The following is a 72,089-nucleotide window of genomic DNA, read 5'->3' as shown; positions in this document are numbered from 1 at the left end:
TAATGGTATTCTGCCCAGGGATCACTTTATATAATGATACCTACTTAAGGCCACTGTAAATAATGAGACAGATGCAGAGAGAGGTGAAGAAAACTCTCTCTCAGAATATATCTCCCTGTATCTCTCTCCCTCCTTCTGTACCTCCTCTCTCTTTCTCTATCATAACTCTCTCTCAGGATCTCTCTTCCTGTATCTCTTTCTGGATCCCACCGTCTACACAGATGCAAAGAGCGATGCAGAGAGATACAGAGGAGACAGAGAGCGAGAGACAGATACAGAGAGAGACAGGGAGAGAGGTTCAGAGAGAGATATATACAAAGACAGACAGATACTAAGAGATAGAGATACAGAGAGAGATGCAGAGAGGGATTCTGAGAGCGATACTAAGAGGGTGATACAGAGAGAAATACAGAGAGGGATACAGAGAGAGATACAGAGATAGATACAGAGAGAGGTGCAGAGAGAGATACAGAGAGAGAGAGAGATGCAGAGAGAGATGCAGAGGGATTCTGAGAGAGATACTGAGAGGGTGATACACAGAGAGAAATAAAGAGAGAAATACAGAGAGGGATACAGAGAGAGATACAGAGTTAGATACAGAGAAACACAGTGATAGAGAGACAGATACAGAGACAGATACACACAAATACAGAGAGAGATACAGAGAGAGGTAAAAAGAGATACTGACAGAGAGATGCAGAGCGAGAGATACAGAGAGAGGTACAGAGAGAGATACAGAGAGAGATACAGAGGGAGGTAGAGAGAGACACAGAGATACAGAGACAGGCACAGGGACAGATACACACACAGAGATACAGAGAGAGATACAGAGGGAGGTAGAGAGAGACACAGAGATACAGAGACAGGCACAGGGACAGATACACACACAGAGATACAAGAATGCAGTCCCTAGCTCTGCTGGTCACGGATGACACCATTTCCTCCCTGCCAATCTTTCCCCTGCCCTCCGTTCTGACTCAAGAAATGTCCTGGTGACTAACATTATACTGACTGCTCTGTCACTCCAGGATTTATCCCTCCCTCCTTTTATAGGCAGGATGGGACATTGACAATCCCCCAGTCCCCTGGAGCCACTCAGATATCAATGCGGATTGAATATCAGGGTCAGTGTTTGCACTATTTCCACACTGCATCCCTCAGTCACTGTCACACAGCCAATTCAGACCCGGGTAATCTTCTAATTCATTGTGATACAAAAAGTATTGGATTGAAAGGGGTTAACTGAGCCTGTTTGTTTAGTGAGTGTGATTAATGTCAGTCTCCATGGATACTAACCGTGTCAATGGAGGGTTTCTCTCTGCTATTAATACACGATTCCTTTCACTGTCTTATCCCAAACTGTCAGGGGGAGCGTCAATTCCAACACTGACAGAGATCAGAGGTTCCAGAGAGACTGAGAGGAGGGATCAGAATCTGGGAACCATCCACAGGAACGTTACAGCAATGGATCAGAATCTGGGAACTATCCACAGGAACGTTACAGCAATAGATCAGAATATGGGAACTATCCACAGGAACGTTACAGCAATGGATCAGAATCTGGGAACTATCCACAGGAACGTTACAGCAATGGATCAGAATCTGGGAACTATCCACAGGAACGTTACAGCAATGGATCCGCATCTGGGAACTATCCACAGGCACGTTACAGCAATGGATCAGAATCTGGGAATTATCCACAGGAACTTTACAGCAATGGATCCGCATCTGGGAACTATCCACAGGAACGTTACAGCAATGGATCAGAATCTGGGAACTATCCACAGGAACGTTACAGCAATGGATCAGAATCTGGGAACTATCCTCAGGGACGTTACAGCAATGGATCAGAATCTGGGAACTATCCACAGGAACGTTACGGCAATGGAGAGGAGTTTATCCTGGGGTCTTGAGTATATTTCTCTAAATTCTTTCGGTTCAGCATGGTGGATCCAAGATCTACTGATGATAATACAAGCGGGTTATTATCCCCTCCTGGCTGTTGTCGGTGCCCCTGGTAAGTCTCCCTATCCAGTTATTTATTGTATAAACTACTTTAAGTGTATTATTGCTCTGGTCATTTCCATCTTGGAAAGATTGAATGCATGTTCTTCAGTTCCAGTCACTAATCTCAGTCCCTATCCACTATCCACACATAGCTCCCTGGCTGAAATCGGGGTCTGTTCACAATCTCCGCACTCCCTTTGACACCGACATTGTTTATATCCAGATGCTCTCCATTCCCAATCCTTCCCACACGCCATGGCCTCACCCCAGTCCGCAGAATAATCCATCATCTGTGTCTGTGTTACATCCACACTGGACTATTGCGTTTAAATTCGAGTCACCCAATTGCTGTTACAAATCTTTATGAAGCACAGATCACCCCCAACTCTGCTATCCATATCCTAACCTTACCCAATCCCAGTCACATACCATCCCTGTGCTCACTGATCCACATTGGTTCCCAGTCTGGCAGCATCTCAATAGCAATATTCTCATTCCAGGATTGAAATTCTCCACAGTCTCACACAATCATTTTTATCATTTCCAACGAATGTGAAATCAGATAATTTTCATTCCATGTCCAGTTCTGTTATTGGAAAGTTAGTGGAGGTGCTGTGGATGGGTTTCTGGAAGTTGTGCTATTGGGAAGTTAGTGGAGATGATGCGGACGAGTTTCTGGAGGTTGTGTTATGGGGAAGTTAATGGAGGTGATGTGGATGAGTTTCTGGAGGCTGTGTTATTGGGGAGTTAGTGGAGGTGATGTGGATGAGTTTCTGGAGGTTGTGTTATTGGGAAGTTAGCGGAGGTGATGTGGATGAGTTTCTGGAGGATGTGTTATTGGGAAGTTAGTGGGGGTGATGTGGATGGGTTTCTGGAGATTGTATTATTGGGAAGATAGTGGAGGTGATGAGGATGGGTTTCTGGATGTTGTGTTATTGGGAAGTTAGTGGAGGTGATGTGGGTGTGTTTCTGGAGGTTGTGTTATTGGAAAGTAGGTGGAGGTGATCATTAGATTGATTTGTTTATTGCCACGTGTACCGAGTTACAGTGAAAAGTATTTTTCTGCGAGCAGCTCAACAGATCATTCAGTACATGGGAAGAAAAGGGAATAAAAGAAAATACATAATAGGCAACACAATATATGCAATGTAACTACATAACCGTTGGCATCGGGTGAAGCATACAGGGTGTAGTCTGGTGACAGTGGGGATGAAGCTGTTTTTGAGTCTGTTCGTGCGTGTTCTCAGACTTCTGTATCTCCTGCCCGATGGAAGAAGTTGGAAGAGTGAGTAAGCCGGGTTGGAGGGATCCTTGATTATGCTGCCCGCTTTCCCCCGGCAGCGGGAGGAGTAGATGGAGTCCATGGATGAGAAGCAGGTTCGTGTTATGGACTGGGCGGTATACACAACTCTCTGTAGTTCCTTGCGGTCCTGGGCCGAGCATTTGCCACACTAGGCTGTGACGCAGCCCGATAGGATGCTTTCCATGGTACATCTGTAAAAGTTGGTAAGGGTTAATGTGGACATTCCTAATTGCCTTAGTTTCCTGAGGAAGTACAGGCGCGGTTGTGCTTTCTTGGTGATAGCGGCAATGTGGGTGGACCAGGACAGATTTTTTGTGATCTGCACCCCTCGGAATTTGAAACTGCTAACCATCTCCACCTCGGCCCCGTTGATGCTGACAGGGGTGTGTACAGTACGTTGCTTCCTGTAGTCGATGACCAGCTCTTTAGTTTTTACTGGCATTAAGGGCGAGATCGTTGCCGTTACACCACTCCGCTAGGTTCTCTATATCCCTCCTGTATTCTGGTTCATCGTTATTCGAGATCCGGCCAACTATGGTCCTATCGTCAGCAAACTTGTAGATGGAGTTGGAACAAGTTCTGCCACGCAGTCGTGTGTGTACAGAGTAGAGTAGTGGGCTAAGTACGCAGCCTTGCGTGGCCCCGGCATTGAGGACTATTGTGGAGGAGGTGTTGTTGTTCATTCTTCCTGATTGTGGTCTGTTGGTCAGAAAATCAAGGATCCAGTTGCATAAGGAGGAGCTTGGCTGGAATTATGGTGTCGAAGGCGGAGCTGTAGTGAATCAATAGGAGTCTGGTGTAGGATTCCTTGTTTTCTAGATGCTCTAGTGATGAGTGTAGGGCCAGGGAAATGGCGTCTGATGTGGACCGGTTGCGGCAGTATGCGAATTGAAGTGGGTCAAGGCGTTCCGGGGGTGTGGAGGTGATGCGCTTCATGATCAACCTCTCGAAGCACTTCATTACAATGACGTCAGGGCCACGGGCGGTAGTCATTGAGGCACGTTGTCTGGTTCTTCTTTGGTACCGGTATGATGGTGGTCTTCTTGAAGCAGGTGGGGACCTCGGAGTGGAGTAGGGGCAGGTTATAGATGTCTGTGAATAATTCTGTCAGCTGGTATGCACAGGCTCTGAGTGCACAACGAGAGATCCCGTCCGGGCCTGTCGCCTTCCGCGGGTTCACTTTCAGGAAGGCCGATCTGACTTCGGAAGCTGTGATGGTGAGTATGGGTGAATTATGGGCTGCTGGGGCACTCGACAACACATTGTTGGTTACCTGCTCGAACCGCGCATACAATGCATTGAGTTCATCGGAGAGGGGTGCGCTGCTGCCAGAGATACTGCTCGGCTTCGCTTTATAGCCCGTTATGTTGTTTAGTCCTTGCCAAAACCGCCAATAGTCTGTCTGTGACTCGAGCTTGGTTTGATATTTTCTCATAGAATCTCGGATGGCTTTGCTGAGGTCGTACCTGGATTTCTTGTATAGGACAGGGTCGTCTGCCTTGAAGGCCTCAGATCTGTCCTTCAGTAGGGAGTCAATCTCGCGATTGAGCCATGGTTTCCAGTTGGGGAACGTACGTACTGCTTTCTTTGGCACGCAGTCGTCCACACATTTGCTGATGAAGTCTGTGACGGTGGTGGCATACTCATTTAAGTTAGTCGCTGTTCTTAAATATGGGCCAGTCCACTGTCCCTAAGCAGTCACGTAAGAACTCTTCTGTCTCCTCGGACCAGCACTGCACAACCTTCTTAGCTGGATTCTCCCGCTTGGGTTTATGCTTGTAAGCCGGGAGAAGGAGCACCGTCTTATGGTCTGATTTCCCAAAGTGTGGAACGGTCGGGGCCCTTGATTTTTGAGTAGCAGTGGTCAAGAGTGTTGTCACCCCTGGTGGGACAGGAGATCTGCTGGTGGACGTTTGGTGGACGTTGGCCTTGCTAAAGTCTCCGACCACGATGAGCAAGGCCTCCGGGTGTTCTGTTTCGTTGTTGTTAATAACTGTGTATAGTTCGTGAAGATGTGTTTCTGGAGGTTGTGTTACTGGGAAGTAAGTGGAGGGGACGAGGATGGCTTTCTGGAGGTTGTGTTATTGGGAGGTTAGTGGGGGTGATGAGGATGGGTTTCTGGAGGTTGTGTTATTGGGAGGTTAGTGGGGGTGATGAGGATGGGTTTCTGGATGTTGTGTTATTGGGAAGTTAGTGGAGGTGTTGAGGATGGGTTTGTGGAGGTTGTGTTATTGGGAAGTTAGTGGAGGTGATGAGGATGGGTTTCTGGAGGTTGTGTTATTGGGAAGCTAGTGGACGGAATGAGGATGGGTTTCTGGAGGCTGTGTTATTGGGATGTTAGTGGGTGTGATGAGGATGGGTTTCTGCAGGTTGTGTTATTGGGAAGTTAGTGGGGGTGATGAGGATGGGTTTCTGGAGGTTGTGTTATTGGGGAGTTTGTGAAGTTTCTATGGATGGGTTTCTGGAGGTTGCGTTATTGGGAAGTTAGTGGAGAGGATGGGGATGGATGTCTAGAGGTTGAGTTATTGGGAGGATAATGGAGGTGAAGAAGGTGCGTTTCTGGAGGATGTGGTATTGGGAAGTTAGTGGACGTGATGTGGAATGGTTTTCTGGAGTTTGTGCCGTTGGGAAGGTTGTGGAGTTGTATTTAATGTGTTACGAGAGGTTTCGCCATTGTGAAGTTAGTGGAGGTGATGAGGATGGGTTTCTGGAGGTTGTGTTATTGGGAAGTTACTGGAGGTGATGAGGATGGGTTTCTGGCGGTTGTGTTATTGGGAAGTTAGCCGAGGTAATGAGAATGTTTTTTCTGGATGTCGTGTTATACGGAAGTTGGTGGAGGTGCTGTGGATGTGTTTCTGGAGGCTATGTTATTGAGAGGTAAGTAGAGTTGCTGTCAATGTGTTTCTGCAGGTTGTGTTATTGGGAAGTTGGTGGCGGTGACGTCGATGGGTTTCTGGAGGTTGCATTGTAGGGTCATCAGTGATGGAGATTTGGATGGGTTGTTATTGGGAAGACACTGGATGTGATTTGGATACATTTCTGGAGCTTGTGTTATTGTGAAGTTAGAGGAGGTGATGAGGATGAGATCTTCGAGTATGTGTCTGTGAAGTTGGTAGAGGTGATGTGGATGTGTTTCTGGATGTTGTTATATTGCGGAAGCAGGTGGAGGTGATGAGGATGGATTTCTGCTGGTAGCGTTGTTCGGACGTTATTGGAGCTGGTGTGGATGGATTTCTTAAGGTTGTGTTGTTGGGACGTTAGTGGAGGTGAAGAGGCTATGTTTCTGGAGATTGTGTGATTGGGAAGTTATTGGGGGTGATGAGGATGGGTTTTTGGAGGTTGTATTATTGGGAAGTAAGTGGAGATGATGAGGATGGGTTTCTGGAGATTGTGTGATTGGGAAGTTAGTGGAGGTGATGAGGGTGTGTTTCTTGAGATTGTGTGATTGGGAGGTTCGTGGGGGTGATGAGGACATGTGTCTGGTGATTGTTTATTTGGCGAGTTAGTGAAGGTGATAGATAGGTAGAGAAATACAGCACAGAACAGGCCCTTCGGCCCACGATGTAGCGCCAAACTTTTGTCCTAGGTTAATCATAGAATTTTGGACACTAAGGGCAATTTTTCATGGCCAATCCACCCAACCTGCACATCTTTGGACTGTGGGAGGAAACTGGAGCACCCGGAGGAAACCCACGCAGTCACGTGGAGGATGTGCAGACTACACACAGACAGTGACCCAAGTCAAAATCGAACTTGGGACCCTGGAGTTGTGAAGCTATTGTGCTATCCACAATGCTACCGTGCTGCCCTAAAGAAGGAGTTAATCTACACTCCATTATTTTACCCTAATCCATGTACAATCCAATAGCCGCTTGAAGGTCCCTAACGTTTCCGACTCAACTACTTCCACAGGCAGTGCATTCCATGCCCCCACTACTCTCTGGGTAAAGAAGCTACCTCTGACATCCCCTCTATATCTTCCACCATTTGTCTTAAATTTATGTCCCCTTGTAATGGTGTGTTCCACCCGCGGATAAAGTCTCTGACTGTCTACTCTATCTATTCCCCTGATCACCTTATAAACCTCTATCAAGTCGCCCGTCGTCCTTCTCCGTTCTAATGAGAAAAGGCCTAGCACCCTCAACCTTTCCTCGTATGACCTACTCTCCATTCCAGGCAACATCCTGGTAAATCTCCTTTGCACCTTTTCCAAAGCTTCCACATCCTTCCTAAAATGAGGTGACCAGAACTGCACACAGTACTCCAAATGTGGCCTGACCAAGGTTTTGCACAGCTGCATCATCACCACTCGGCTCTTAAATTCAATGCCTCTGCCAATGAACGCTAGCACACCATAGGCCTTCTTCACAGCTCTATCCACTTGAGTGGAAACTTTCGAAGATCTATGAACATGGACCCCAAGATCTCTCTGCCCCTCCACATTGCCAAGAACCCTACCGTTAACCCTGTATTCCGCATTCATATTTTTCCTTCCAAGATGTACAACCTCACACTTGTCAGGGTTAAACTCCATCTGCCACTTCTCAGCCCAGCTCTGAATCCTATCTATGTCTCTTTGAAGCCGACAATAGCCATTTTCACTATCCACAACTCCACCAATCTTCGTATCATCTGTAAATTTACAGATCAACCCTTCAACTCCCTCATCCAAGTCGTTAATGAAAATCACAAACAGCAGAGGACCACAGCAGAGGACCCAGAACTGATCCCTGTGGTACGCCACTGATAACTGGGCTCCAGGCTGAATATGTGCCATCCACCACCACTCTCTGTCTTCTATCGGTTAGCCAGTTTGTTATCCAACTGGCCAAATTTCCCACTATCCCATGCCTCCTTACTTTCTGCACAAGCCTACAACGGGGAACCTTCTCAAATGCCTTACTAAAATCCATGTACACTACATCCACTGCTTTACCTTCATCCACATGCTTGGTCACCTCCTCAAAGAAGTCAATAAGACTTGTAAGGCAAGACCTACCCCTCACAAATCCGTGCTGACTATCGCTAATCAAGCAATGCCTTTCCAGATGCTCAGAAATCATATCCCTCAGTACCCTTTCCATTACTTTGCCTACCACCGAAGTAAGACTAACTGGCCTGTAATTCCCAGGATTATCCCTATTCCCTTTTTTGAACAGGGGCACGACATTCGCCACTCTCCAATCCTCTGGTACCACCCCTGTTGACAGCGAGGACGAAAAGATCATTGCCAACGGCTCTGCAATTTCATTTCTTGCTTCCATAGAATCCTTGGATATATCCCGTCAGGCCCGGGGGACTTGTCTATCCTCAAGTTTTTCAAAACACGCAACACATCTTCCTTCCTGACAAGTATCCTCGAGCTTATCAGTCTGTTTAACACTGTCCTCTCCAACAATATGGACCCTCTCGTTTGTATACTGAAGAAAAATACTTGTTCAAGACCTCGCCTATCTCTTCAGACTCAACACACAATCTCCCGCTACTGTCCTTGATCGGACCTACCCTCGCTCCAGTCATTCTCATATTTCTCACATATGTGTAAAAGGCCTTGGGGTTTTCCTTGATCCTACCTGCCAAAGATTTTTCATGCCCTCTCTTAGCTGTCCTAATCCCTTTCTTCAGTTCCCTCCTGGCTATCTTGTATCCCTCCAGCGCCCTGTCTGAACCTTGTTTCTTCAGCCTTACATAAGTCTACTTCTTCCTCTTAACAAGACATTCAACCTCTCTTGTCAACCATGGTTCCCTCACTCGACCTTATCTTCCCTGCCTGACAGGGACATACTTATCAAAGACACGCAGTACCTGTTCCTTGAACAAGTTCCACATTTCACTTGTGTCCTTCCCTGACAGCATATGTTCCCAACTTCTGCACTTCAATTCTTGTCTGACAGCATTGTATTCACCCTTCCCCCATTTATAAGCCTTGCCCTGTTGCACGCACCTATCCCTCTCCATAACTAAAGTGAAAGTCACAGAATTGTGGTCACTACCTCCAAAATGCTCCCCCACTAACAAATCTATCACCTGCCCTGGTTCATTACCAAGTACTAAATCCAATATGGCCTCCCCTCTGGTCGGACAATCTACATACTGTGTTAGAAAAGCTTCCTGGACACACTGCACAAACACTACCCCATCCAAACTATTTGATCTAAAGAGTTTCCACTCAATGTTTGGGAAGTTGAAGTCACCATGACTATTACCCTGTGACTTCTGCACCTTTCCAAAATCTGTTTCCCAATCTGTTCCTCCACATCTCTGCTGCTATTGGGGGGCCTATAGAAAACTCCCAACAAGGTGACTGCTCCTTTCTTATTTCTGACTTCAATCCATATTACCTCAGTAGGCAGATCCCCCTCGAACTGCCTTTCTGCAGCTGTTATACTATCTCTAATTAACAATGCCACCCCCCCCACCTCTTTTACCATCCTCCCTAATCTTGTTGAAACATCTATAACCAGGGACCTCCAACGACCATTTCTGCCCCTCTTCTATCCAAGTTTCCGTGATGGCCACCACATCGTAGTCCCAAGTACCGATCCATGCCTTAAGTTCACCCACCTTATTCCTGATGCTTCTTGCATTAAAGTATACACACTTCAACCCATCTCCTTGCCTGCAAGTACTCTCCTTTGTCAGTGTTACCTTCCCCACTGCAACACTACGTGCTTTGGTGTCCTGAATATCGGCTTCCTTAGTTGCTGGACTACAGACCCGGTTCCCATTCCCCTGCCAAATTAGTTTAAACCCTCCCGAAGAGTACTAGAAAATCTCCCCCCAGGATATTGGTGCCCCTCTGGTTCAGATGCAACCCGTCCTGCTTGTACAGGTCCCACTTTCCCCAGAATGCGCTCCAATTATCCAAATACCTGAAGCCCTCCCTCCTACACCATTCCTGCAGCCACTTGTTCAACTGCACTCTCTCCCTATTCCAAGCCTCGCTTTCACGTGGCACCGGCAACAAACCAGAGATGACAACTCTGTCTGTCCTGGCCTTTAACTTCCAGCCTAACTCCCTAAACTTGTTTATTACCTCCACACCCTTTTTCCTACCTATGCCGTTGGTACCAATACGCATCACGACTTCTGGATGCTCACCCTCCCCCTTCAGGATCCTGAAGACATGATCCGAGACATCCCTGGCCCTGGCACCCGGGAGGCAACATACTTACCGGGAGTCTCACTCACGACCACAGCATCTCCTATCTATTCCTCTAACGATTGAATCTCCTATTACTATTGCTTTTCTCTACTCCCGCTTCCCTTCTGAGCCCCAGAGCCAGACTCAGTGCCAGGGACCTGGCCGCTGGGGCCTTCCCCCGGTAGTTCATCCCTTCCCCCCCCCCAACAACATCCAAAACTGTATACTTGTTTTGAAGGAAACGACCACGAGGGATCCCTGCACTGTTTGCCTGTTAGTTTTCTTTGCCCTGACTGTAACCCAGCAACTCTTGTCCAGTACCTTTGGTGTGGCTACCTCCCTGTAACACTTCTCGATAACCCCCTCTGCCTCCGGCTGATCCGAAGTTCATCCAGCTCCAGCTCCAGTACCTTAACACGGTCTCTGAGGAGCTGGAGTTGGGTGCACTCGCCGCAGGTATAGTCAGAGGGGACACCGGTGGTTCCCCCACCACCCACATCCTACAGGAAGAGCATGCAACTGCCCTAGCCTCCATCCCCACTTATCTTACAGAATTAGCTGCCCCGTGGACCAACTGGAACTCCGCCCTCCGACTCTGCTTCCAGTCAGCTCTACTCGAAACTCCTGGCTCCCTTTATGCTCTTTGATAAATATAGGAAATGAAATGTAAGGAGCACCTTACTCCCTCCTCACCTAACTCCCTCAGTCACCAAACTCTCACTGTAGCACTCAAATTCCACAAGCTCAGCATTCCAGTGCAAACAAAGTCTGCACTGTAACTAGCTCCTATTTATACTGTGACTCTAGCCTCTGAAAACTGGCCTAATGCAATTAACTAATTAACAAGCTCCAGCTGCATGTAAGTAAAAGTAGAACCTTGTTTAAAACTGATTCAAAATTCAACTTCTTCTAGACCAAATAACAACTTTTAAGTTAATTAACTAAGTAAAATAAATACAAGACCTTAAAGAAAAATGAACCCTTATACTCCCTCAGTCACCAAACTCTCACTGTAGCACTCAAATACCACACGGTCAGCACTCCAGTGCAAAAAAAGTGATGTGGAGTATGTTTCTGGATTTTGTGTTTTTGGGGAGTTGGTGGAGTTGATGTGGATGGGTTTTTCGAAGTTCTATTTTTGGGAAGTTAGTTGAGGTGATGAGGATGGGGTTCTGGAGGTTGTGTTATTGGGTAGTTAGTGGAGGTGCTGTGGATGGGTTTCTGGAGGTTGTGTTATTGGCAAAGTAGTGGAGGTGATGAGGATGGGTTTCTGGAGGTTGTGTTATTGGGAAGTTAGTGGAGGTGATGAGGATGGGTTTCTGGAGGTTGTGTTATTGGCTAGTTAGTGGGGGTGATGAGGATGGGTTTCTGGAGGTTGTGTTATTGGGAAGTTGGTGGAGGTGATGAGGATGGGTTTCTGGAGGTTGTGTTATTGGGACATTAGTGGGGGTGATGAGGATGGGTTTCTGGAGGCTGTGTTATTGGGGAGTTAGTGGAGGTAATGAGGATGGGTTTCTGGAGGTTGTGTTATTGGGAAGTTAGCGGAGGTGATGAGGATGGGTTTATGGAGGTTGTGTTATTGGGAAGTTAGTGAAGGTGATTAGGATGGGTTTCTGGAAGTTGTGTTATTGGGAAGTAAGTGGCGGTGATGAGGATGGGTTTATGGAGGTTGTGTTCTTGGGGAGTTAGTGGAGGTGATTAGGATGGGTTTATGGAGGTTGTGTTATTGGGGAATTAGTGGAGGTGATGAGGATGGGTTTCTGGAGGTTGTGTTATTGGGTAGTTAGAGGAGGTGATGTGGATGGATTTCTGGAGGTTGTGTTATTGGGAGGTTAGTGGAGGTGATGAGGATGGGTTTCTGGAGGTTTTGTTATTGGGGAGTTAGTGGGGGTGATGAGGATGGGTTTCTGGAGAATGCGTTATTGGGAATTAGTGGAGGTGATGAGGATGGGTTTCTGGAGGCTGTGTTATTGGGAAGTTAGTGGCGGTGATGTGGATGGGATTCTGGAGGCTGTGTTATTGGGAAGTTAGTGGAAATGATGAGGATGGGTTCCTGGAGGTTGTTTTCATGGGAAGGTCGTGGATGTGATGAGGTGGGTTTCTGGAGGCTGTGTTATTGGGAAGTTAGTGGGGGTGATGTGGATATGTTTCTGGATTTTGTGTTTTTGGGGAGTTGGTGGAGTTGATGTGGATGGGTTTTTCGAAGTTCTATTTTTGGGAAGTTAGTTGAGGTGATGAGGATGGGGTTCTGGAGGTTGTGTTATTGGGTAGTTAGTGGAGGTGCTGTGGATGGGTTTCTGGAGGTTGTGTTATTGGCAAAGTAGTGGAGGTGATGAGGATGGGTTTCTGGAGGTTGTGTTATTGGGAAGTTAGTGGAGGTGATGAGGATGGGTTTCTGGAGGTTGTGTTATTGGGTTGTTAGTGGGGGTGATGAGGATGGGTTTCTGGAGGTTGTGTTATTGGGAAGTTAGTGGAGGTGATGAGGATGGGTTTCTGGAGGTTGTGTTATTGGGACATTAGTGGGGGTGATGAGGATGGGTTTCTGGAGGCTGTGTTATTGGGGAGTTAGTGGAGGTAATGAGGCTGGGTTTCTGGAGGTTGTGTTATTGGGAAGTTAGCGGAGGTGATGAGGATGGGTTTATGGAGGTTGTGTTATTGGGAAGTTAGTGAAGGTGATTAGGATGGGTTTCTGGAAGTTGTGTTATTGGGAAGTAAGTGGCGGTGATGAGGATGGGTTTATGGAGGTTGTGTTCTTGGGGAGTTAGTGGAGGTGATTAGGATGGGTTTCTGGAGGTTGTGTTATTGGGGAATTAGTGGAGGTGATGAGGATGGGTTTCTGGAGGTTGTGTTATTGGGTAGTTAGAGGAGGTGATGTGGATGGATTTCTGGAGGTTGTGTTATTGGGAGGTTAGTGGAGGTGATGAGGATGGGTTTCTGGAGGTTTTGTTATTGGGGAGTTAGTGGGGGTGATGAGGATGGGTTTCTGGAGAATGCGTTATTGGGAATTAGTGGAGGTGATGAGGATGGGTTTCTGGAGGCTGTGTTATTGGAAAGTTAGTGGCGGTGATGTGGATGGGATTCTGGAGGCTGTGTTATTGGGAAGTTAGTGGAAATGATGAGGATGGGTTCCTGGAGGTTGTTTTCATGGGAAGGTCGTGGATGTGATGAGGTGGGTTTCTGGAGGCTGTGTTATTGGGAAGTTAGTGGGGGTGATGTGGATATGTTTCTGGAGGTTGTGTTTTTGGGAAGTTAGTGGGGGGGGATGTGGATGGGTTTCTGGAGGTTGTGTTATTGGGAAGTTTGTGGAGGTGATGAGGATGGGTTTCTGGAGGTTGTGTTATTGGGGAGTTAGTGGGGGTGATGAGGATGGGTTTCTGGAGGCTGTGTTATTGGGAAGTTAGTGGCGGTGAATCGGATGGGATTCTGGAGGCTGTGTTATTGGGAAGTTAGTGGAAATGATGAGGATGGGTTCCTGGACGTTGTATTCATGGGAAGGTCGTGGATGTGATGAGGTGGGTTTCTGGAGTTTGTGTTATTGGGAATTTAGTGGAGGTGATGAAGATGGGTTTCTGGCGGTTGTGTTATTGGGAAGTTAGTGGTTGTGATGAAGATGGGTTTCTGGCGGTTGTGTTATTGGCAAGTTAGTGGAGGTGATGTGGGTGGGTTTCTGGAGGTTGTGTTATTGGGGAGATAGTGGAGGTGATGTGGTTTGGTTTCTGGAGGCTGTGTTATTGGGAAGTTAGTGGACGTGATGAGGATGGGTTTCTGGATGTTGTGTGATTGGGAAGTTAGTGGAGGTGATGAGGATGGGTTTCTGGAGGCTGTGTTATTGGGAAGTTAGTGGGGGTGATGCGGATGGCTTTCTGGTTGTTGGGTTATTGGCAGGTAAGTGGAGTTGCTGTCAATGTGTTTCTGGAGTTTGTGTTATTGGGAAATTTATAGAGGTGATGTGGATGTGTTCCTGGGGGTTGTGTTATTGGGAGGTAAGTGGAGTTTCTGTCAATGTTTTTCTGGTGGTTCTGTTATTGGGAAGTTGGTGGCGGTGATGTTGATGGGTTTCTGGAGGTTGTACTGTAGGGTCATTAGTGATGGAGATTTGGATGGGGTTCTGGAGATTGTGTTGTTGGGAAGTTAGTGGAAGTGATAAGGATGTGTTTCTGGAGGTTGTGTGATTGGGAGGTTCAGGGGGATGACGAGGACATGTGTCTGGGTATTGTGTTTTTGGGGAGTTGGTGTAGTTGATGTGGTTGGGTTTCTGGATGATGGATTATTGGAAAGTTAGTGGAGGTGATGATGATGGGTTTCTGTAGGCTGTGTTATTGGGAAGGTAGTGGAGGTGATGAGGTTGGATTTCATGTTGTGTTATTGGGAAGTTAGTGGGGGTGATGAGGATGGGTGTCTGGAGGCGGTGTTATTGGGAAGTTATTGGAGGTGATGAGGATGGGTTTCTGGAGGTTGTGTTATTGGGAAGATAGTGAAGGTGATCAGGATGTGTTTCTTGAGGTTGTGTTATTGGGTAGTTAGTGGAGGTAATGTATATGGGTTTCTGGAGGTTGTGTTATTGGGATGTTAGTGGAGGTGAGGAGGATGGGTTTCTGAAGGTTTTGTTATTGGGAAGTTGTGGAGGTGATGAGGATGGGTTTCTGGAGGTTGTGTTATTGGAAGTTAGTGGGGGTGATGTGGATGGGTTTCTGGAGGTTGTGTTATTGGGCAGTTAGTGGAGGTGATGTGGATGGTATTCTGGAGGATGTGTTGTTGGGAAGGTTGTGGAGGTGCTTTGGATGTATTACGAGAGGTGTTGTCATTGCTAAATTAGTGGAGGTGATGAGGATGACATCCAGGATTTCTGGAGGTTGTGTTATTGGGATGTTAGTGGTGTTGATTTTGAAGAATTACTGGACGTTGTGTTATTTGGGAGTTAGTCGGGGTGATGAGGATAGGTATCTGGAGGTTGTGTCGTTGGGAATTTAGTGGGGGTGATAAGGATGTGTTTCTGGAGATTGTGTGATTGGGAGGTTCAGGGGGATGACGAGGACATGTGTCTGGGTATTGTGTTTTTGGGGAGTTGGTGTAGTTGATGTGGTTGGGTTTCTGGATGATGGATTATTGGAAAGTTAGTGGAGGTGATGATGATGGGTTTCTGTAGGCTGTGTTATTGGGAAGGTAGTGGAGGTGATGAGGTTGGATTTCATGTTGTGTTATTGGGAAGTTAGTGGGGGTGATGAGAATGGGTGTCTGGAGGCGGTGTTATTGGGAAGTTATTGGAGGTGATGAGGATGGGTTTCTGGAGGTTGTGTTATTGGGAAGATAGTGAAGGTGATCAGGATGTGTTTCTTGAGGTTGTGTTATTGGGTAGTTAGTGGAGGTAATGTATATGGGTTTCTGGAGGTTGTGTTATTGGGATGTTAGTGGAGGTGAGGAGGATGGGTTTCTGAAGGTTTTGTTATTGGGAAGTTAGTGGAGGTGATGAGGATGGGTTTCTGGAGGTTGTGTTATTGGGAAGTTAGTGGGGGATGTGGATGGGTTTCTGGAGGTTGTGTGATTGGAAAGTTGTGGAGGTGATGTGGATGGTATTCTGGAGGATGTGTTGTTGGGAAGGTTGTGGAGGTGCTTTGGATGTATTACGAGAGGTGTTGTCATTGCTAAGTTAGTGGAGGTGATGAGGATGACATCCAGGATTTCTGGAGGTTGTGTTATTGGGATGTTAGTGGTGTTGATTTTGAAGAATTACTGGACGTTGTGTTATTTGGGAGTTAGTCGGGGTGATGAGGATAGGTATCTGGAGGTTGTGTCGTTGGGAATTTAGTGGGGGTGATGTGGATTAATTTCTGGATGTTGTGTTTTTGCGGTTAGTGGAGTTGAATTCGATGGATTTCTGGCGGTTGTGTTATTAGTGAGTTAGTGGACATTCCGAGGATCGGTCTCTGGAGGTTTTGTTATTGGGAAATACGTGGATGTGTTGAGGATGGGTTTCTGGAGGTTGTGTTATTTGGAAGTTAGTGTTGTAAGTGCTTTGGATGTGTTGCGAGAGGTTTTTGTCATTGTGGTCTTTGGCACAGAGTCTGTCCCTGTTGTTCAGAAGGGAAGGGGAGAATGGAGAGTAACATTAGTCATTGGAGACTCCATAGTTAAGGGGATAGATAGGTGATTCTGTGGGAACGAGAGACTCGCGGTTGGTGTGTTGCCTCCCAGGTGCCAGAGTCCGTGATGCCTCGGATCGTGTTTTCGGGATGCTTAAGGGGGAGGAGGAGCAGCCCCAAGTCATGGTCCACATAGGTACCGACGACACAGGTAGGGAAATCGATAGGGATGTAAGGCAGGAATTCAGGGAGCTAGAGTGGAAACCTAGATCCAGGACAAACAGAGTTATTATCACTGGGTTGTTAACCTTGCCACGTGCTAGCGAGTCGAGGAATAGGGAGAGTGAGCAGTTAGACACGTGGCTGCAGGGATGGTGCAGGGGGGAGGGTTTCAGATTCCTGGACAATTAGGGCTCCTTCTGGGGTAGTTGGGACCTCTACAATCGGAATGGTTTACACCTGGACCAGAGGGGTACTAATATCCTGGGGGGAGGTTTGTGAATGCTCTTCGGGAGGGTTTAAACTAGTTCAGCAGTGGATTGGAAACCTGAGTTTTAGCTTCAGTGCACAAGAAGCTGAGGGTAGGGAGGTCATGAGTAAGGTTTCAAAGTTGCAGGAGTGTACCGACAGGCAGGAAGGTGGTCTAAAGTGTCTCCGGATTCCAGGAGCATCCGGAATAAGGTGGGTGAGCTTGCAGCATGGGTTAATACTTGGAACTTCGATGTTCTGGCCATTTCGGAGACATGGATAGAGCAGGGCGAGGAATGGTTGTTGCAGGTGCCGGCTACCTCCCTTTCGATATTTCAGTAAGCTCAGGGAAGGTGGTAAGAGGGGGAGGGATGGCATTGTTAGTCTAGGACAGTATTACAGTGGCTGAGAAGACATTTGATGAGGACTCGAATACTGAGGTAGTATGGGCTGAGTTAAGAAACAGGAAAGGAGAGGTCACCCTGTTAGGGCTTTTCTTTCGGCCTCTGGAAAAGTTCCAGAGATGTAGAGGAAAGGATTGCAAAGATGATTCTGGAAAGGAGCGAAAGTAACAGGGTAGTTGTTATGGGGGACTTTAACTTTCCAAATATTGAGTGGAAACACTATAGTTCGAGTACTTTAGATGGATCCGTTTTTGTCCAATGTGTGCAGGAGGGTTTCCTGATGCAGTATGTAGATAGGCCAATGAGAGGCGAGGCCATATTGGATGTGGTACTGGGTAATGAACCAGGACAGGTGTTAGATTTGGAGGTAGGTGAGCACTTTGGTGATAGTGACCACAATTCGATTACGTTTACTTTAGTGATGGAAAGGGATAGGTATACACCGCAGGACAAGAGTTATAGCTGGGGGAAAGGCAATTATGATGCGATGAGGCAAGACTTAGGATGCATCGGCTGGAGAGGAAAACTGCAGGGGATGGGCACAATGGGAATGTGAAGCATGTTCAAGGAACAGCTACTGCGTGTCCTTGATAAGTATGTACCTGTTAGGCAGGCAGGAAGTGGTCGAGCGAGGGAACCATGGGTTACTAAAGCAGTTGCATCACTTGTCAAGAGGAATATGGAGACTAATGTAATGATTAGACGTCATGGTTCAGTTAGGGCGCTTGAGAGTTACAAGTTAGCTAGGAAGAACAACGAGAAAAAGTAAATTACAGCACAGGAACAGGCCCTTCGGCCCTCCCAGACTGCGCCGATCCAGATCCTTTATCTAAACCTGTCGCCTATTTTCCAAGGATCTACTTCCCTCTGTTCCCGCCCGTTCATATAACTGTCCAGATGCATCTAACATGATGCTATTGAGAATGTGAAGCAAGGGTTAATAGCTAGAACAATCCAAACTTAATGGGACACATTAGTGGAAAGTTACTGAGGAGGGTTATTATTGAATTTGTGAGCCGATTCATGACTGTAAGCCAAATAGCCTTGAGAAACAAGGAAGATGGCTGGATGACGGAATATGAAATGTAAGAGCCATTGATAAATCATTGCTGGACACCTGGTGTTTTGCTAAAATTGCTATACGCTCCTGTGCCAATAGATAACCTCAATGTCTGTAAAATTATGTATTGAAAATATGACAATAACAAATTAATCATGTACTAAACATTTGATAAAAACAAGCTGTAATCTGCACTGGAGGCAAGCTCAAGTGAATGTAAGGGACAGCCCCTTAAAAAACCATATAAAGATAGGATGCTTTGGGCAAAACTTTGGCACACTCAGAGGTGTTTCTTTGGAATACCTAGAGGTCTGCCCAATAAAGAATATTCTAAAGTACGAACGTGTTCGAGACCGTTTCTTCCGGACTGAGAGACAAGTGAATTAGAGACGCATTCACATTTTGGTGGCAGCGGTGGGATTTCAAAGAGTCTCTGCTGAGGTTGACGGCGTAAGCGACTGATCGAGTTCTGGAGCGAAGGAGGAATTGGGCTACCATTGTGAGTAAAATTTTTGCCACTTTGGTATTTCCCTCCGCTGTACCGTTCGCGATTCAGCCCCGCTCTCAGCGCTCAGGGACGCTCCTACGAAATCCAGGTCAGTCCGGCGAACCCGTTTAAGGGAGGGAGTGTGACCCCTACAGTAATAGTCACAGGCACCGTCGGGGACTAGTGCGTTTAAAGGGAGTGAGTTTGGCCCCTACAGTAATAGCCATTAGGCACAGTCAGGGACTAGCGCTTTAAAGGGAGGGAGTGTAGCCCCTACAGTAATAAGCTACAGAAGAGGTTTCGGCATTATCATGATCCTTGCTTTTGTTTAAAAGTGCCTCCGCGATAAGAGGCTTTAGAAGGGTGCGTGATCAACCCTAAGTTAAAAATACAATAAGGACGTTATAACCTTGTGGTTAGATAGGCTTGCTGGCACGGATGAGCCTGCCTGAATTGGGCAACGGAGCAGGATAACTCCGTTTAAATTCATGATTGAATAAAGTGGTCCAGGACCATTTCACCAAATAAACAATGATCGCAAGGACCATTAACTGCCAATAGTGTTAGAGATGGGTAATACGTTAGATACAACCTCTGATAGTGGAAGCGCGCTTCCGGAATATTCCAAGCAACTGAGAAAATTGTCAGGAGAATTGCATAAAAATTTAGAAGAAAAATGGCCACTGAGGAAAACTAATGCATTAAAATTGGGTATAAAATTGACAGGGAAAGAAATAGTTAAAACAGCCAAGGTCTTAAAAAAAGGAAGGCACATGTGGGAAAAGAACAAAGTCATTAGGCTGTCCACCTTGAATCTGTATATTAATTCATGTGAGTTTAAGCTTAAGTGAGATAAGGTGCTGTCAGGGACTGCGGAGTTCCCAAATCTTATGTCCCAGAATTCTGACATAGTGAACTGCTTTGTTACTGATATTCAGGCCTTCGTGTGAATATTTTCACCCCTAACATTTAGTGTAAGTCTGGAAGGATTTGCTGAGCTGGACGCCGCTCGAGCCGGTGGACAAGGCGAGTAGTCAAACCGTTGATCGCCAAAACTTAGAATCACTTGGCAAGGCGGACAGACGGTGAGGTAACATCCAATAAATCTGGTGTCAAGGCCAAATGAGTAAAAAAATCAGTTTAAAATTTCTTTTTGGTTTTTGAAGAGCAAAATACTCTGGTAAAAAAAACAATGATCAAAGATGGGTGTGATTTCTGTGGAACAGAGAAAAATGGTGAGATACACAGAAGTAAAGATAAGACAAATAAAGTTAGAAGCACAAATGAAATATTCAACCTTCACACCATTTGGAAGACAGGCTGGTTTAAAGGAATTGAGCTCTAACTCCTTTAAGAAAAGCAATCAAGTGGGTAAAGATAGTGTAAAGACCTCACAGAACTGCCAACAATTACGGCTAACGACTGTCCCGGAATGTCTCAAGGAAAAAAAAAATCAAATTAAGTGAAGTCCAAAAGATCAGAGAGGGGCTAAAACACTCAATTAGTTTTGTTCAGGAATATCTGAGGATGACTAACCACCCCCCTCCCAAAACGAAAAAATGGGGAGGAAAATCAATACAAGGTTACGGTTAGAAACTTAAGAATGGATACATGTCGAGAATAACTTCAGATCGTTTCAAGCCGTCCAGATAAATTCAGCAGTAATTCAACTCATTTGAAATAAAAGAAAAATAAACATCCAAAAACCGGTTAAATAACGAACATTGAAAATTGAAAGAAAGGATGGGTAATGTCTAAGGTCACATAGCGAATGGAGATGGCATCATGCCAAGTTCTCCACCACTTTTGATTCTGTACAAAAATGTAACCATTTCAGCAAGCAGGTCATCTGCACAAAGAAATACACATCTCTAAGAAAAGCTAATGCCTCTAAATTTGTGGAGTGGACTCGATGGGCCGAATGGCCTTACTTCCACTCCTATGTCTTATGGTCTAAATTAATCAGTGGAAATTGACTTAAATGGAATGACACAGATCAAGTTTTCGAAGGTGAATGAAAAATTTTGTTCAGTATTTTAATTTTGTTCCATTTTAGAGAAAGAGAGACAGACAGAGTTAGGTAGAGAGAGAGAGAGACTGATAGAGACAGCGAAAGTTGAGAGAGCGAAAGAGAGCGAGTCAGGGAGAGACAGAGAAGGGGAGGGGTAGTTAGATAAAGAGAAAGAGCGACAAGAGTTCCAGAGACAGACAGAGAGAGGGAGTTTTAGGCATCTAAACATTGTTCTGAACTATTCACTGTCTCTGTATTCAGACTTTGACTTCAGAGCTTGACTTTTTACGAGCTGTGATGATTTGAAAGCTTCAAATTGTCTACGCATTGTCTTTAAAGATTATAGTTTGAGTACAGTTAACAATTTTTTCTATTCAAAGGCCATAATTTTAATCAGGGTGCAAAATCACGTATGTAAGAACAAGAAAATATTAGTTTTATGGTGTTCAATGGAGGTTAGGATAGTTGAAATACATATGACAAATATGGTCAAGCCGGTGTTTCATTAGTTCAGGGTTGAAACTTCCCTGACACAAATAATCTTCAGTAGGGTGTAACAAAACTGTTTCACAATGCAGATGTTTTAACAACAGATGGGTAAATGAAATATGTCCATGAGTTTCAATAACATATTGTATTCGCTGAAAGACTTGATAACGGGAATTTGGCAGCACTCCAACTTCTACTCCCAGCCATTTGAGTGAAAAATATAAAAACAAGTTTAGAGATGCGAATGGCATCATTCCAATTTACCCACCCACTATACGGCCCTTTTTGTCTCTGCAAGACAATTAACCATTTCAACAAGCTTTTGTGTGTAATCCAGAAGATGTCTTGACACTCCCATGCTGGTTTGCCTGAGCTCTGGCCTTTTAAATTCTGATAAAGTAATGAACAGTCCACGCAGCTGAAGATGCATTTTAATTGGAACTTACAAATCTTAAGTTTTGAATTTTCACCCTCTTAACGACCCAGACCCGACCCTGTTCACAGATAGAAGTGCTTCCATCGGTGAAAGGGGGGAGCAGTTATCCGGATATGCTATAATCAATCAGGGTGGGGAGACAGTAGAATCAGCAGCATTTGAGACTCCGTTTTCAGCATAGCAAGCATAATTGTTCGCACTAATACGCGCATGCGCACTAGGAGCAGGCAAAAAGTAAATATTTATACAGACTCCAGATATGCTTTTGGAGTCGTACATGATTTTGGACAATTCTGGAAGAACAGAGGATTCTTAACATCTGCTGGCACCCTAATTTCCCATCAGCAGCTAGTAACCCAGTTACTCCAAGCTCTTATGCTCCCAGAAAAGGTAGCAGTGATAAAGTGCACTGCCCATACGAAAGGAGAAACTCCAGGAGATGAAGGTAATAGGCAGGCCGACCACCAAGCAAAAGAAGCCTCAAAGTCAAAGGCCATGGTAGTGCCTAAACTGATGAGCCAGACTAAAAGCTCAAAAGACAAGTCTCCCTCTGAAAAACCGAAGCCGACCATTACTGACGTAATCCAGCTACAGGAGGACGCTCCTGCTAGCGATATAAAGTTATGGGAAGAATTGGGATGTACATATGATAAAGAAAGTAAGCTGTGGGTCACCCCAGCAGGGCAGCCATGCATGCCCGATGCTTTGGCAGCCTGGGTGACCGAATGTGTACACTTTGCAACTCACTGTGGTGCTCGCGCTACAGGTGATATCTTGTTAAAAACCTGGTGGCATCCCAGACTGCAGGAGATAGCCCAACGAATTAGCAATCGCTGCTTGATATGCCAGCAGTATAACCCTGGGAAGGCTGTCCCCTGCGAGCCGGGGAAAACACCATTGCCCGAGGGTCCCTTTGAGACCCTGCAACTGGACTACATTGAGTTGGAAAGATGCCAGTGTTATAAGCGTGTATTAGTGATTGTTGACGTGTTTAGAAAATGGATAGAGGCCTATCCTACTGTAGATAATAAGGCTTCAACTGTAGTAAAAGTTCTTATGCATGAAATTGTACCAAGATTTGGAATTCTCTATTGTTTAAGCTCTGATAATGGACCTCACTTTGTGGGACAGAATAATAAAGAATTCTGCACTCAACTCGGAATTAAACAGCAGTTACACTGCGCCTACAGACCCCAGGCAGCTGGGATAGTGGAAAGATCTAACCAGACTTTAGACTAAGCTTTTTAAATTACAAGCTGAGACTGGAGCCACTTGGCTCAAACTATTACCTACTGCACTCCGCACTCCATGGGATTGTGAGATTCCCCAAGAGGTCCAGTTCCACCACATGACTACAGAAATGGCTAATTACATAATAGCCTTGACTAAAGTATTAAAGAGTCTCCACTTACGAGTACATGTCGCACGAGAGGAAGTGCCACCTTTAACTAGCTCTGATATTGTACAACCAGGAGATCATGTGATGATCTGCAATTGGACATGGAAGGGGTTGGAACCACGTTGGGAAGGACCGTTCCAAGTTCTCCTAACCACCCCCACGGCAGTCAAAGTTGAAGGACGCAATGCGTGGATTCACACCCACCACTGTAAGCTAGTGAAGTTTTCGTGATTATTAACTCTCGTTTTAAGTTTTAGGTACATGCGACCTTACTCGGAATAGGAGCAGGACCCCACAATGAAGCTGCTCTTTTTACTAGTGATCCTCGCCAGCGCCAACCAGTTTACATTTACTAGCGACCGGCGATGTAGACTCGGCAGACGAATTCTGCACCTTTGTCGTGAGGACACCTTTACCTGTGCCAACAGCTCCACAGATGAGACCTTATGGACAGCAACTCCGGTGGATACTTGTACCACCATCATTCATCAAGACGAGCAGAAGCCTCGGTTCCTGACTATCCGCGGATCCCTGACCTGCGATCGCTACGCTTGCCGGTGGGACTACCGATGTACGAGGGAAAGGCAGGCCACAAGTTTGAGTATAAGACTATTCATACCCGCCTACCAGGAGGAAGCGGGCAACGCACCATGTGACTGTGAATTCATTCCTTTTTATGTCTTATACTTATGCAAAGAAATTGAATGTCTCCTCTTGTTGGGTATGTACGCATGTTCCTAGCCATGCCCATATGGGGTATTCCCTTGGTCCCTCTTTCCTATTTGATCGAGGAGGTTGCAGAATGGGCTCTGCGACGTAATCGCACCGATCCTGATAATGATACACAAGATATGATAGATTGGCGATCGGCCGGGTTCAATATGAGCAGATTTAAAGGATGGTGGTGGCCGAAATTTACTGTAACCCGTCAGCCGCCCTACCTGATTCTTCCCAAGTATGCTAACTTTCCAAAAGGTAGTATATGTTTTAAAAAGGATCATGCCAATGTGACCCACCCGGTAGGTACCAGCCAATGTAACCAGACCTTGATTTGGCAACCACCCATAACTAATCTTACACAAAAAGGCTTGTTCACCTTTAATTGGTCAGCAACAGAAAACCATACAAGTGGCGGCCCCTGGTGGGGGGAGCTGACTAGAATCATGATGACGGACGCCAGGGGGAACTTAACCTCATACAATGATACCTATTTTATATGCGGACATAAAGCATTTCCCGGTTTGCTGGAAAATTTGTCCGGTTCTTGCTATATGGGCTTTATAGTCCCTGGCATCACCCATTCTACAGACCAATCCAACCATCCCTATGCCCGAATCACTAGGTCCCTTGTCCCTTGGGAGGTGATAGCTACTGTCCTTTGGCCGCAGTTCAGCAGTATTAGAGCTTCAGGATATATTGGAGCAGGTGGCTAATGATACCGGGGAAGGACTCAATGAGCTCAACACATAATTAGTAGCTGTTCGAACGGTTGCCTTACAGAACCGTATGGCTCTAGACTACCTCCTCGCCAGTGAGGGAGGTACATGTGCTGTGGTGGGTTCTGAGTGCTGTACTTATATCCCTGGTAGCTCGGAGAACATTACACCTATCTGTTTCATGGATTTATTATCTTTATCGCTATTTATATTTTGCTATGTATCATTATAACCTGTGTTAAATGCTTGTGAAATCGTTTAGGCGCCTCTGTGATGCCACAGATGCTGCAGCGGCTTTCCCAGTTAGACAAGCAGGATTTAGTAGATGCCGGAAATGTGTATGAGGACATTGGACCAAAGGATGATTTCCCAGAGGAATTCCTCAGACTCTCAAGGATAAGTCCCTGAGGGCTGTGTGATCATGGAATGATCACAGGGGGAATGAGAATGTGAAGCAAGGGTTAATAGCTAGAACAATCCAAACTTAATGGGACACATTAGTGGAAAGTTACTGAGGAGGGAGTTATTATTGAATTTGTGAGCCGATTCATGACTGTAAGCCAAATAGCCTTGAGAAACAAGGAAGATGGCTGGATGACGGAATATGAAATGTAAGAGCCATTGATAAATCATGGCTGGACACCTGGTGTTTTGCTAAAATTGCTATACGCTCCTGTGCCAATAGATAACCTCAATGTCTGTAAAATTATGTATTGAAAATATGACAATAACAAATTAATCATGTACTAAACATTTGGTAAAAACAAGCTGTAATCTGTACTGGAGGGCAAGCTCAAGTGAATGTAAGGGACAACCCCTTAAAAAACCATATAAAGATAGGATGCTTTGGGCAAAACTTTGGCACACTCAGAGGTGTTTCTTTGGAATACCGAGAGGGCTTCCCAATAAAAAATATTCTAAAGTACGAACGTGTTCGAGACCGTTTCTTCCGGACTGAGAGACAAGTGAATTTGAGACACATTCACACTATCGTGCCCGCCTCTACCACCTCCGCTGGTAAAGCCTTCCAGGCACCCACCACCCTCTGCGTAAAAAAACTTTCCACGCACATATCCCTTCTCACCTTGAAATCGTGACCCCTTGTAACTGACACCCCCACTCTTGGAAAAAGCTTGTTGCTAACCACCCTCTCCATACCTCTCATAATTTTGTAGACCTCAATCAGGTCCCCCCCTCAACCTCCTGTCTTTCCAACGAAAACAATCCGAATCTACTCAACCTTTCTTCATAGCTAGCATCCTCCATACCAGGCAACATCCTGGTGAACCTCCTCTGCACCCTCTCCAAAGCACCCACATCCTTCAGGTAATGTGGCGACCAGAACTGCACGCAATACTCCAAATGTGTCTAACCAAAGTCCTATACAACTGTAACATGACCTGTCGACTCTTGCACTCAATACCCCGTCCGATGAAGGCAAGCATGCTGTATGCCTTCTTGACCACTCTATCAACCTGCCTTGCCACCTTCAGGGTACAATAGACCTGAACTCCTCTCTGTACATCAATTTTCCACAGGACCCTTCCATTGACCATATAGTCCGCTCTTGAATTTGATCTTCCAAAATGCATAACCACGCATTTGCCTGGATTGTACTCCATCTGCCATTTCGCTGTCTAACTCTTCAATCTACCTATATTTTGTTGTATTCTCTGCCAGTCCTCATCGCTATCTTCTACTCCACCAATCTTAGTAACATCTGCAAACTTGCTCATCAGACCACCTATACCTTCCTCCAGGTCATTTATGTAGATCACAAACAACAGTGGTCCGAGCACGGATTCATGTGGAACACCAGTAGTCACCTTTCTCCATTTTGAGACACGCCCTTCCACCACTACTCTCTGTCTCCTGTTACCCAGCCAGTTCTTTATACTAAAGAGAGAGATAAGAAGAGCCAGGAGGGGACATGAGATGTCTTTGGCAGGTAGGATAAAGGATAACCCTAAAGCTTTCTATAGGTATGTCAGGAATAAAAGAATGACGAAGGTAAGAGTAGGGCCAGTCAAGGACAGTAGTGGGGAGTTGTGCGTGGAGTGCGATGAGACAGGAGAGGTGCTAAATGAGTATCTTTCGTCTGTATTCACATAGGAAAAAGACAAAGTTGTTGAGGAGAATACTGAGATACAGGCTACTAAACTAGAAGGGCTCGAGGTTCATAAGGAGGAGGTGTTAGCGATTCTGGAAAGTGTGAAAATAGATACGTCCCCTGGGCCGGATGGGATTTATCCTAGGATTCTCTGGGACGCTAGGGAGGAGATGGCTGAGCCTTGGCTTTGATCTTTAAGTCATCTTTGTCTACAGGAATAGTGCCAGAGGACTGGAGGATAGCAAATGTTGTCCCATTGTTAAAGAAGGGGAGTAGAGATAACCCCAGTAACTATAGGCCAGTGAGCCTTACATCTGTTGTGGGAAATGCCTTGGAAAGGTTTCTTAGAGATAGGATGTATAATCATCTGGAAAGGAATAATCTGATCAGGGATAGTCAACATGGTTTTGTGAAGGGTAGGTTGTGCCTCACAAACCTCATTTAGTTATTTGAGAAGGTGACCAAACAGTGGATGAGGGTAAAGCAGTTGATGTGGTGTATATGGATTTCAGTAAAGCGTTTGATAAGATTCCCCACAGTAGGCTATTGCAGAAAATACAGAGGCATGGTATTCAGGGTGATTTAGCAGTTTGGATCAGAAATTGGCTAGCTGATAGAAGGCAAATGGTGGTGGTTGATGGGAAATGTTCTGACTGGTGTCCAGTTACTAGTGGTGTACCACAAGGATCTGTTTTGGGGCCGCTGCTGTTCGTCATTTTTACAAATGGCCTGGAGGAGGGCGTAGAAGGATGGGTGAGTAAATTTGCAGATGACACTAAAGTCGGTGGAGTTGTGGACAGTGCAGAATGACGTTACAAGTTACAGAGGGAAATAGATAAGCTGCAGAGCTAGGCTGACAGGTGGCAAATGGAGTTTAATTCATAAAAGTGTGAGGCGATTCATTTTGGAAGGAATAACAGAAAGGCAGAGTACTGGGCTAATGGTAAGATTCTTGGTAGTGTGGATGAGCAGAGAGATCTCGTTGTCCATGTCCATAGATCCCTGAAAGTTGCCATCCAGGTTGAGAGGGTTGTTAAGATGGCGTACGGTGTGTTCGCTTTTATTGGTAGAGGAATTTAGTTTCGGAGCCGTGAGGTCATGTTGCAGTTGTACAAAACTCTGGTGCGGCCGCATTTGGAGTACTGCGTGCAGTTCTGGTCGCCACGTTATAGGAAGGACGTGGAAGCATTGGAAAGTGTACAGAGGAGATTTACCAGGATGTTGCCTGGTATGGAGGGAAGATCTTACGAGGAAAGGCTGAAGGGCTTGAGGGTGTTTCCGTTAGAGAGAAGAAGGTTAAGAGGTGACTTAATTGAGGCATACAAGATGGTCAGAGGATTAGATAGGGTGGACATTGAGAGCCTTCTTCCTCGGATGATGATGTCCAGCACGAGGGTACATAGCTTTAAATTGAGTGGAGATAGATATAGGACTGATGTCAGAGGTAGGTTCTTTACTCAGAGAGTAATAAGGGTGTGGAATGACCTGCCTGCATCAGTACTGGACTCAGCAACACAACGCATTCAAATGGTCATTGGATAGACATATGGACGATAAGGGAATAGTGTAGAGCGACTTTAGAGGGGTTTCGCAGGACGGCGCAACATCGAGGGCCGAGGTGCCTGTACTGTGCTGTAAAGGTCTATTTTCTATGTTCTATACCACTGACAGTACACACTGTGCCACACCCCCATCAGGCACCCAGCACATCCACACACCACTGACAGTACACAATGTGCCACAGCCCCATCAGGTACCCCGCACAACGCACAACACTGACAGTACACAATGTACCACACCCCCATCAGGCACACAGCACACCATACAACAATGACATGATACAATGTTAAGTATTGGGTTAAGATACATTACAATTAGTTGTCTCATTTATGTTTAGTGATCACTGATTGACCCTGATATGTAAAGGGGCTTCACGTGGCCACTGGATCGTGTGATGTGTGGAGATCTGTGCGGAGTCATTTGGATCAAATTAATGTGTGTTGGTGAAAAAGGAGCAGATCTTCTGCCTCTGCATGCCACAGCATGGAATACATCTCACACACCATGTACCAAACCCCCATCAGGCACCAAGCACACCACACACCACTGACAGGCAACAATGTACCACAGCCCATCAGGCACCCAGCGCACCACACACCACTGACAGTACAGAATGTCCCACAGCCCAATCACGCACCCAGCTCACCGTACAGCACTGACAGGATACATTGTTACGTAATGGGTTAAGAGTCATTGCAATTAGTTGTCTCATTTATATTAAGTATTCAATGGTTAACACTGATAAGTAAAGGGGTTTCTGGTGGCTTTTGGCTCGGGTGTTGTGCGGAGATCTGCGCAGAGTCAGTTGGATCAAATATATGTGTGTTGGTGAAAAAGGAGAAGACCTTTTGCCTCTTCACGCCACAGCATCTAATTAGTCTAACACACAATGTACCACACCCCCGTCAGACACCGAGCACACCACACAACACTGACAGTACACAATGTACCACACCCCCGTCAGACACCCAGCACACCACACACCACTGACAGTACACAATGTACCACAGCCCCATCAGGCACCCAGCACACCACACACCACTCACAGTTCAGAATGTACCACAAACTCATCAGACAAACAGCACACCGCACACCACTGACAGTACACAATATACCGCAGCCCCATCAGGCACCCAGCATACCACACACCACTGACAGTGCACAATATACCACAACCCCATCAGGCTCCCAGCACACCACACATCACTGACAGTACACAATGTACAACACCCCCATCAGGCACCCAGCACACCACTGACAGTACACAATGTACCACACCCCCGTCAGACACCCAGCACACCACACACCACTGACAGTACACAATGTACCACAGCCCCATCAGGCACCCAGCACACCACACACCACTCACAGTTCAGAATGTACCACAAACGCATCAGACAAACAGCACACCGCACACCACTGACAGTACACAATATACCATAGCCCCATCAGGCACCCAGCACACCACACACCACTGACAGTACAAAATGTACCAAACCCCCATCAGGTACCCAGCACAACACACACCACTGAAAGTACACAATGTACCACAGACAAATCATGCACCCAACACATCACACGCCACTGCCGTTACACAATGTAGCACACTCCCATCAGACACCACTGAAAGTACACAACGTACCTGACCCCCATCAGTCATCCAGGACACATCACACCACTGACAGTACACAACGTACCCCACAACGATCAGACACAGGACACCACAAACCACTGACAGTACGCAATGTACTACAGCCCCATCAGGCACTATGGTCAACACACACCACTGACAGTACGCAATGCACCAAACCCCCATCAGGCAGCCAGCACACACACCACTGTCAGTACACAATGTACCTGGACCACCATCGGTCACCCAGCACACCACACAGCACTGACAGTACACAATGTACCAGACCACCATCAGCAACCCAACAAAAGACACACCACTGACAGTACACAATGTAACACAGCCCCCATCAGGCACCCAGCACATCACACACCACTGACAGTACATAATTTACCTGACCCTTATCTGGCACACAGAACACCACACACCACTGAGAGTTCACAATGTACCACACACACCCATCAGGCATCCAGCACACCACACACATCTGACTGTAAACAATGCACCACAGCCCCATCAGGCACACATCACACCACACACCACTGACAGTACGCAATGCACCATGGCCCTATCAGACACCCAGCACATCACACACCACTGACAGTACACAATGCACCATGGCCCTATCAGACACCCAGCACATCACACACCACTGATAGTACACAATGTACCTCAGCCCCGTCAGGCACACAGCACACCACACACCACTGACAGTACACAATGTACCTCAGCCCCGTCAGGCACACAGCACACCACACACCAAGGCAGTACATAGTGTTCCACAGCCTCATCAGGCACAAGGGACACCACACACCACTGATAGTACACAATGTACCAGTGCCAAATCAGGCTCCCGGCACACTATACATCAATGACAGTGCACAATGTAGCTGAACCCCATCAGGCACCCAGCACACGACACACCATTACCGTACACAACGTACCTGACCCCAACCTGGCACCCAGCACACAACACACCACTGACAGTGCACAATATACCACACGCCCATCAGTCACCCATCACACCACACACCACTGAGAGTACACAATGTATGACAACCCCATCAGGAACCCAGCTCACCGTACATAACTGACAGGATCCAATGTAAAGTAATGTGTTAAGAGACATTGCAATTAGTTGTCTCATTCATGTTAAGTGTTTAATGATTGACACTGATCTGTAAAGGGGCTTCAGGTGGCCTCTTGATCGGGTGATGTGTGCAGATCTGTGCAGAGTCAGTTGGAAAAAATAAAAGTGGGTTGGTGAAAAAGGAGCAGAACTTTTGCCTCTACATGCCACAGCATCTAATTCGTCTAACACACAATTTACCAGACCCCCATCAGACACCCAGCACACCACACAACACTTACATTTCACAATGTACCACAGCCCCATCAGACTCCCAGCACACAACACACCACTGACAGTACACGATGTACCTCACCCTCATCAGACACCCAGCACACCACACAACACTGACAGTTCACAATGTACCACTGACCCATCAGTCTCCCAGCACGCCACACACCACTGACAGTACACAATGTACCACAGCCACATCAGGAACCCAGCACAAAACACACCACTGACAGTACCCAATGTACCTCAGCCCCATGAGGCACCCAGCACACGACACACCACTGACAGTACACAACGAACCATACCGCCATCAGGCACCCAGCAAACCATACCCTACTGACTGCACACAATGTACCACATCCCAATCATGCACCCAGCACCACACACCACTGACAGTACAAAATGTACCACACCGTCATCAGGCACCCAGCACACCACACACCGCTGACAGAACACAATGTACCACATCCCCATGAGGCATACAGCATACCACACACCACTGACAGTACACAATGTACAACAGCCCCAGCAGGCACTCAGCACAACTCAAACCCCTGACCGTGCATATTTTGTCAGCCCCATAAGGCATATAGCACACAACACACTACTGACAGTACACAATGTATCACAGCCACTTCATGCACCCAGCACACCACACACCACTGACAGTACACAATGTACCACAGCCCCATCAGACACACAGCACACCACACACGACTGACAGGACACAATGTACCACAGCCCCATCAGGCACACAGCACACCTCAGAACTCTGACCATGCACAGTGTATCATAGCCACATCGGTTATAAAGCAAACCACGCACTACTGTTAGTACTCAATGTACAACTCCCCCATCAGCCATCCAGCACTTCACACAGCACTGACAGTACACAATGTACCACAGCTCATTCAGGCACCCAGTACACCGCACACCACTACCAGCACACAATGCACAAAACCCCCATCAAGCACACAGCACACCACATACCACTGACAGTAGACAAAGGACCACGCCCCCATCAGGTGCACAGCACACAACACACCACTGAGAGTACACAATGTACCACAGCCCAATCAGGCACCCAGCACACCACACCCCACTGAGAGTACACAATGTACCACAGCCCCATCAGGCACCCAGCACACCACACTCCACTGACAGTACACAATGTACCACAACCCATTAGTCACCCAGCACACCACACACCACTGACAGTACACAACGTACCATACACCCATCAGCACTCCAAACACCGCACACCTCTGACAGTACACAATGTACCACAGCCCCTTCAGGCAGCCAGCAAACTACAAACCACTGACCGTGCTCAATGTACCACACCACCATCAGGCACCCAGCAAACCTCAAACCACTGGCCGTGCTCAATGTACCACACCCCCATCAGGCACCCAGCACACCACACACCACTGACAGTACACAATGTTGATCATTCCCCATCAGACACCCAGTAAACCACACGACACGGATAGTACACAATGCAGCACAGCCCCATCAGACACACAGCACACCACACACCACTGACAGTACACAATGTACCACACCCCCGTCAGACACCCAGCACACCACACACCACTCACAGTTCAGAATGTACCACAACCCATTAGTTACCCAGCACACCACACACCACTGACAGTACACAACGTACCATACACCCATCAGCACTCCAAACACTACACACCTCTGACAGTACACAATGTACCACAGCCCCATCAGGCAGCCAGCAAACTTTAAACCATTGACCGTGCTCAATGTACCACACCCCCATCAGGCACCCAGCACACCACACACCACTGACAGCACACAACATACCATACACCCATCAGCACTCCAAACACTGCACACCACTGACAGTACACAATGTACCACACCCCCATCAGACACCAGCACGCCACACACCACTGACAGTACACAATATACCACACCCCCATCAGGCAACGAGCACACCACACACCACTGACAGTACACAATGTACCACAGCCCAATCGGGCACAGAGCACACCACACATCAGACACAGTACACAATGTGCCATACATCTATCAGCACTCCACACACAACACACCACTGACAGTACACAATGTACCACATCCCATCAGGCACCCAGCACACCACACACCACTGACAGTACACAATGTACCACAGCCCCATCAGGCACCCAACACACCACACACCACTGAGAGTACGCAATGTACCACATCCCATCAGGCACCCAGCACACCACACACCTCTGACAGTACACAATGTACCACAGCCCCATTAGGCACCCAGCACACCACACACCTCTGACAGTACACAATGTACCACAGCCCCATCAGGCACCCAGCACGCCACACACCACTGACAGTACAAAATGTACCACATCCCCTTCAGGCACCCAGCACACCACACACCACTGACAGTATACAATGCACCACAGCCCCATCAGGCACCCAACACACCACACACCACTGACAGTACACAATGTACCACATCCTCTTCAGGCACCCATCACACCACACACCACTGACAGTACACAATGTACCACAGCCCTATCAGGCACCCAGCCCCATCAGTGGGTGCGTGTATCTGAATGAAATTGAGAGTGCGTCCTTTTGTGTGTATGTTTTTGGTGGGTCTGTGTGCGTGTTTCAGGTTGTGTTAGAGAATGTGTGTGTCACAGTGTGTGTGTGTGTGTGAGGGTGTGAGTGAGGGTGTGTGTGTGTGTTGGGGAATATATGTTTCCGTTTGCTGGCCTGCGTGATTGTGGGTGTGTATTTGAGTGTTTAATTCTGTGTGGAGGGGATTATATTTGGATGTGGATATGCTTTGTCTGTGTGCGGTGTATATGTGTGTATGGGTATGTGTGGCGTGTGTCTGTATGTGTGTTAGGGTGTTTAATGTGTGTGAATGTGTCTGCATGAGATAATATGTGTGAGTGGGTTGGGGTTTGGGTGTTTGTATGTGTGGCAGCGAGTGTGAAAGGCTGCGTGTGTAGGCATGGTTGTGTTGCGGGTGAACATGTGTATTAGATGGTTTGCGTATAGGGAGCAGTATTTGGGGGGGGTGTATAGATATGTGTCTGTGTGATTGTGTGTGTTGGGCGTGCCTGATGATGGGTGTGTGTGGCCGTGAATGTGTGTGGACCTGTGTGATTGTGTATAGTTGTGAGCGGTTTTTGTTGGTACGTGGTTGGGTGTAGCTGGGTGCATTTATTTCTGTTTGTCTGTCTGGGTATGTGTGTTCGTGTGTGTCTGGGTATGAGCGTGTATGTGTGCACATGTTTTCATGTGTGGGTGCGTGTTGGTGTGCGTATGAGTTAGTTTTTGAGCCTGTGTGAGGTTTGAGTGTGTGAGTGTACTGTGTATTAGTGTGTATTAGTGTGTGTGGGCATGTTTTTAAATGAGTGTCAGTGTGTATGTGGGCGAGTGTGTGGGCTTGCGTGTGTTGATGCACGTGTGTGTGTGTGTGCGCAATTTTGTATGCACGTGAGTGTGTGCGTGTGAGTGTGAGTATGTCCGTAGATCAGAGTTTGTGTGCGGGTGTTGGCGTGTGAGTGAATGTGTATTTGTGTACATAGTTGTGTGTGTGTGTGGATGTGGCGGTGTGTTTTTTGGCTTGTGTGTGTGGGGACGTCTCTGTCTGTGAGTGTGTATATTACTGTCTGTGTGTGTGAGTGTGTTTATTACTGTCTCTATGTGAGTGTGTGTATTGTTGTTTGTGTGTGTGAATCATGGTCGCGGTGTGTCTGTCAGTATGTGTATTACTGTCTGTGTGTGTGAGAGTGTGTGCATTAGTGTATATGTCTGTCTGAGTGTGTATTGGTGACTGTGTGTGTCTGAGATTGTGTGCATTAGCGACTGTGTCTGAGTGTGTATTAGTGTCTCTGTATTTGTGAGTGTGTATTAGTGACTGTGTGTATGTGAGTGTGTGCAGTAGTGTCTCTGTGTGTGAGTGTGTATTGGTGTCTATGTGTGTCGGTGAGTGTGTGTATTAGAGACTGTGTGTGTCTGTGAGTGTGTGTATTAGTACATCTGTGTGCCTGTGAGTGTTTGTATTAGTACCTCTGTGTGTGAGTGTGTATTAGTGTCTCTGTGTCTGAGTGTGAGTGTGTGTGATACAATCTAAGTATCAGTGAGTGTGTGTATTGTTGTCTCTGTGTGTGTGACTGTGTGTATTAGTGTCTCTGTTTGTCCATCAGTGTGTGTATTACCGTCTATGTTTGTGAGTTTGTTCTTAGTATCTCTGTGTCTGTGAGTGTATGTATTAGTGTCTGTGTGTTGCGTGTGTGTTAATGTCTCGGTGTCTGTGAGTGTGTGTATTACTGTCTGTGTGTGTGTGTATTACTGGCTCTGTGTGTATGTGAGTGTGTTTATTACTGTCTCTGTGTGTAACTGTGAGTGTGTGTATTACTGTCTGTTTGTGTGTCTGTGAGTGTGTATTACTGTCACTCTGTGTGTCTACGAGTCTGTGTATTACTGTCTCTGTGTGTGGCTGTGAGTGTTTGTGTTACTGTCTCTGTGTATGTCTATCAATGTGTGTATTAATGTCTCAGTGTGTCTGTGAGTGTGTGTTTTAGTGTCTCCGTGTGTGCGAGTGTGTGTATTAGTGTAAATATCTGTCTGTGAGTGTGTATTTGTGACTGTGTGTCTGTGAGTGTGTGTATTAGTGTCTTTGTGTGTGAGTGTGTATTAGTGTCTGTGTGTCAGTGGTATGTGTATTACTATATACTGTGAGTGTTTGTATTAGTGCCTCTGTGTCTGAGTGTGCGTATTGGTGTCTCTGTTTGTCTGTGAGTGTGTGTATTATTGTCTATGTGTGTCAGTGTGTGTATTAGTATCTGTGTGTTGAGTGTGTGTTCTTGTCTCTGTGTCTGTGAGTGTGTGTATTAGTGTCTCTGTTTGTCTGTGAGTGTGTGTTTTACTGTATATGTGTGAGTGTATGCACAAGTGTCACTGTGTGTCCATTACTGTCTACCTGTGTGTGCGGGTGTTTTTATTATTGTCTCTATGTCTCTGACTTTGTGTATTAGAGTATATGTGTGTGTGTGTGTGTGTGTGTGTATGTGTGTGTGTTACTGTCTACCTGTGTGTGCGGGTGTGTTTATTAGTGTTTCTATGTCTGTAACTGTGTGTATTTGAGTCTAGGTGTGTCTGTGTGGGTGCTTTAGAGTTTCCGTGTGTCTGTGAGTGTGCATATTATAGTGTCTGTGTGTAACTGTGTATTATAGGCTGGTTTAGCACTGGGTTAAATCGCTGGCTTTGAGAGCAGACCAAGGCAGGCCAACAGCACGGTTCAATTACCGTAAATGCATCCACGAACAAGCGCCGGAATGTGGTGACTAAGGACTTTTCATTTGAAGCCTACCTGTGACAATAAGCGATTTTCATTTCATTTTTCGTGTGTGTGTGTATGTGGCTGTGAGTGTGTATTAGGGTTTGAGAGTGTGTGTGTGTAATATTGTCTGTGTGTGCCTGTGAGTGTGTATTAGTGTCTGTGTGTCTATGAATGTGTGTATTAGTGACCCTGTGTGTGAGAGAGCGTGTGTATTAGTGTCTGCGTGTGTCTGTGAGTGTACTGCTGTCTCAGTGTATGACTGTCTGTGTATTAGTAGCTCTGTGGCTGTGAGTGTGTGTATTAATGTCTCTGTGTGTCTGTGAGTTTGTGTTAGTGTCTCTTTGTGTCTGTAAGTGTGTGTTTGTGTCTCTGTGTGTCTTTGAGTGTGTGTATTAGTGTCGTTGTGTGTCTGTAAGTGTGTGTTAGTGTCTTTGCGTGTCTACGAGTGTGTGTGCATCTGTCAGTGTGTGTTTGTGAGTGTGGGTTTTAGTGTCTCAGTGTGTCTGTGAGTGTGTGTATAGTGCTGTGATGGGCCAGTGTTTAGTAGACCCCAAAGTGTGTCATGGAGTTCTTCTGACCCACAACTTTTAATAGATTGTAGACTGGAGAGCACAAGGCCCACTCTACAGGTGTGGTACAGCAGAAATGGAAAAGTACTGTTTAAAGCAAAACAATGTTTATTCTATGAACTCAAGTTAACCTGTTTAAAACATGCAGTGAACAACTTAGCAACTATTAATTCAAATTCAACCCCCAAAAAATACAACACTGAGTAATCCGGAAGCTGTCCTTTTAACACCCAGGCGACTTTAGAAACACCTTTTAACTGAAGCTCATTAGGTTTACATTCACTACTGAGAACATTTATAATTCTGAATTCACCAAATCATCAAGAGAGTTTTTTTTCATCGCAGAGAGAACACGAGTACACCTGCTCTGTCTGGCTTCAGCTCCAACACGGAAAACAAATCTAAAACACATCCTGCAGCAAACAGCCTAAAACGAAAGTAAAAAGCTGGCAGGCGGCCCAGCTCCACCCACTCGCTGACATCACTGCAGTAAGAATCTTTCATTTCTGTAACGTACTTCACTACAGATATTTATATACACACCCATTTATAAACACCCATTTCTTAAAGGTTCTCTCACATGACAGTGTCTCTGTGTGTCTGAGAGTGTTTGTATTAGAGTCTGACTCTGTGTGTTAGAGTATGCATTAAAGTTTGTCTGCGTGTCCGTGAGTGTGTGAATTCGTGTCTGTGTGTGCTAGTGTGAGTATTAGAGTCTCCGTGTGCCTGTGCGTTTGTGCATTCGTGTATGTATGTGAGTTTTGAATTACAGTCTTCATGTGTCTGTGGGTGTGTATATTTGTGTCTGTGAGAGTGTGAATTAGTGTCTGTGTGTGTGTGAGTGTGTGCATCCGTGTATCTATGTGTGTCTGTGAGTGTGTGTATTAGAGTCTGTATGATTCAGAGTGTGTATTAGTATCTCTGTGAGTGTCTGTGTGTGGTGAGAATGTGTTTATTAGTGTCTGTGTCTGTCAATGTCTCTATTAGTGTGCGTGTGAGTGTATGTATTCGTGTCTCTGTCTGTCTGTGAGCTGTGCACTAGTGTCTCTGTATGTGAGTGCGTGAATAAATGTATATCTGTGTATATTAGTGTATCTGTGTGATTGTGTGTGTGTATACTAGTGCCGCTGTGTGTGAGTGTGCTTATTAGTGCCTGTGGGTGTCTGTGAGTGTGTATATTAGTAACTGTGTGTCTGAGTGTGTGTATTTGTGTCCCAGTTACTGTGAGTGTTTGCATTAGTGTTACTGTGTCAGTGAGTGTGAGTTAGTGTCTATCTGTGTGAGTGTGTGCATTAGTGTCTTTGTGAGTGTGTATTAGTGTCTTTGTGTGTGAGTGTATTACTCTCTATGTGTGTTAGTGTATGTTCGAGTGAGTTACTTTTCTGTATGCGTGTGTGTGTTAGTGTCTCTGTGTGTGTATTAGTGGCTCTGCGGGTGTGAGTGTGTATTAGTGTCTGTGAGTATGTGTATTAGTGCCTATGTGTCTGTGAGTCTGTGTATTAGCGTATCTGTGTCTGTGAGTCTGTGTATTGCTGTCTGTTAGTGTCTGTGAGTGTGTGCTAGTGCCTGTGTGTGTGTTTAGTGTCTGTGTGAGTGTGTTAGTTGAGTGTGAGTGTATTAATGTCTCTGTATGTGTGTGTGTGTGTGTGTTAGTGTCTGAGTGTATTGGTGTCTGTCTGTGTGTGAGTGTATGTATTAGTGTCTCTTAGTCTCTGTGAGTGTGTGTGTTCGTGCCTGTGTGTGTGCGAGTGTGTTAGCGTCTATGTATATTAGTGTATGTGCGTGAGTGGGTGTAATCGTGCCTGTGTATGTTTGTGAGTGTTTAGTAGTGTCTCTGTGTGAATGTGAGTGTGTGTATTAGGGCCTGTGTGTGTGTGGGCGTGTTCGTGTCTGTGTGTGAGTGTGTGTGTCAGTGCCTGTGTGTGTCAGTGCCTGTGTGTTAGTGCTTGTGTGTTTTTGTATTAGTGTCTGTCTGTGTGAGTGTGTGTATTAGCGTCACTTAGTGTATGTGAGTGTGTGTTAGTGACTGTGTGTGTGTGTTTTAGTGTATGTGTGAGTGTATTAGTACCAGTGTGTGTATTACTGTCTCTGGATGAGTGTGTGTTAGTGTCTGTGTGTATTGGTGTATGTCTGTGTGTGAGTGTGTGTATTAGTGTCTCTTAGAGTCTGTGAGTGTCTGCGTTAGTGTCTGTGTGTGTTAGTGTCTGTGTGTTTGTCTGTGTTAGTGTTTGTGTGCGTGTGTATTAGTGTCTGTGAGTGTGTATATTAGTGCGTACTAGTGTCTGTGAGTGTGTGTGTCAGTGTCAGTGCCTGTGTGTGTGTTAGTGCCTGTGTGTTTGTGTGTTAGTCTCTGTCTGTGTGTGAGTGTGTATTAGTGTCTCTTAGTGTCTGTGTGTGTGTCAGTGCCAGTGTTGGTGTGTGTTAGTGTGTATGTGTGTGTCAGTGCCTGTGTGTGTCTGAGTGTGTGTTAGTGTCTCTGTGTGGGTGTATTATTGTATATGTATGTGTTTGAGTGTGTGAGTGTCTGTGTGAGTTTGTGTCACTGCCTGTGTGTGTGTTAGTGTCTGTGTGCGTTGGTGTCTGTGTGTGTGTTAGTTGTCTGTGTGTGTCTTTGTGTATGTGTGAGTGTCAATACCTGTGTGTGTGTGTCGGTGTCTGTGTGTGCGTTAGTGTCTATGTGTGTGTTAGTGTCTCTCTGTGTGTTAGTGTCTGTGTGTTAGTGTCAGTGTGTGTTTTAGTGTCTGTGTGTGTGTTAGTGTCTGTGTGATAGTGTCTGTGTGTGTGTTAGTGTCTGTGTGTGTTAGTGTATGTGTGTGTGTGTTACTGTCTGTGTGAGTGTCAGTGCCTGTGTGGGTGTTAGTGTCTGTGTGTGTGTGTTAGTGTATGTGTGTGCATTAGTGTATGTGTGAGTGTGAGTGCATTACTGTGTCTGTAAGTGTGTGCCAGTGTCTATGTTAGTGTCTGTGTGAGTGTGAGTGTATTACTGTCTTTGGATGGGAGTGTGTGTATTTGTGTATATTTTTTTGACTTTGTGAGCTCCACGTGGACCATATTTGTAAAGTCCTTCCCAGGCCGATGTATAATTTCATTGTTTATTTCCCTCCCTCACAGTGAACCTCATCACAATTGTGATCCTGAAGAGAAGAAACTGTGGGCTGTCCAAATGTACCACTTGTTACCTGGTGGCCATGGCAGTGGGGGATCTACTGGTCGTTATTCTCGACCTGATATTGAGACACATTCCCATTGTTTTTAGGGAACAGTTTTATTTCCTGCGGTCCATCCCCGTGTGTAATATCCACGCCGTCCTGCTTTTTGCAGCCACTGACTGTTCTGTCTGGTTCACCGTCACTTTCACCTTTGATCGATTTGTGGCCATTTGCTGCCCGAAGCTGAAAAGTAAATATTGCAGCGTGAAAATGGCGGCTGTGATTCTGGGAACAGTGACTGTGCTGAGCTGTCTGAAGAACATTTTCTGGGGGTTTATGCTGACCAGTCTGTATTGTCTGTGGAACGGCCCCTGGTTTTGTTATGTCACAGCGGATGTTCAGTCCTCTCCGGCCTGGGGAACAATCGAGCTCCTCCACCACATTCTAACCCCGGCTGTTCCATTTGTCCTGATTCTGCTGCTCAATGTTCTCACCGTCAGACACATTGTGGTGAGCAGCAGGGCCCGCAGGAGACTCCAGGCTCACAGCAGTAGGGAGAGTCCCACAGGCCCAGAGATGGAGAGTCGGAGGAAATCCATCATTTTACTGTTTATTATCTCCGCCAATTTCATCCTCTTATGGTCAATGTTCATGGTTTATTCTATATTGACCCGGATGTGGTACCTGGGGTATAGGGCTCTCTGGTTACATTATTATGTTCGGGAATTGGGTTTCATGCTGCAGCTCCTGAGTTGCTGCACGAACACTGCGATTTACGCCGTGACACAGACTCAGTTCAGGCAGCAGTTGAAGAAGATGCTGAAATTTCCCTTTCGTTCAATTTAGTCCATGCTGAGAGGAAAGCCCACCCACGACATCTCTCTCCTCCCACTGCCGGTCAAACTGACCATCCCCAGCCAGCCTCATGCTGATTTACCATTCTGCATTACCAGGAGGGACTGTCGGTTGGTGGGTGTGATTCGCCCCATGGCTGATCAGCTCTGTGTGTGTGTGACTCCCGCAATGGCTGATCAGCTGGGTGTGCGACTCCCTCCATGGCCGATCAGCTGGGTTTGTGATTGCCCCATGGCCGATAAACTGCATGTGTGCCTTCCCCATGTACCACCTCATCTCCCCTGGCAACACAAGATGGCCACTGGGTCTCCTCTAGCAACATACGATGGCCGCCGGGTCTCCACTGACAAAACAAGATGGCCTCAGGGAGTCTCCCCTGGGAAAACAAGATGGCCGTCAGGAGTCTCCCCCTGGCAACACAAGATGGCTGCCGGGTCTCCCCTAGCAAAACAAGGTGGCGGCCACCAGCACGCAGTGGATGCTGGGATGTGTGTGGCGCAGGCACAGTGACGGCTTCTGCTGTCCATTGGCCCCATTGGGGGTCTTCGGGGTTGATGTGTCTCAATAGAAACCGCAGCACCGTCTGGACCCCCAAGAACGGATATCCCCACCCTGGTTATCACCCCCACCCGATATCACCCCTCCGCGATATCACCACCACCCCGATATCACCGCCAACCCGATATCACCCCTCCGCGATGTCACCCCCACTCCGATATCACCCCCACCCGATATCACCCCCACCCCAATATCACCCCTCCCCGATATTCCCCCTCCCCGATATCCCCCTCCCCGATATGACCCCACCCCGATATCACCCCCTCCCCGATATTCCCCCCGATATCCCCCTCCCCGCTATCGCCCCCTCCCCGATATCACCCCTACCCCAATATACCCCCTCCCCGATATCACCCCCTCCGCGATATCACCTCCACCCCGATATCACCCCCACCCCGATATCACCCCCACCCCGATATCACCCCCTCCCCGATATCACCCCCACCCCAATACCACCCCCACCCGATACCACCCCTCCCCGATATCACCCTCTCCCCGATATCACCCCCACCCCAATATCACCCCCTCAACGATATCACCCCCTCTCCGATATCACCCCATCCCGATATCACCCCATCCCGAAATCACACCCTCCCCGATATCATCGCCTACCCGATATCACCCCCTCCCCGATATCACCCTGACCGATATTACCCCCTCCCCGATATCACCCCCACCCCGATATCACCCCCAGGATATCAACAACCCCCCCCCCCCCGACAGGTCAATTCTCTCGGCTATCAACTACGCCCCTCCCGACCGGAGATCACCCCCCCCCCCCCACATCCGTCCCCAGATATAACGACTTTGATATAAACCCCCGGATATCACCCACCACCCATTGGATGTCCCCAGCCAGGTATCACCCCACCTGCTGAACCCCCCCCCCCATACCAGCCTCCTAGAGGTTGGTTTAGCACCGTGGGCTAAACAGCTGGCATGCAATACAGAACATTGCCAGCATTGCGGGTTCAATTCTCGCCCCGGCCTCCACAACAGGCGCTGGAATATGGTGACTAGGGACTTTTCGCAGTGACTTCAGTGAAGAAGACTTGTGACGATAAGTGATTATTTTTATTATATCATCCCCCCCTTGGATATGAACCCACCCTGGAATTCATGCCCCCGCCAAACATCACCGCAGAACCGTTATCAAGTTATTAGCACCAACCGGATATTTACCCACCCCCATATATCACCCAACCCCAGATATCACCCAGCCCCAGATATCACCCAACCCCAGATATATCCCAACCTGAGATATCTCCAAAACCCCAGATATCACCCAGCCCCATATATCACCCAACCCCAGATATCACCCAGCCCCAGATATCACCCAACCCCAGATATCTCCCAACCTGAGATATCTCCAAACCCGATATCACCCAGCTCCAGATATCACCCAACCCCAGGTATCTCCCAACCTGAGATATCTCCCAACCCCAGATATCACCAGCCGCATATATCACCCAACCCCAGATATCACCCAGCCCCAGATATCACCCAACCCCAGATAACTCCCAAACTGAGATATCTCCAAACCCGATATCACCCAGCTCCAGATATCACCCAACCCCAGGTATCTCCCAACCTGAGATATCTCCCAACCCCAGATATCACCCAGCCCCAGATATCACCCAACCCCCAGAGAGACCCAACCCCAGAGATCACCCAACCCCAGATATCACCCAACCCCAGACATCACCCAACCCCAGATATCACCCACCCCAGAGATCACCCAATCCCAGATAACACCCAACCCCAGAGATCACCCAACCCCAGAGATCACCCACCCCCAGATATCACCCAATCCCAGAGATCACCCAACCCCAGACATCACCCAACCCCAGAGATCACCCAACCCCAGAGATCACCCACCCCCAGAGATCACCCAATCCCAGAGATCACCCAACCCCAGAGATCACCCAATCCCAGAGATCACCCAACCCCAGACATCACCCAAACCCAGATATCACCCAACCCCAGATATCACCCATTCCAAGTGAGACCCAACCCCAGATATCACCAATCCCCAGATATCACCCTACCCCAAGACGGATTCTCCGTCGGTGGATCCTTCGCTTCACCGGCAGCGCACTCACATCCGTGGGTTTTCCGACGGTCTGGGGCTGGTCACAATGGTGGCGCGGGGCACCCATTGAACAACTGCACGAATGGTGAATCCCGCTGCCGGGGGGCGCACACTGACTGGAAACAGGCTGGCGGGACGGAGAATCCAAGTTTTGATGAGATTGTCCTGAGGGCCAAAACATTTTCTACTGCTTGGATTTCTTATAAAAGCGAACAGCAAATTATTTATCAGTCCAAGAGTTAAAGTGACTTACTTTTAATCATTACACCCAATAATCAAAGCGAATCTGTCAGAACTATCTGTTAAAATGGCTCAGAATATTTTAATCAATGATTGCCAGAGTCCCAACATTAAATATCTTTAAACTGGTGAAATTATGACGAATCAAGTGCTTTGTTCTTGAATTATTTAATTATTTTCTGTGGAAGATTAATTCCCTGTTAACATAGTTCATCCCAATAATCAGAGTGACCTTGTTTGGTACAATAAACAATTATCTCATTCATTCATTGCGAGGTTCAATTAAATCAGTGGATGGCTCATTATGTTAAAGTCCAACAAACATTATACACCCAATTATTATTTGCACAACATTGATAGAAAATACCAAATTTGTTTTCAGTCCATTAAACACAGCAAATAACTAAAAATATGTCATTGCATCTTTCACTGTGATTGTCAAAGGATTGTTCATTGTAATAATCACAGGTGGTTTCTCATTATTGTTCAGACCATTATCAAATTAAGATTGTTATTCGGAGGAATATAATCTGTCATTAATGACCACACAACAATAATAACATCAATTAAAAATCCATTTGTTCAGCTCACAATCACAATCAATGGGGCTCTCCCTCGGCTGCATCCTCCAATCCCTCCGGCAGCGCACCCATGTCCGCGGGTTTCCCGATGGGGTGGGGTGGTCACAATGGGAAACCTCATTGACCAGCTGAGGGAACGGAGAATCCCGTTGTGGCGGGGGTGCACAGTGCTGGATAACGGGGCTGGCGGGACGGAGAACCGGATACAGGACATTAAAACAATGATCATTTTCCAAGAGAATTATCATGCCAAGATACTGATTGCTATCAATCCATTGATCACTAACAAGATGTATAAATTTTTCACTTCCCACAATAATATGTATTTGGAAATATTTTCCCAATCCATGATACCAGGAATTATATCTCAGCATTTATTTCCATCGTTGTGCCATGTTCGAATAGTTTGAGAATTCTCCCTGCCTGTTTCTACCAAAACAAAATGAACAATTCCAATGATTGAAGTCAGGATGACATATTTTACACCATCGTGTTTTATATAACATTGATCAACAGCATAAAATTAGTTTTCAGTCCATTGAACACAATAAATAATGAAGAACATTTAATTGCAACTTTGAATGTGATTAGTAAATTATTGTTTATTCCATAATCACAGGCGTATTCTAAATATTGTTCAGACAGTAATCACAATAAGTGTTTTCTTTCAAATGGAGTCAGTAATTCCTGACCATCCAATAATAACACAATAAATTGAACAGCACATTTCTGCTCACAATCAACTAAACTGATTATTTTGCAACCGAATCGCCATGACAAGAATTTGATTATTTTCAGTCCAATGATTACTGAATATATCTCGGAATCTTTATACTTTTCACAATAATATACAGAAATGACATATTTAGAAATGTCTTGGAGTACCAGCGATTATCTTTCAGGTTTTAAATTCATTAATTCTCATAGAAGTTACAGTGCAGAAGGAGGACATTCGGCCCATCGAGTCTGCACCGGCTATTGAACAGAGCACCCTACACAATGTCAACACTTCCACCCTATCCCCATAACCCAGTAACCCCACCCAACACTAAGGGCAATTTTGGACACTAAGGGCAATTTAACACGGCCAATCCACCTAACCGGCACATCTTTGGACTGTGGGAGGAAACCGGAGCACCCAGAGGAAACCCACACATACGAGGAGGATGTGCAGACTCTGCACAGGCAGTGACCCAAGCCGGAATCGAACCTGGGACCCTGGAGCTGTAAAGCAACTGTGCTATCCTCAATGCTGCCGTGCTACCCGTAATTACTTACTAGAAATATCGGTGCTATGTGGTGGAATACAAGGTGATCTCTCTGCCTGTTTCTACTGAAGATGTCTCAGTAATTTGAATGATGGAAGCCGGGAGGTAATGGGCTGAGAAACAATTATATATATTGTGTGATATATTTATTTAAATTATTGAGTCTATCTGACTGCCACAACTGGATAACTACAAACTGCCGCTGGTGTTATTGGGGAGACTGGTCCTTTTGGTTCCCTTCTGCATCCTCTCGGGTTTCTCCTCAGGAAAATACTGACTGTTCCGCAATAAGAGAGTGATCAACCGTTGTGTTCATTCATTCTTTATCATTTAGAGTCTGTTCCCCAGGTTTAATGGACTAACCAATGCCGGGGTCTAATGTGATGGTTAAGATTGTAACGGGAGGATTGTAGGAGAATCAAACCCTGCCATGGCCTTGGTGATTAGCTGAACAGCAGATGCTGAGTTTAAGTCACAGCGCTGCCCTTTCGCTAAAAGCAACTCCTTTTAATATCTCCCGCACTTCATTTATCTTCTCCGGTTTGGTTGGGTTGTTTAGCTGCATGGAGGATGGAGAGAGAGGAAGGAGGATAGCTGGAGTGGGGATGTTGCTGGACATGGCCGACCGGGGTTCGGATTCGGCCCAAGGATGGAAGGATGGACGGGGCAGCACGGTAGCATGATGGTTAGCATAAATGCTTCACAGCTCCAGGGTCCCCAGGTTCGGTTCCCGGCTGGGTCACTGTCTGTGCGGAGTCTGCACGTCCTCCCCGTGTGTGCGTGGGTTTCCTCTGGGTGCTCCAGTTTCCTCCCACAGTCCAAAGATGTGCGGGTGAGGTGGATTGGCCATGCTAAATTGCCCGTAGTGTCCTAAAAAAGTAAGGATGGGGGGTTGTTGGGTTACGGGTATAGGGTGGACACGTGGGTTTGAGTAGGGTGATCATTGCTCGGCACAACATCGAGGGCCGAAGGGCCTGTTCTGTGCTGAACTGTTCTATGTTCTATGTTCTATGATTGTTTTGCTGAGGAACGTGCCCCGCTGCCTGCAGCTCCAAGTGATTTGATGGCTTTTGCTGCTCCTGGATGTTCCGGGGATTGGCCCCTTGCACTGCTGAATAGACTTTGGGATTTTGGTACATTTCTACTGAATTTCGTCTGTTTTGGATAGGCTATCTGGGGTTTTCCCCTGGACGTTGCTGTGGTGAATGTATTACAGCTACCATTCACCATAATTACATTGCATCGTATTATGTTGATCCCCTTGTGGGTTCCGCCTACAAAGGTCGCATCAATTGCGAGTGTGGCAGCGAGTTCTGGTCTTTTCAAGCTGTGCTGGTGTGTCAGCGAGTTTTGGACTTTTCTGGCTCTGCTACTGTATCAGCGAGTTTTGGACTTTTCAAGCTGTGCTGGTGTATCTGCGAGTTTTGGTCTTTTCAAGCTGTATTGGTGTATCAGCGAGTTTTGGGCATTTCAAGATGTACTAGTGTGTCAGCGAGTTTTGGACTTTTCAAGCTGTGCTGGTGTGTCAGCGAGTTTTGGTCTCTTCAAGCTGTATTGGTGAATCAGCGAGTTTTGGAATTTTCAAGATGTACTGGTGTGTCAGCGAGTTTTGGACTTTTCAAGATGTACTGGTGTGTCAGCCAGTTTTGGACTTTTCAAGCTGAACTGGTTAATCAGAGAGTTTTGGACTTTTCAAGCTGTTTTGGTGAATCAGCGAGGTTTGCTATTTTCAAGGTGTACTGGTGTGTCAGCGAGTTTTGAACTTTACAAACTGTGCTGGTGTGTCAGCGAGTTTTGGACTTTTCAAGATGTACTGGTGTGTCAGCGAGTTTTGAACTTTACAAACTGTGCTTGTGTGTCAGCGAGTTTTGGACTTTTCAAGCTGTGCCGGAGCGTTAGAGAGTTTTGGTCTTTTCAAGCTGTAGTGTTGTGTTTGCAAGTATCCGACTTTTCAAGCTGTGCTGGTGTATCAGCGAGTTTTGGTCTTTTCAATCTTTATTGGTGTGTCAGCGAGTTTTGCGCATTTCAAGCTGTACTGGTGTATGAGCGAGTTATGGACTTTTCAATATGTTTTCGTGTATCAGCGAGTTTTGGTCTTTTCAAGCTGTATTGGTGTGTCAGCGAGTTTTGGGCTTTTCAAGCTGTACTGGTGTGTCAGCGAGTTTTGGGCTTTTCAAGCTGTACTGGTGTGTCAGAGAGTTTTGTTTTTTTCAAGCTGTGCTGGTGTATCAACGAGTTTTGGACATTACAATCTGGGCTGGTGTGTCAGCGAGTTTTGGATTTTTCATACTGTACTGGTGTGTCAGCGAGTTTTGGACTTTTCAAGCAGTATTGGTGTGTCAGTGAGTTTTAGTCTTTTAAAAGCTGTACTGGTGTATCAGCGAGTTTTAGACTTTTCAAGATTAACTGGTGTGTCAGCGAGTTTTGGGCTTTTCAAGCTGAACTGGTGTGTTAGCTTGTTTTGTACTTTACAAACTGTGTTGGTGTGCAAACGAGATTTGGGCTTTTCAAGCTGTATTGGTATATTAATGGGTTTTGGTCTTTTCAAGCTGTGCTGGTGTGTCAGCTAGTTTTGGTCTTTTCAAGCTGTGCTGGTGTGTCAGCTAGTTTTGGTCTTTTCAAGCTGTGCTGGTGTGTCAGCGAGTTTTGGACTTTTCAAGCTGTGCTGGTGTGTCAGCGAGTTTTGGACATTACAATCTGGGCTGGTGTGTCAGCTAGTTTTGGACTTTTCAAGCTGTGCTGGTGGGTCAGCGAGTTTTGGACATTACAATCTGGGCTGGTGTGTCAGCTAGTTTTGGACATTACAATCTGGGTGGTGTGTCAGCGAGTTTTGGACTTTTCAAGCTGTGCTGGTGCGTCAGCGAGTTTTGGACAATACAATCTGGGCTGGTGTGTCAGCTAGTTTTGGACTTTTTCAAGCTGTATTGGTGCGTCAGCGAGTTTTGGACTTTTCCAGCTCTACTGGTGTGTTAGCGAGTTTTGGACATTACAAGCTGTACTGGTGTGCCAGCGAGTTTTGGGCTTTTCAAGCAGTATTGGTGTGTCAGCGAGTTTTGGACTTTTCACGCTGTACTGGTATATCAGTGAGTTTTGGTCTTTTCAACCTGTGCTGGTGTGTCAGCGAGTTTTGGACTTTTCAAGCTGTACTGGTGTTTCAGTGAGTTTTGGTATTTTCAAGCTGTACTGGTGTGTCAGTGAGTTTTGGTATTTTCAAGCTGTGCTGGTGTATCAGCGAGTTTTGGACTTTTCAAGCTGCCCTTGTGTGTCAGAGAGTTACGTCTTTTCAAGCTGTACTGGTGGGTCAGCATGATTTGGACTTTTCAAGCTGTGCTGGTGTGTCAGCTAGTTTTGGAATTTTCAAGCTGTGCTGGTGTGTCAGCGAGTTTTGGACATTACAATCTGGGCTGGTGTGTCAGCTAGTTTTGGACTTTTCAAGCTGTGCTGGTGAGTCAGCGAGTTTTGGACATTACAATCTGGGCTGGTGTGTCAGCTAGTTTTGGACATTACAATCTGGGTGGTGTGTCAGCGAGTTTTGGACTTTTCAAGCTGTGCTGGTGCGTCAGCGAGTTTTGGACAATACAATCTGGGCTGGTGTGTCAGCTAGTTTTGGACTTTTTCAAGCTCTACTGGTGCGTTAGCGAGTTTTGGACTTTTCCAGCTCTACTGGTGTGTTAGCGAGTTTTGGACATTACAAGCTGTACTGGTGTGCCAGCGAGTTTTGGGCTTTTCAAGCTGTATTGGTGTGTCAGCGAGTTTTGGACTTTTCACGCTGTACTGGTATATCAGTGAGTTTTGGTCTTTTCAACCTGTGCTGGTGTGTCAGCGAGTTTTGTACTTTTCAAGCTGAGCTGGTGTTTCAGCGAATTTTGGCCTTTTCAAGCTGTACTGGTGTGTCAGCGAGTTTTGGACTTTTCAAGCTGCCCTTGTGTGTCAGAGAGTTACGTCTTTTCAAGCTGTACTGGTGGGTCAGCATGATTTGGACTTTTCAAGCTGTGCTGGTGTGTCAGCGAGTATTGGACTTTTCAAGCTGTACTGGTGTGTCAGCGAGTTTTGGACATTTCATGCTGTACTGGCGTGTCAGCGAGTTTTGGACATTTCAAGCTGTACTGGTGTGTCAGCGAGTTTTGGACTTTCAAAGTGTTTCGTGTATCAGCGAGTTTGGTCTTTTCAAGCTGTATTGGTGTGTCAGCGAGTTTTGGTCTTTTCAAGCTGTACTGGTGGTGGTACGTATGTGCAGCGACGAGTTTTGGGCTTTTCAAGCTGTATTGGTGTGTCAGCGAGTTTGGGCTTTTCAAGCTGTACTGGTGTGTCAGCGAGTTTTGGTCTTTTCAAGCTGTACTGGTGTGTCAGAGAGTTTTGGGCTTTTCAAGCTGTACTGGTGTGTCAGAGAGTTTTGGGCTTTTCAAGCTGTATTGGTGTGTCGGCGAGTTCTGGACTTTTCAAGCTGTATTGGTGTGTCAGCGAGTTTTGGACTTTTCAAGCAGTATTGGTGTGTCAGTGAGTTTTAGACTTTTAAAAGCTGTACTGGTGTATCAGCGAGTTTTAGACTTTTCAAGATTAACTGGTGTGTCAGCGAGTTTTGGGCTTTTCAAGCTGAACTGGTGTGTTAGCTTGTTTTGTACTTTACAAACTGTGTTGGTGTGCAAACGAGATTTGGGCTTTTCAAGCACTGCTGCTGTATCAGCGAGTTTTGGACTTTTCAAGCTGTATTGGTATATTAACGGGTTTTGGTCTTTTCAAGCTGTGCTGTTGTGTCAGAGAGTTTTGGACTTTTCAAGCTGTGCTGGTTTGTCAGCTAGTTTTGGACATCACAATATGGGCTGGTGTGTCAGCGAGTTTTGGTCTTTTCAAGCTGTGCTGATGTGTCAGCGAGTTTTGGACATTACAATCTGGGCTGGTGTGTCAGCTAGTTTTGGACTTTTCAAGCTGTGCTGGTGTGTCAGCGAGTTTTGGACATTACAATCTGGGCTGGTGTGTCAGCTAGTTTTGGACATTACAATCTGGGCTGGTGTGTCAGCGAGTTTTGGACTTTTCAAGCTGTGCTGGTGTGTCAGCGAGTTTTGGACAATACAATCTGGGCTGGTGTGTCAGCTAGTTTTGGACTTTTTCAAGCTGTATTCGTCCGTCAGCGAGTTTTGGACTTTTCCAGCTCTACTGGTGTGTTAGCGAGTTTTGGACATTACAAGCTGTACTGGTGTGCCAGCGAGTTTTGGGCTTTTCAAGCTGTATTGGTGTGTCAGCGAGTTTTGGACTTTTCACGCTGTACTGGTATATCAGTGAGTTTTGGTCTTTTCAACCTGTGCTGGTGTGTCAGCGAGTTTTGTACTTTTCAAGCTGAGCTGCCGTTTCAACTAATTTTGGCCTTTTCAAGCTGTACTGGTGTGTCAGTGAGTTTTGGTATTTTCAAGCTGTGCTGGTGTGTCAGCGAGTTTTGGACTTTTCAAGCTGCCCTTGTGTGTCAGAGAGTTACGTCTTTTCAAGCTGTACTGGTGGGTCAGCATGATTTGGACTTTACAAGCTGTGCTGGTGTGTCAGCGAGTATTGGACTTTTCAAGCTGTACTGGTGTGTCAGCGAGTTTTGGACATTTCAAGCTGTACTGGTGTGTCAGCGAGTTTTGGACATTTCAAGCTGTACTGGTGTGTCAGCGAGTTTTGGACTTTTCAAGCTGTACTGGTGTGTCAGCGAGTTTAGGCCATTTCAAGCTGTACCTGTGTGTCAGAGAGTTTTGGACATTTCAAGCTGTATTGGTGTATCAGCGATGTTTTGTCTTTTCAAGCTGTACTGGTGTGTCAGCGATGTTTTGTCTTTTCAAGCTGTACTGGTGTGTCAGCGAGTTTTGGGCTTTTCAAGCTGTACTGGTGTGCCAGAGAGTTTTGTTTTTTTCAAGCTGTGCTGGTGTATCAACGATTTTTGGACATTACAATCTGGGCTGGTGTGTCAGCGAGTTTTGGATTTTTCATACTGTACTGGTGTGTCAGCGAGTTTTGGACTTTTCAAGCAGTATTGGTGTGTCAGTGAGTTTTAGTCTTTTAAAAGCTGTACTGGTGTATCAGCGAGTTTTAGACTTTTCAAGATTAACTGGTGTGTTAGCTTGTTTTGTACTTTACAAACTGTGTTGGTGTGCAAACGAGATTTGGGCTTTTCAAGCTGTATTGGTATATTAATGGGTTTTGGTCTTTTCAAGCTGTGCTGGTGTGTCAGCTAGTTTTGGTCTTTTCAAGCTGTGCTGGTGTGTCAGCTAGTTTTGGTCTTTTCAAGCTGTGCTGGTGTGTCAGCTAGTTTTGGACTTTTCAAGCTGTGCTGGTGTGTCAGCGAGTTTTGGACATTACAATCTGGGCTGGTGTGTCAGCTAGTTTTGGACTTTTCAAGCTGTGCTGGTGAGTCAGCGAGTTTTGGACATTACAATCTGGGCTGGTGTGTCAGCTAGTTTTGGACATTACAATCTGGGTGGTGTGTCAGCGAGTTTTGGACTTTTCAAGCTGTGCTGGTGCGTCAGCGAGTTTTGGACAATACAATCTGGGCTGGTGTGTCAGCTAGTTTTGGACTTTTTCAAGCTCTACTGGTGCGTCAGCGAGTTTTGGACTTTTCCAGCTCTACTGGTGTGTTAGCGAGTTTTGGACATTACAAGCTGTACTGGTGTGCCAGCGAGTTTTGGGCTTTTCAAGCAGTATTGGTGTGTCAGCGAGTTTTGGACTTTTCACGCTGTACTGGTATATCAGTGAGTTTTGGTCTTTTCAACCTGTGCTGGTGTGTCAGCGAGTTTTGTACTTTTCAAGCTGAGCTGGTGTTTCAGCGAATTTTGGCCTTTTCAAGCTGTACTGGTGTGTCAGTGAGTTTTGGTATTTTCAAGCTGTACTGGTGTGTCAGCGAGTTTTGGACTTTTCAAGCTGCCCTTGTGTGTCAGAGAGTTACGTCTTTTCAAGCTGTACTGGTGGGTCAGCATGATTTGGACTTTACAAGCTGTGCTGGTGTGTCAGCGAGTATTGGACTTTTCAAGCTGTACTGGCGTGTCAGCGAGTTTTGGACATTTCAAGCTGTACTGGTGTGTCAGCGAGTTTTGGACATTTCAAGCTGTACTGGTGTGTCAGCGAGTTTTGGACATTTCAAGCTGTACTGGTGTGTCAGCGAGTTTTGGACATTTCAAGCTGTACTGGCGTGTCAGAGAGTTTTGGACATTTCAAGCTGTATTGGTGTATCAGCAATGTTTGGAGTTTTCAAGCTGTGCTGGTGTGTCAGCGATGTTTTGTCTTTTCAAGCTGTACTGGTGTGTCAGCGAGTTTTGGGCTTTTCAAGCTGTACTGGTGTGCCAGAGAGTTTTGTTTTTTTCAAGCTGTGCTGGTGTATCAACGAGTTTTGGACATTACAATCTGGGCTGGTGTGTCAGCGAGTTTTGGATTTTTCATACTGTACTGGTGTGTCAGCGAGTTTTGGACTTTTCAAGCAGTATTGGTGTGTCAGTGAGTTTTAGTCTTTTAAAAGCTGTACTGGTGTATCAGCGAGTTTTAGACTTTTCAAGATTAACTGGTGTGTCAGCGAGTTTTGGGCTTTTCAAGCTGAACTGGTGTGTTAGCTTGTTTTGTACTTTACAAACTGTGTTGGTGTGCAAACGAGATTTGGGCTTTTCAAGCTGTATTGGTATATTAATGGGTTTTGGTCTTTTCAAGCTGTGCTGGTGTGTCAGCTAGTTTTGGTCTTTTCAAGCTGTGCTGGTGTGTCAGCTAGTTTTGGTCTTTTCAAGCTGTGCTGGTGTGTCAGCTAGTTTTGGAATTTTCAAGCTGTGCTGGTGTGTCAGCGAGTTTTGGACATTACAATCTGGGCTGGTGTGTCAGCTAGTTTTGGACTTTTCAAGCTGTGCTGGTGTGTCAGCGAGTTTTGGACATTACAATCTGGGCTGGTGTGTCAGCTAGTTTTGGACATTACAATCTGGGTGGTGTGTCAGCGAGTTTTGGACTTTTCAAGCTGTGCTGGTGCGTCAGCGAGTTTTGGACAATACAATCTGGGCTGGTGTGTCAGCTAGTTTTGGACTTTTTCAAGCTCTACTGGTGCGTCAGCGAGTTTTGGACTTTTCCAGCTCTACTGGTGTGTTAGCGAGTTTTGGACATTACAAGCTGTACTGGTGTGCCAGCGAGTTTTGGGCTTTTCAAGCAGTATTGGTGTGTCAGCGAGTTTTGGACTTTTCACGCTGTACTGGTATATCAGTGAGTTTTGGTCTTTTCAACCTGTGCTGGTGTGTCAGCGAGTTTTGTACTTTTCAAGCTGAGCTGGTGTTTCAGCGAATTTTGGCCTTTTCAAGCTGTACTGGTGTGTCAGTGAGTTTTGGTATTTTCAAGCTGTGCTGGTGTGTCAGCGAGTTTTGGACTTTTCTAGCTGCCCTTGTGTGTCAGAGAGTTACGTCTTTTCAAGCTGTACTGGTGGGTCAGCATGATTTGGACTTTTCAAGCTGTGCTGGTGTGTCAGCTAGTTTTGGAATTTTCAAGCTGTGCTGGTGTGTCAGCGAGTTTTGGACATTACAATCTGGGCTGGTGTGTCAGCGAGTTTTGGACTTTTCAAGCTGTGCTGGTGAGTCAGCGAGTTTTGGACATTACAATCTGGGCTGGTGTGTCAGCTAGTTTTGGACATTACAATCTGGGTGGTGTGTCAGCGAGTTTTGGACTTTTCAAGCTGTGCTGGTGCGTCAGCGAGTTTTGGACAATACAATCTGGGCTGGTGTGTCAGCTAGTTTTGGACTTTTTCAAGCTCTACTGGTGCGTTAGCGAGTTTTGGACTTTTCCAGCTCTACTGGTGTGTTAGCGAGTTTTGGACATTACAAGCTGTACTGGTGTGCCAGCGAGTTTTGGGCTTTTCAAGCAGTATTGGTGTGTCAGCGAGTTTTGGACTTTTCACGCTGTACTGGTATATCAGTGAGTTTTGGTCTTTTCAACCTGTGCTGGTGTGTCAGCGAGTTTTGTACTTTTCAAGCTGAGCTGGTGTTTCAGCGAATTTTGGCCTTTTCAAGCTGTACTGGTGTGTCAGCGAGTTTTGGACTTTTCTAGCTGCCCTTGTGTGTCAGAGAGTTACGTCTTTTCAAGCTGTACTGGTGGGTCAGCATGATTTGGACTTTTCAAGCTGTACTGGTGTGTCAGCGAGTTTTGGAATTTCAAGCTGTACTGGTGTGTCAGCGAGTTTTGGACATTTCAAGCTGTACTGGTGTGTCAGCGAGTTTTGGACATTTCAAGCTGTACTGGTGTGTCAGCGAGTTTTGGACATTTCAAGCTGTACTGGCGTGTCAGCGAGTTTTGGACATTTCAAGCTGTACTGGCGTGTCAGAGAGTTTTGCGCATTTCAAGCTGTATTGGTGTATCAGCAATGTTTGGAGTTTTCAAGCTGTGCTGGTGTGTCAGCGATGTTTTGTCTTTTCAAGCTGTACTGGTGTGTCAGCGAGTTTTGGGCTTTTCAAGCTGTACTGGTGTGTCAGAGAGTTTTGTTTTTTTCAAGCTGTGCTGGTGTATCAACGAGTTTTGGACATTACAATCTGGGCTGGTGTGTCAGCGAGTTTTGGATTTTTCATACTGTACTGGTGTGTCAGCGAGTTTTGGACTTTTCAAGCAGTATTGGTGTGTCAGTGAGTTTTAGTCTTTTAAAAGCTGTACTGGTGTATCAGCGAGTTTTAGACTTTTCAAGATTAACTGGTGTGTCAGCGAGTTTTGGGCTTTTCAAGCTGAACTGGTGTGTTAGCTTGTTTTGTACTTTACAAACTGTGTTGGTGTGCAAACGAGATTTGGGCTTTTCAAGCTGTATTGGTATATTAATGGGTTTTGGTCTTTTCAAGCTGTGCTGGTGTGTCAGCTAGTTTTGGTCTTTTCAAGCTGTGCTGGTGTGTCAGCTAGTTTTGGTCTTTTCAAGCTGTGCTGGTGTGTCAGCTAGTTTTGGAATTTTCAAGCTGTGCTGGTGTGTCAGCGAGTTTTGGACATTACAATCTGGGCTGGTGTGTCAGCTAGTTTTGGACTTTTCAAGCTGTGCTGGTGAGTCAGCGAGTTTTGGACATTACAATCTGGGCTGGTGTGTCAGCTAGTTTTGGACATTACAATCTGGGTGGTGTGTCAGCGAGTTTTGGACTTTTCAAGCTGTGCTGGTGCGTCAGCGAGTTTTGGACAATACAATCTGGGCTGGTGTGTCAGCTAGTTTTGGACTTTTTCAAGCTCTACTGGTGCGTCAGCGAGTTTTGGACTTTTCCAGCTCTACTGGTGTGTTAGCGAGTTTTGGACATTACAAGCTGTACTGGTGTGCCAGCGAGTTTTGGGCTTTTCAAGCTGTATTGGTGTGTCAGCGAGTTTTGGACTTTTCACGCTGTACTGGTATATCAGTGAGTTTTGGTCTTTTCAACCTGTGCTGGTGTGTCAGCGAGTTTTGTACTTTTCAAGCTGAGCTGCCGTTTCAACTAATTTTGGCCTTTTCAAGCTGTACTGGTGTGTCAGTGAGTTTTGGTATTTTCAAGCTGTGCTGGTGTATCAGCGAGTTTTGGACTTTTCAAGCTGCCCTTGTGTGTCAGAGAGTTACGTCTTTTCAAGCTGTACTGGTGGGTCAGCATGATTTGGACTTTACAAGCTGTGCTGGTGTGTCAGCGAGTATTGGACTTTTCAAGCTGTACTGGTGTGTCAGCGAGTTTTGGACATTTCAAGCTGTACTGGTGTGTCAGCGAGTTTTGGACATTTCAAGCTGTACTGGTGTGTCAGCGAGTTTTGGACATTTCAAGCTGTACTGGTGTGTCAGCGAGTTTTGGACATTTCAAGCTGTACCTGTGTGTCAGAGAGTTTTGGACATTTCAAGCTGTATTGGTGTATCAGCGATGTTTTGTCTTTTCAAGCTGTACTGGTGTGTCAGTGAGTTTTGGTCTTTTCAAGCTGTACTGGTGTGTCAGCGAGTTTTGGACATTTCAAGCTGTACTGGTGTGTCAGTGAGTTTTGGTATTTTCAAGCTGTGCTGGTGTGTCAACGAGTTTTGGACATTACAATCTGGGCTGGTGTGTCAGCGAGTTTTGGATTTTTCATACTGTACTGGTGTGTCAGCGAGTTTTGGACTTTTCAAGCAGTATTGGTGTGTCAGTGAGTTTTAGTCTTTTAAAAGCTGTACTGGTGTATCAGCGAGTTTTAGGACTTTTCAAGATTAACTGGTGTGTCAGCGAGTTTTGGGCTTTTCAAGCTGAACTGGTGTGTTAGCTTGTTTTGTACTTTACAAACTGTGTTGGTGTGCAAACGAGATTTGGGCTTTTCAAGCTGTATTGGTATATTAATGGGTTTTGGTCTTTTCAAGCTGTGCTGGTGTGTCAGCTAGTTTTGGTCTTTTCAAGCTGTGCTGGTGTGTCAGCTAGTTTTGGTCTTTTCAAGCTGTGCTGGTGTGTCAGCTAGTTTTGGAATTTTCAAGCTGTGCTGGTGTGTCAGCGAGTTTTGGACATTACAATCTGGGCTGGTGTGTCAGCTAGTTTTGGACTTTTCAAGCTGTGCTGGTGAGTCAGCGAGTTTTGGACATTACAATCTGGGCTGGTGTGTCAGCTAGTTTTGGACATTACAATCTGGGTGGTGTGTCAGCGAGTTTTGGACTTTTCAAGCTGTGCTGGTGCGTCAGCGAGTTTTGGACAATACAATCTGGGCTGGTGTGTCAGCTAGTTTTGGACTTTTTCAAGCTCTACTGGTGCGTCAGCGAGTTTTGGACTTTTCCAGCTCTACTGGTGTGTTAGCGAGTTTTGGACATTACAAGCTGTACTGGTGTGCCAGCGAGTTTTGGGCTTTTCAAGCTGTATTGGTGTGTCAGCGAGTTTTGGACTTTTCACGCTGTACTGGTATATCAGTGAGTTTTGGTCTTTTCAACCTGTGCTGGTGTGTCAGCGAGTTTTGTACTTTTCAAGCTGAGCTGCCGTTTCAACTAATTTTGGCCTTTTCAAGCTGTACTGGTGTGTCAGTGAGTTTTGGTATTTTCAAGCTGGGCTGGTGTATCAGCGAGTTTTGGACTTTTCAAGCTGCCCTTGTGTGTCAGAGAGTTCCGTCTTTTCAAGCTGTACTGGTGGGTCAGCATGATTTGGACTTTTCAAGCTCTACTGGTGTGTCAGCGAGTATTGGACTTTTCAAGCTGTACTGGTGTGTCAGCGAGTTTTGGACATTTCAAGCTGTACTGGTGTGTCAGCGAGTTTTGGACATTTCAAGCTGTACTGGTGTGTCAGCGAGTTTTGGACATTTCAAGCTGTACTGGTGTGTCAGCGAGTTTTGGACATTTCAAGCTGTACTGGTGTGTCAGAGAGTTTTGGACATTTCAAGCTGTATTGGTGTATCAGCAATGTTTGGAGTTTTCAAGCTGTGCTGGTGTGTCAGCGATGTTTTGTCTTTTCAAGCTGTACTGGTGTGTCAGCGAGTTTTGGGCTTTTCAAGCTGTACTGGTGTGCCAGAGAGTTTTGTTTTTTTCAAGCTGTGCTGGTGTATCAACGAGTTTTGGACATTACAATCTGGGCTGGTGTGTCAGCGAGTTTTGGATTTTTCATACTGTACTGGTGTGTCAGCGAGTTTTGGACTTTTCAAGCAGTATTGGTGTGTCAGTGAGTTTTAGTCTTTTAAAAGCTGTACTGGTGTATCAGCGAGTTTTAGACTTTTCAAGATTAACTGGTGTGTCAGCGAGTTTTGGGCTTTTCAAGCTGAACTGGTGTGTTAGCTTGTTTTGTACTTTACAAACTGTGTTGGTGTGCAAACGAGATTTGGGCTTTTCAAGCTGTATTGGTATATTAATGGGTTTTGGTCTTTTCAAGCTGTGCTGGTGTGTCAGCTAGTTTTGGTCTTTTCAAGCTGTGCTGGTGTGTCAGCTAGTTTTGGTCTTTTCAAGCTGTGCTGGTGTGTCAGCTAGTTTTGGAATTTTCAAGCTGTGCTGGTGTGTCAGCGAGTTTTGGACATTACAATCTGGGCTGGTGTGTCAGCTAGTTTTGGACTTTTCAAGCTGTGCTGGTGAGTCAGCGAGTTTTGGACATTACAATCTGGGCTGGTGTGTCAGCTAGTTTTGGACATTACAATCTGGGTGGTGTGTCAGCGAGTTTTGGACTTTTCAAGCTGTGCTGGTGCGTCAGCGAGTTTTGGACAATACAATCTGGGCTGGTGTGTCAGCTAGTTTTGGACTTTTTCAAGCTCTACTGGTGCGTCAGCGAGTTTTGGACTTTTCCAGCTCTACTGGTGTGTTAGCGAGTTTTGGACATTACAAGCTGTACTGGTGTGCCAGCGAGTTTTGGGCTTTTTAAGCAGTATTGGTGTGTCAGCGAGTTTTGGACTTTTCACGCTGTACTGGTATATCAGTGAGTTTTGGTCTTTTCAACCTGTGCTGGTGTGCCAGCGAGTTTTGGGCTTTTCAAGCTGTATTGGTGTGTCAGCGAGTTTTGGACTTTTCACGCTGTACTGGTATATCAGTGAGTTTTGGTCTTTTCAACCTGTGCTGGTGTGTCAGCGAGTTTTGTACTTTTCAAGCTGAGCTGGTGTTTCAGCGAATTTTGGCCTTTTCAAGCTGTACTGGTGTGTCAGTGAGTTTTGGTATTTTCAAGCTGTGCTGGTGTGTCAGCGAGTTTTGGACTTTTCTAGCTGCCCTTGTGTGTCAGAGAGTTACGTCTTTTCAAGCTGTACTGGTGGGTCAGCATGATTTGGACTTTTCAAGCTGTGCTGGTGTGTCAGCGAGTATTGGACTTTTCAAGCTGTACTGGTGTGTCAGCGAGTTTTGGACATTTCAAGCTGTACTGGTGTGTCAGCGAGTTTTGGACATTTCAAGCTGTACTGGTGTGTCAGCGAGTTTTGGACATTTCAAGCTGTACTGGCGTGTCAGCGAGTTTTGGACATTTCAAGCTGTACCTGTGTGTCAGAGAGTTTTGGACATTTCAAGCTGTATTGGTGTATCAGCAATGTTTGGAGTTTTCAAGCTGTGCTGGTGTGTCAGCGATGTTTTGTCTTTTCAAGCTGTACTGGTGTGTCAGTGAGTTTTGGTATTTTCAATCTGTGCTGGTGTGTCAGCGAGTTTTGGACTTTTCAAGCTGCATTGGTGTGTGAGCGAGATTTGGACTTTACAAACTGTATTGGTGTATCAGCGAGTTTTGGCGATTTTTTAGCTGTGCTGGTGTGTCAGCGAGTTTTGGACATTTCAAGCTGTACTGGTGTGTCAGCGAGATTTGGTCTTTTCAAGCTGTAATGGTGTGTTAGCGAGTTTTGGACTTTTCAAGCTCTATTGGTGTATCAGCGAGTTTTGGTCATTTCAAGCTGTGCTGGTGTGTCAGTGAGTTTGGTCTTTTCAAGCTGTACTGGTGTTTCAGCGAGTTTTGGTCTTTTCAAGCCGTACTGGTGTGTTAGCGAGTTTTGGGCTTTTCAAGCTGGGCTGGTGTATCAGCGAGTTTTGGGCTTTTCAAGCTGCACACGTATGTCAGCGAGTTTTGGACTTTTCAAGCTGCCCTTGTGTGTCAGAGAGTTACGTCTTTTCAAGCTGTATTGGTGGGTCAGCATGATTTGGACTTTTCACGCTGTACTGGTGTGTCAGCGAGTTTTGGACATTTCAAGCTGTACTGGTGTGTCAGCTAGTTTTGGGCATTTAAAGCTGCGCTGGTGTTTCAGCGAGTTTTGGACATTTCAAGCTGCGCTGGTGTTTCAGCGAGTTTTCGACATTTCAAGCTGTATTGGTGTGTCAGCGAGTTTTGGATATTTCAAGCTGTACTGGTGTGTCAGCGAGTTTTGAACTTTACAATCTCTGCTGGTGTATCAGCGAGTGTTGGTCTTTTCAAGCTGAACTGGTCTGTCAGCGAGTTTTGGACTTTTCATACTGTACTGGTCTGTCAAAGAGTTTTGGACTTTTCAAGCTGTACTGGTCTGTCAGCGAGTTTTGGACTTTTCAAGCTGTACTGGTGTGTTAGCGAGTTTTGGACTTTTCAAGCTGTACTGGTGTGTCAGCGAAATTTGGACTTTTCAGTCTGTACTGGTGTATCAGCGAGTTTTGATATTTTCAAGCTGTACTGGTGTTTCAGCGAATTTTGTGCTTTTCAAGCTATACTGGTGTGTCAGTGAGTTTTGATATTTTCAAGCTGTGCTGGTGTTTCAGCGAATTTTGTGCTTTTCAAGCTATACTGGTGTGTCAGTGAGTTTTGATATTTTCAAGCTGTGCTGGTGTTTCAGCGAATTTTGTGCTTTTCAAGCTATACTGGTGTGTCAGTGAGTTTTGGTATTTTTAAGCTGCGATAGTGTGTCAGCGAGTTTTGGACTTTCCAGGCTCTATTGGTGTATCAGCGAGTTTTGATATTTTCAAGCTGTACTGGTGTGTTAGTGAGTTTTGGACTTGTCACGCTGTACTGGTGTGTCAGTGAGTTTTGGTATTTTCAAGCTGTATTGGTGTGTCAGCGAGTTTTGGACTGTTCAATCTGAACTGGTCTGTCAGCGAGTTCTGGTCTTGTCAAGCTGTGCTGGTATAACAGCGAACTTTGGGCTTTTCCAGCTGTGCTGGTGTGTCAGTGAGTTTTGGGCTTTTCAGGCTGCACTGCTGTGTCAGCGGGTTTTGGGCTTTTCAAGCCGTACTGGTGTGTCAGCGAGTTTTGTTGTTTTCAAGCTGTACTGGTGTGTTACGAGTTTTGTAGTTTTGAAGCTTTTCTGGTGTGTCAGCGAGTTTTTGGGCTTGTCAAGCTGTATTGGTGTGTCAGCGAGTTTTGGTGTTTTCAAGCAATACTGGTGTGTGAGCGAGTTTTGGACTTTTCAAGCTGTACTGGTGTGTCACCGACTTTTGCATCACATGCTGTTTTGTTGTACTCGGACTGTCTCTTTTTGATTTTTTCCTTGTGCTTGTTGTCTCAGTCCATGGTATTAAACTGCTCTGTTTGCCGGTTGGGCATGTTACCACGGTGCTGTGAACGAGGGCCCCTCTGTCCTCTGCCACGACCGGGCGTGTAATTTTCTGGCGCTCAGCGCTCTTCGAGGCAGTGCCTTTCCTCCGATGTGAGGCTACCGGGCCGGAGGGGTGGGGGTGGGGTGTGCGCTAAACAGCACGAGGTCAGCTTTTTGGAATGTTTTGTTATTTATTACTGCTGTTTCTGTCCGTGTTATTCAACTGCCCTCTTTCCAAATGATCCCTTGCCGCTTTGGCAGGATACCACAGTTCCATGAAAGAAGGACCCTCTGTCCCCTGCCAGGCCCGTGTGTAGATCGCTCTAGGCTCTGTGCTCCTTGCTGAGGGAGCCTCTCTTCTGATGAGAGGCTCCCGGGCCGGGGTGGGTGGGGGGGGGGGGGGGGGGGGGGTGGGAGGTTGGGTGACTGATGAAGTAGCCGCTTGCTGATTTTCTGGCTAGCGGCCTGGAACTGTTGCACTGTTTGTTAACTCGGAACCCCTTCGGTGGGACATCCAGGGGGAGTTTGTGTAACATACATGGGTGGCTTTTGGTATTAGTAGATGTTTCTTCCTTTTGACGTTTTGCTTTTCTCTATAGATGAATTGGTTCTCGTATGTAGCTGTTAAATGTATTGAGGTCCTGTGTCTTGTGACAAGCATCCAGCAGAGGGCAGCAGAGCAGAGCTACTGATTGGCTGTACCGGGGAAATTTGCATATGTGCAGTGCGGTCAGCCTAATTTGAACGTGTACCTGCGAAAGAGACCCGAGGAGTTTGAGTGAAGGCAAGCATCCAGCAGGGCGCAGCAGAGCAGAGAGCAGCAGAGCAGAGCTACTGATTTGCTGTTCCGGGGAAATTTGCATCCGTGCAGTGCGGACAGCCTAATTTTAAGGTGGTTTGTGGAGGGGCTGTTGTCAAGTGACAGTTAAACCCCAAACACTTTCTCAGTGTTCCCCCCCCCCCCCCCCCAACCCTCCTCTAACCAAAAAAAAACAACCACGGTCGTTGGGAAGCGGGAGCAGGGGCTTGTCGTGAATGTGAGTGAGAACTTTTAAATTTGCTTACCTTTCAGCGGGTGCAGCCTCCGGATTTTGCGGCGGGAGCAGGGGCCTGTCAGGAAGGTGAGTGAGTGCCTTTAAATTTGCTTACCTTCCAGCGGGAGCGGCCTCCGTATTTTCGGCGAGAGCAGGGGTCTGTCGGGAAGGTGAATGCCTGTAACAAGTCGGGCTGTTGCTAAACCCGAGACACTACACTTGCAGTGTCCCCCACCCTTCCACCTCCTCTAGGGAATATCAGGTAAGAAGGTTGTGCAGGTCAAAGAGTACACAGCCGGAGTGAGACACATCCAGAGTGGGAGTTGCAACTTGGTAATTTTGTGCAGTGAGTTAATTTGGTGCAAAGTGAGAGGTGCTTTTTCGGAGGTGCTTTTTAACCCGGGTAAGTGACTGGTAAGTAATTTTTCTTTCATTGTCTAATTTATTTATTTTATTTTGAAATTCTAGTTGTTTAAGTTTACCAAGGGTTTAAGACATGGCAGAAGATCCCAGACCCGTGTCATGCTCCTCGTGTGCGATGTGGGAGCTCAGGGACACGTCCACTGTCCCTGGCTCCTTCACGTGCAAGAAGTGTGTTCAGTTGCAGCTCCTGTTAGACCACTTGACGTCTCTGGAGCTGCGGATGGACTCACTTTGGAGCATCCGCGATGCTGAGGAGGTCGTGGATAGCACGTTTAGCGAATTGGTCACACCGCAGGTGAAAGTTAATGAGGGAGATCGAAAATGCGTGACCAAATGAAAGAACAACAGTAGGAAGACAGTGCAGGTGTCCCATGCGGACATCTCCCTGCAAAACAGATACACCGCTTTGGATACTGTTGAGGGAGATGGCTCACCAGGGGAAGGCAGCAGCAAGGTTCATGGCACCGTGGCTGGCTCTGCTGCACAGCAGGGCAGGAAGAAAAATGGCAGGGCTATAGTGATAGGGGACTCGATCGTAAGGGGAATAGACAGGCGGTTCTGTGGACGAAATCGAGACTCCAGGATGGTATGTTGCCTCCCTGGTGCAAGGGTCAAGGATGTCTCGGAGCGGCTGCAGGACAATTTTTGGGGGGTGGGGGGGGGGGGGGGGGGAGGGTGAACAGCCAGCTGTCGTGTTGCACACAGGCATCAACGATATTGGTAAAAAAAAAAACGGGATGAGGTCCAACAAGCTGAATTCAGGGAGTTAGGAGTTAATCTAAAAAGTAGTAAAAGTAGTAAAAGAGGTTCAAAGGTAGTAATCTCAGGATTGCTACCAGTGCCACGTGCTAGTCAGAGTAGGAATGTCAGGATAGATAGGATGAATGCGTGGCTCGAGAGATGGTGCAAGAGGGAGGGATTCAAATTCCTGGGGCATTGGGACCGGTTCTGGTGGAGGTGGGACCAGTACATACCGTACGGTCTGCACCTGGGCAGGACTGGAACCGATGTCCTAGGGGGGCTGTTTTCTAGAGCTGTTGGGGAGGGTTTAAACTAATGTGGCAGGGGGATGGGGACCGATGCAGGAAGTTGGAAGGTAGTAAAACAGGGACAGAAGCAAAAGGAAGTAAGGGGAAAAGTGCAAGGCAGAGAAGACATTGTCAAAAATCTAAAAGGGCTACAGTACAAGGTTCAGTGACTAAGGGGAGCCCAGTGAATAGACCCAGTAATAACAAAAGGAATAAAACTGGAGATGTTAAGATTCAAAACAGAGGTAAAAAAACCAACATAAGTGTACTTTACCTGAATGCTCGTAGTATTTGGAATAAAGTAAATGAGTTGATGGCACAAATCATCGATAATGACTATGATTTAGTGGCCATTACTGAAACATGGTTAAAGGATGGTCACGACTGGGAGTTAAATATCCGAGGGTATCAAACTATTCGGAAGGACAGAGTGGATGGTAAGGGAGGTGGTGTTGCTCTGTTATTTAAGGATGACATCCGGGCAATAGTAAGGGATGACATTGGTGCTATGGAGGACAAGGTTGAATCCATTTGTGTGGAAATCAGGAATAGTAAGGCGAAAAAGTCACTGATAGGAGTAGTCTATCGGCCACGAAGTAGTTACGTTATGGTGGGGCAGGCAATAAGCAAATACATAACTGATGCGTGTAGCAATGGTACAGCAGTTATCATGGGGGATATTAATCAACATGTCGATTGGTTTAACCAGGTCGGTCAAGGCAACCTTGAGGAAGAGTTTATCGAATGTATCCGCAATTGTTTCCTAGAACAGTGTGTAATGGATCCTACGAGGGAACAACCGGCCCTAGGTACTGTGTAATGAGACAGGATTGATTCATGATCTCATAGTTAGGGAACCTCTCGGTAAGGAGCGATCACAATATGGTGGAATTTGAAATACAGATGGAGGGTGAGAAAGTAAAATCAAATACTAGTGTTTTTTGTTTAAACAAAGGAGATTACAAGGGGATGAGAGAAGAACTAGCTAAGGTAGACTGAGAGCTAAGGCTTTATGGTGGAACAGTTGAGGGACAGTGGAGAACCTTCCAAGCGATTTTTCACAGTGCTCAGCAAAGGTTTATACCAACAAAAAGGAAGGACGGAAGAAAGAGGGAAAATCGACCGTGGATATCTAAGGAAATAAGGGAGAGTATCAAATTGAAGGAAAAAGTATATAAAGTGGCAAAGATTGCTGGGAGATTAGAGGACTGGGAAATCTTTAGGGGGCAACAGAAAGCTACTAAAAAAGCTATAAAGAAGAGTAAGATAGAGTATGAGAGTAAACTTGCTCAGAATATAAAAACAGACAGTAAAAGTTTTTACAAATATATAAGACAACAAAGAGCGGCTAAGGTAAATATTGGTCCTTGAGAGGATGAGAAGGGAGTTTTAATAATGGGAAATGAGGAAATGGCTGAGGAACTGAACAGTTTTTTTGGGTCGGTCTTCACAGTGGAAGACACAAATAACATGCCAGCGACTGATATAAATGAGGCTATGACAGGTGAGGACCTTGAGAGGATTGTTATCACTAAGGAGGGAGTGATGGGCAAGCAAATGGGGCTAAAGGTAGACAAGTTTCCTGGCCCCGATGGAATGCATCCCAGAGTGCTGAAAGAGATGGCTAGGGAAATTGCAGATGCACTAGTGATAATTTACCGAAATTCACTAGACTCTGGGGTGGTCCCGGTGGATTGGAAATTAGCAAACGTGACACCACTGTTTAAAAAAGGAGGTAGGCAGAAAGCAGGAAATTATAGGCCAGTGAGCTTAACTTCGGTAGTGGGGAAGATGCTGTAATCTATCAAGGATGAAATTGCGAGGCATCTGGATAGAAATTTTCCCATTGGGCAGACGCAGCATGGGTTCGTAAAAGGGCAGGTCATGCCTAACTAATTTAGTGGAATTTTTTGAGGACATTACCAGTGCAGTAGATAACGGGGAACCGATGGATGTGGTATATCTGGATTTCCAGAAAGCCTTTGACAAGGTGCCACACAAAAGGTTGCTACATAAGATAAAGATGCATGGCATTAAGGGTAAAGTAGTAGCATGGATAGAGCATTGGTTAATTAATAGAAAGCAAAGAGTTGGGATAAATGGGTGTTTCTCTGGTTGGCAATCAGTAGCTAGTGGTGTCCCTCAGGGATCCGTGTTGGGCCCACAATTGTTCACAATTTGCATAGATGATTTGGAGTTGGGGACCAAGGGCAATGTGTTCAAGTTTGCAGATGACACTAAGATGAGTGGTAAAGTGTAAAGTGCAGAGGATACTGGAAGTCTGCAGAGGGATTTGGATAGGTTAAGTGAATGGGCTAGGGTCTGGCAGATGGAATACAATGTTGACAAATGTGAGGTTATCCATTTTGGTAGGAATAACAGCAAACGGGATTATTATTTAAACGATAAAATACTAAAGCATGCCGCTGTTCAGAGAGACTTGGGTGTGCTAGTGCAACAGGTGATTAAGAAGGCAAATGGAATTTTGTCCTTCATTGCTAGAGGGATGGAGTTTAAGACTAGGGAGGTTATGTTGCAATTGTATAAGGTGTTAGTGCGGCCACACCTGGAGTATTGTGTTCAGTTTTGGTCTCCTTAGTTGAGAAAGGACGTACTGGCACTGGAGAGTGTGCAGAAGAGATTCACTAGGTTAATCCCAGAGCTGAAGGGGTTGGATTATGAGGAGAGGTTGAGTAGACTGGGACTGTACTCGTTGGAATTTAGAAGGATGAGGGGGGATCTTATAGAAACATTTAAAATTATGAAGGGAATAGATAGGATAGATGCGGGCAGGTTGTTTCCACTGGCGCGTTACAGCAGAACTAGGGGACATAGCCTCAAAATAAGGGAAAGTAGATTTAGGACTGAGTTTAGAAGGAACTTCTTCACCCAAAGGGTTGTGAATCTATGGAATTCCTTGCCCAGTGAAGCAGTTGAGGCTCCTTCATTACATGTTTTTAAGGTAAAGATAAATAGTTTTTTGAAGCATAAAGGGATTAAGAATTATGGTGTTCTGGCCGGAAAGTGGAGCTGAGTCCACAAAAGATCAGCCATAGAACATAGAACATAGAACGATACAGCGCAGTACAGGCCCTTCGGCCCTCGATGTTGCACCGACATGGAAAAAAACTAAAGGCCATCTAACCTACACTATGCCCTTATCATCCATATGCTTATTCAATAAATTTTTAAATGCCCTCAATGTTGGCGAGTTCACTACTGTTGCAGGTAGGGCATTCCACGGCCTCACCACTCTTTGCGTAAAAAACTCACCTCTGACCTCTGTCCTATATCTATTACCCCTCAATCTAAGGCTATGTCCCCTCGTGCTAGCCATCCGCGGGAGAAGGCTCTCGCTGTCCACCCTATCTAACTCTCTGATCATTTTGTATGCCTCTATTAAGTCACCTCTTAACCTTCTTCTCTCTAACGAAAACAACCTCAAGTCCATCAGCCTTTCCTCATAAGATTTTCCCTCCATACCAGGCAACATCCTGGTAAATCTCCTCTGCACCCGTTCCAAAGCTTCCACGTCCTTCCTATAATGAGGCGACCAGAACTGTACGCAATACTCCAAATGCGGCCGTACTAGAGTTTTGTACAACTGCAACATGACCTCATGGCTCCAGAACTCAATCCCTCTACCAATAAAGGCCAACACACCCTAGGCCTTCTTCACAACCCTATCAACCTGGGTGGCAACTTTCAGGGATCTATGTACATGGACACCGAGATCCCTCTGCTCATCCACACTACCAAGAATTTTACCATTAGCCAAATATTCCGCATTCCTGTTATTCTTTCCAAAGTGAATTACCTCACACTTCTCCACATTAAACTCCATTTGCCACCTCTCAGCCCAGCTCTGCAGCTTATCTATGTCCCTCTGTAACCAGCAACATCCTTCCGCACTGTCTACAACTCCACCGACTTTAGTGTCGTCTGCAAATTTACTCACCCATCCTTCTGCGCCCTCCTCTAGTTCATTTATAAAAATGACAAACAGCAACGGCCCCAGAACAGACCCTTGTGGTACGCCACTCGTAACTGAACTCCATTGTGAACATTTCCCATCAACTACCACTCTCTGTCTTCTTTCAACTAGCCAATTTCTGATCCACATCTCTAAATCACCCTCAATCCCCAGCCTCCGTATTTTCTGCAATAGCCGACCGTGGGGAACCTTATCAAATGCTTTACTGAAATCCATATACACCACATCAACTGCTCTACTCTCGTCTACCTGTTCAGTCACCTTCTCAAAGAACTCGATAAGGTTTGTGAGGCATGACCTACCCTTCACAAAACCATGCTGACTATCCCTAATCATATTATTCCTATCTAGATGATTATAAATCGTATCTTTTATAATCCTCTCCAAGACTTTACCCACCACAGACGTTAGGCTCACCGGCCTATAGTTACCGAGGTTATCTCTACTCCCCTTCTTGAACAAAGGGACTACATTTGCTATCCTCCAGTCCTCTGGCACTATTCCTGTAGCCAATGATGACCTAAAAATCAAAGCCAAAGGCTCAGCAATCTCTTCCCTGGCTTCCCAGAGAATCCTAGGATAAATCCCATCCGGCCCCGGGGACTTATCTATTTTCACCTTGTCCAGAATTGCCAACACTTCTTCCCTACGCACCTCAATGCCATCTATTCTAATAGCTTGGGTCTCAGCATTCTCCTCCACAATATTGTCTTTTTCTTGAGTGAATACTGACGAAAAGTATTCATTTAGTATCTCGCTTATCTCCTCAGCCTCCACACACAACTTCCCACCACTGTCCTTGACTGGCCCTACTCTTACCCTAGTCTTTCTTTTATTCCTGACATACCTATAGAAAGCTTTTGGGTTTTCCTTGATCCTACCTGCCAAATACTTCTCATGTCCCCTCCTTGCTCGTCTCAGTTCTCTCTTTAGATCCTTCCTCGCTTCCTTGTAACTATCAAGCGCCCCAACTGAAACTTCATGCCTCATCTTCACATAGGCCTCCTTCTTCCTCTTAACAAGAGATTCCACTTCTTTGGTAAACCACGGTTCCCTCGCTCGACCCCTTCCTCCCTGCCTGACTGGTACGTACTTATCAAGAACATGCAATAGCTGTTCCTTGAACAAGCTCCACATATCCAGTGTGCCCAACCCTTGCAGCCTACTTCTCCAACCAACACATACTAAGTCATGTCTAATGGCATCATAATTGCCCTTCCCCCAGCTATAACTCTTGCCCTGCGGGGTATACTTATCCCTTTCCATCACTAACGTAAAGGTCACCGAATTGTGGTCACTGTTTCCAAAGTGCTCACCTACCTCCAGATCTAACACCTAGCCTGGTTCATTACCCAAAACCAAATCCAATGTGGCCTCGCCTCTTGTTGGCCTGTCAACATATTGTGTCAGGAAACCCTCCTGCACACATTGTACAAAGAATGACCTATCTAATGTACTCGAACTATATATTTTCCAGTCAATATTTGGAAAGTTAAAGTCTCCCATAACAACTACCCTGTTACTTTCGCTCTTTTCCAGAATCATCTTCGCCATCCTTTCCTCTACATCCCTAGAACTATTAGGTGGCCTATAGAAAACTCCCAACAGTGTGACCTCTCCTTTCCTGTTTCTAACCTCAGCCCATACTACCTCAGAAGAAGAGTCCCCATCTAGCATCCTTTCCGCCACCGTAATACTGTCCTTGACTAGCAGCGCCACACCTCCCCCTCTTTTGCCCCCTTCTCTGAGCTTACTAAAACACCTAAACCCCGGAACCTGCAACAACCATTGCTGGCCCTGCTCTATCCATGTCTCTGAAATGGCCACAACATCGAAGTCCCAGGTACCAACCCATGCTGCCAGTTCCCCTACCTTATTTCGTATACTCCTAGCATTGAAGTAGACACACTTCAAACCACCTACCTGAACACAGGCACCCTCCTGCGAAGTCAAATCTGTGCTCCTGACCTCTATACTCTCAATCTCCCGTACCCCAAAACTACAATCCAGGTTCCCATGCCGCTGCTGAATTAGTTTAAACCCCCCCCAAAGTGCACTAACAAATCTCCCCCCCAGGATATTGGTGCCCCTCAGGTTCAGATGTAGACCATCCTGTCTATAGAGGTCCCACCTTCCCCAGAAAGAGCCCCAGTTATCCAGAAATCTGAATCCCTCCCGCCTGCACCATCCCTGTAGCCACGTGTTTAATTGCTCTCTCTCCCTTATTCCTCATCTCACTATCACGTGGCACGGGCAACAACCCAGAGATAACAACTCTGTTTGTTCTCGCTCTGAGCTTCCATCCTAGCTCCCTAAAGGCCTGCCTGACATCCTTGTCCCCTTTCCTACCTCTTTCGTTAGTGCCAATGTGGACTACGACTTGGGGCTGCTCCCCCTCCCCCTCCCCCTTAAGGACCCGGAAAACACGATCCGAGACATCACGTACCCTTGCACCTGGGAGGCAACATACCAAACGTGAGTCTCTCTCGTTCCCACAAAACCTCCTATCTGTGCCCCTGACTATTGAGTCCCCAATTACTAATGGTCTACTCCTTTCCCCCCTTCCCTTCTGAGCAACAGGGACAGACTCCATGCCAGAGGCCCGTACCCCATGGCTAACCCCTGGTAGGTCGTCCCCCCCACAAGTATCCAAAACGGTATACTTGTTACTCAGGGGAACGACCGCAGGGGGTCCCTGCACTGACTGCTTCTTCCCAGTCCCTCTTACAGTTACCCATCTATCTCCAGTCTTTGGTGTAACTACTTCCCTGAAGCTCCTATCTATGACCCCCTCTGCCTCCCGAATGATCCGAAGTTCATCCAGCTCAAGCCCCAGGTCCCTAACACGGTTTTTGAGGAGCTGGAGTTGGGAGCACTTCCCACAGATGAAATCAGCAGGGACACTGACGGCGTCCCTCACCTCAAACATACTGCAGGAGGAGCATTGTACTGCATTCCCTGGCATCACCTCTAGATTTAAAAAAAAACAAGAAAAAGAAAAAGAAAGGAAGAACTTACCTGATATTACCTCAAACCCTGCTCCCGCTGAAAGTTAAGCTAATTTAAAGGCACTCACTCACCTTCACGACAGGCCCCTGCTCCCGCTTCCCAACCACCGTGGGGTGGGGGGTTGGTTAGAGGAGGAGGTAGGGTGGGAAACACTCACAAAGTGTTTCGGGTTTAACTGTCACTTGCCAACAGCCCCTCCACAAACCACCTTCAACTTAGGCTGACCGCACTGCACGTACTGCACGTATGCAAATTTCCCCAGAACAGCTGATCAGTAGCTCTGCTCTGCTGCCCTCTAATTGATAAATGTTTTTAATGTAAAGATCGATATTTTTTTAAAGAAAAAAGGGATTAAAGGTTATGGTGTTCGGGCTGGAAAGTGGAGCTGAGTCGACAAAAGATCAGCCATGATCTAATTGAATGGCGGAGCAGGCTCGAGGGGCCAGATGGCCTACTCCTGCTCCTAGTTCATATGTTCTTATGTTCTTATATCGGGGAGGGAGTGATATGGGGGTGGGGGTGATATCGGGGTGGGGATCATATCGGGGAGAGCGTGATATCGGGGAGGGTGTGATATCGGGGACGGGGTGATATCATGGAGGGGATCAGATCGGGGAGGGATTATATCAGGGAGGGGGTGATATCGGGGAGGGGGTGATATCGGGGTGGGTGTGATATCGGGGTTGGGTGATATCGGGGTGGGGGTAATATCGGGGTA

This window comes from Scyliorhinus canicula, unplaced genomic scaffold (assembly GCF_902713615.1).
Source record: "Scyliorhinus canicula unplaced genomic scaffold, sScyCan1.1, whole genome shotgun sequence".
NCBI classification, from domain to species: domain Eukaryota; kingdom Metazoa; phylum Chordata; class Chondrichthyes; order Carcharhiniformes; family Scyliorhinidae; genus Scyliorhinus; species Scyliorhinus canicula.
Note: the sequence above shows the minus strand (reverse complement) of the source record.